The 72089-nt window shown below is 40.9% G+C and overlaps 1 protein-coding gene and 1 pseudogene across 3 annotated transcripts; both read left to right on the top strand.

Moving 5' to 3' along the window:
* Positions 1–29343: 29343 nt before the first annotated feature.
* On the top strand, positions 29344–31230 carry LOC147442890 (DCD domain-containing protein NRP-like). Of its 3 annotated transcripts, none has more exons than XM_086529736.1 (5): positions 29409–29495; positions 29999–30058; positions 30145–30572; positions 30651–30782; positions 30879–31230. In XM_086529736.1, the coding sequence occupies exons 3-5, from the start codon at positions 30303–30305 to the stop codon at positions 30954–30956; spliced, it is 480 nt and encodes a 159-aa protein (XP_086385862.1). In that variant the 5' UTR covers positions 29409–29495; positions 29999–30058; positions 30145–30302; the 3' UTR covers positions 30957–31230. The 3 variants fall into 3 exon arrangements, with proteins under 3 accessions (XP_086385861.1, XP_086385862.1, XP_086385863.1); XM_086529737.1 differs by lacking the exon at positions 29409–29495 and adding an exon at positions 29614–29791; XM_086529735.1 differs by lacking the exon at positions 29999–30058 and having other exon boundaries at positions 29344–29495.
* Positions 31231–46055: 14825 nt separating this feature from the next.
* LOC147442889 (uncharacterized) lies at positions 46056–51225 on the top strand (annotated as a pseudogene).
* Positions 51226–72089: the final 20864 nt, after the last annotated feature.

Below are 72089 nucleotides of genomic sequence, written 5' to 3'. Positions count from 1 at the left end.
AATTACCCGATACTTCCCTATTCATAGTTGAGACTATGCCTGAATGGAGTGAGAACATTGTTAACTTTTTAGTTAATGGTTTTCCACCCAAGGAACTTCGTAAGGATATCGCTCGAAGGCTAGTAAAAGAATGTGAACCCTATTGTTTGATTGCCGGAACTCTGTATAGACTAGGCAAGGACGATATTCTTAGGCGTTGTGCCCGCGAGGATGAATATTTGTATATCTTGCAGGAAGCCCTTATGGGCATAGCAGGAGGACATTTTTCAGGAGACCTGACTGCTAGAAAGGTGCTGCAATCAGGCTATTGGTGGCCAACTTTATTTAAGGATGCATCACTTTTTACAAAAGGGTGTGATGAGTGCCAATGTTACAAGACCACACAACGCAAAGACAGAATGCCCTTACATCCTATTAAAGTAACCCAACCATTTGAAAAATGGGGCTTAGACTTTGTAGGTCCAATTAGTCTCGCAGCTCGCAACACTCAATCTCGATATATTCTAGTTGCTACGGACTATGTAACAAAGTGGGCTGAAGCTAAGGCTTCACAAAAAGCTAACGCGAGGACAACAGCTAAGTTTCTTTTTGAGAACATTATCACAAGATTTGGTTGCCCTTTCGAAATTGTTAGTGATAATGGTACCCATTTTATAAATGAGGTAATAAGAGAGCTTACCACGACCTTTATGATATCCCACCATAAGTCTACACCTTATTACCCGCAAGCTAATGGACAAGCCGAGAGCACCAACAAGACTCTAATCTCTATTTTAACCAAGACGGTAGAAGCTCATCGCACTGATTGGGATTTGAAGTTGACATCTGCTCTATGGGCTTATCGTACTGCTTATAAAGTGGCTATTAATTGTACGCCATTCAAAATGGTATACGGCCAAGAAGCGGTTATGCCTTGGGAGTTTGTCATTCCTAGTCTTAGGGTAGCTTCGCAAGAAGGATAGAATGGTAACCCCTTAACCAAGCGTTTGTATATCTTAGAAAAACTAGACGAAGAGAGACAGTTGGCTGTGCAAAATGCTCTTGTGGAAAAGGATAGGAGAAAGAAGTGGTTTGATCGCCATGTGAAGGACAAGGACATCAAAGTTGGTGATAAAGTCCTTATGTATGGAGTACGTAAAGAGAAGAAAAAGTTGAAATATGCTGGTAAAGGACCATATAGAGTATGTGAAATTACCCCACAAGGTACCCTTCGTGTGGAAACTCTTGATGGAGTTGAAACCATTGGATTCCTCAATGGGAGTAAATTCAAAAGATATTATGATCCTTTAAGACAAGAAGAACTACGGGCCATTCATCAAAAGAAGGCCGCCAAAGCACAAACCGAGTTAAAGAAGATACAAGCTCAAGCTGAGGCTAAGGAGCGACAACAACGTGTAAGACAAAAAAGAGAGGCTAACCTTGGAGTCACAAATGCATTCCACGTGGAAATCGAAGAGGATTGGTTGGACTCTGACACACCTCTACGATACCCTATTGAGTTAAATAGTGCCTATGGAAAAGTACTATATAACGCCTTATTGGACACGGGTGCTAAATATAATCTGCTATCCTATGGGGTGTGGTGTCAGTTAGGGAAGCCACCTCTATCTGAGAGTATTATCCAAGTCAAGGGTGTCAACAAGAAAAAAACTACGGTTTTTGGAATCTAGCACACTTCTGTCAGTTATGACAATGGAATTGTAGCTCAAGACTTTTTGGTCATGCCTACTGGAACTATGGAGGGTAATATAAACCTAGGACGCACGTGGATGATAGCCACCAAATGCACTATTGATTGGGGGACTGGGGGTGTCACAACGCAAAAATCAACTCTTATCCCTACCACTCAAGCCATAGTCCCTGAGATATTGCCTTAGGAAATAAAACCCAAGACATTGCATGTCCAGGAGGTTGAACCATACGTCCCCATAGCCCAACTCTCTAGATCTTCAACTGATGTAGTTGAAAGAAACCTTGAGACACACAAGAACCATCCTAATATAACAAAGAAAGCATACAAGTGGGTCCCTAAAGCTTCTTTAGTAACCATGGCTGATGCTAAAAAACGGAAGCCTCGTAAGAAACGTCCCACTCGCTCCAAGAAATGTAAGAAAACGTGGCGCTGGATTCCCAAACGACTATTAAAAGCCCAAGGATACTATGATGGAAATGAGCAAATTTGGGTACCTAAACGTAAGATGTGTCCTTCCCTATCGACAACAAACCCATATGAGTCAAATAGTGTAACGCTAAAGCCAATGGCAGACCGTGGGAAGGGAAAGATCACAGAATGCTACACACCTAGTCCAGAGCTAGTTTGGGCTCCAAGGCAAACCCAATTTATTCCACCTAGCTCAGGAAGGGGGGAGTTCCATGAAGCTTCTAGCTCCTCATGTAATACATCCATAGAGGTAAAAGCTTCTACACAGCCTCCATCTATAGTAATGGACCTCAATGAAGCTACAAAAGAATCCACACCTCCTAGTGTTCAAGAATCACCTGATGAACCACTTCAAGTTCGATCCTGGGAGAGTACCTTACCACCCTTGCAACTCGACGAGGCACCTAGGGTAACAGAAAACTACTGGCAAAAATCCTTACCTATTACGAACTGGAACAATTGGTTTCAAAGGGTGAGAAGCTCATTTCAAACGGTATGATCTAGCCAAGGAAGGGGGGAGTGTTTGTGGACATCCATCATTCACTTGCTTCCCTCTCAACCTTTCTCCCTGGCCTCTTAATCTCCGATCTTAGGGAATGTATATATAAAGCCTTATACTCACAAAAACAAGATAACAAAGTAAAAGAGCAAGAGCCATAACACAAATCATAAAAACAAATTATGCACAAGAACACGACCCTTGTAGTATTTGCACTCTAACCATCATTTATTTGCGTGTACAGATATGGCTAGTACGCTAGAGTCATCCACTCCTGCCTTGGGTGAGAGGTACCCTCGTTACTTTTCACAAATATTTCACATGGTCTTTCCAGTGCTTGCATGTGAATGGGATTTGATAGGTACGCTAGCATGTGAGAGGAATTTTGAGGAGTTAGAATGGCTGATACGTCTCTTGACCACGTCTGATCCATACTTAGTAGAGAGTGTTTCTCCCATTGCACAAGCCTACCCTTTTGACCAAGATGACTATAGGCGTCTAGTGACCTTCTTAATAAACATGGGCACCTATGATGAAGAAGAAAATTCAGAGGACTACACGGATGGCACATATGGTCTCATTGATGATGACTTTGTTTATCTCGACGACGAGGATAGGGGTTTAGCCTTAGGGTTTTCCCCCAACCTCTACAATATCCTATTCCCTTGACTCTCTAGGGGGAGTGCAAATAATTAGGTTAGGGTTCCTTATGTTTTTTGTTGTGTTCAATAAGTGTTGGTACCTTTTTCCACTAATGTGCCTTCTGGAGCGTGTTGCTATTGATAGGATTTGGACCTTCATGGAACCTTTCTCTCGTTCACACTTCAAATCAAGCACGACCATCAACACAAATAGGTGTTTTATGTCCATTAGCATTGCCCTTATCTTTTTGCATCCATGTTTGTCTGCTTTGATTGTGATTGGTAGCATAATATTCAGCGCATTTGCTTAGTATCAAACATTTAATTCAACGTAATGTTTTGTCATAATCACTTGTCTAGGTTTAAAAATCAAGCAGTCCGACTAAGCTAGTTTGACCAAGCTAGGTATTAGAAATCTTCTCTTAATACCATGGGGAATGCCTTCCTAATACGCAATGGTTACTTAGGTTCTTAATCCGATTTAGGCAGCATTGTGTGAAATTTACTAGGGCTTTCTACTGGGCTTAACCCTATTGACCTTTAGCTTAAGTATTATAAAGGGAATTAAATGTGATGAGCCTCGGGAGGGTAACAATGTTATATGACCCCCCAAAGTTACAAAATTAAAATGCTGAAAATGAACAAACAAAAAATCAAAGTGCCACAATGTAAAATTTTAAGTTGGAAGAGAAATCCCTGCTTAAATTGGTACTTCACTCACATGTATCGCCTATGGTACTAGAGCCCTAGAGGTTCCCAGTGTGGGCGCTTTTCCTTGAAAAGCAAAAAACCCAAGGCATACAAAATAAGCACACACATCAAAATTGAATCAATGTGAAAAGACTTTGGGGGGTCAAAGAAAAGGTAACCAGTCAGGCGATGATTTCATGAGAAATTCCTTTTATCGTAGCTTAACTACAAGGTCTTCTAGGTATAGCCTCTAGTCAACCCTCGACCATCAAATACTTGGCTCTCGCGATTAAACAACTTAATTAACCAGAAAAAATTGAGAAGTTACCCATGGTATTAATAGTCGAGCTCTAGTGCCTTTTGACCGTTAAATTAGCGACCCCGGACTTGTTTAATTTTTTACCTTTACATCTGTTTATGCATTTGATTATATTGCAATTTAATGTTTATTGCTGACAAATTGTCTAAAATTCTGTTACCAATTAATTTGTCTGTCTATTGCATATGATTTTTTATGGTATATGAGAATGCAATTACTGTGGCAATGTTGTTTGATTTTGCAGTGATTGAAGATGACTACACACATCCATGTCGACTGCTCTCCCATCTCGACGAACAAGCTTCAACTGGATAGCTTCCGGGGACGGAATCTACATCAGGAAGGGGGGCATGTTAACCCTCACGGCACACGGACACCCTATGATCTATAAACGTTGTATTATTTAGAGTCAGGTACCGGGCTTGTCGGACCAATAGGAACAGGGTAAGGGTGATCGCCGATGACAGGCGCACTCTAACTGGAATATTCAAGGAGTTAGTTGGCTAAGTATGGGCGCCCAAGTGTGAATGGGGTGAGCTCATATAAAAGCCACTAAACCTAATTTTTACTCATTGTGCAATAGAAGCTGCTCTTGCTCCATCTCCACCTTCTCCTTTACCATCTCCTTGTGTGTGTGTGTGTGTACGTGTGAGAGAGAGTGTGAGAGTGTGTGTGTGATCGAGCGTTGCGGCGGCACGATGGCGGCGAGGCGGTTGAGCGCGGCGTAGCGGCGTCTCCCTCTTCTTGGCGGCGCGGGAATCCTTCATTCGCAACTACGCAGGAAGGTGAGTGACACACCATTCTTCCTTGTAAGCTTGTCTGTTGTATGACTGTGTGCTAGGAGCCTTTGTGGCTCGCACACGGCGCGTAGCAAGTCCCTAGCCTTGACAGCATGCATCATTTTGGTCAAGATCTCCAAATGCTTCTTACTTTCTTACAAACCTTCCACCACACGAAGAAAACTGATGCAGCATGGATGTGCTTCCTCGAAGGTAGAAAAGGATTATGCTATTATCTATCAAGCCAACCCTCGGAGGAAGTGCTCCACAAATTTTATGCCCGGGTGATGTTCTTGTCATCCTATTATATAGAAACTTTTGAAGAGAGATTCTATATGGGCTTCTTCACTTATGGATCCAAGAGTTTTGGTTCCGTCATCACAAATCTTTGAGCATGGTTTGTAAGCTACTTAGCAATCGAGCATAAGAACAAAATCACCATGCAATTCATGTCCATCACAGATAAAGAGCTTAGCCTAAAGTATCAACAAGGCCTAGAATAGCATGCCCTGAGCATGCCAAGTGCACTGAAGCCACAAATCTCAACCACTACTTAGCACCCTAAGTAAATGTGTCACAGACGACACAATCAAGGAAGGGTTGAATGTTAGGCACTTAGCTAACAAAAGGAAAACATTCTAATTTGTATCCCCATTGATTGTATCACAACCTCATGTATTAATGAGAAATCCCACAAATCTCCAAGTTGTTGTATTATTATTGATCATCAAAGAATGTAAAGGGGTAGAGGGCTTCCAAATTTGTAATTAAATGCGGTTCCTAAGCCTTACCATTGAGTTCAAATAGCTAGGAATCCATTTCTTAACCTTGGCTGAGGTATACAAGCCAGTTTTTTGTAACTTTAGACCTAAGGTTCTGGATAATGAAAGTGAGTGTACGTTGTAGCTAAGTACTGTGAGTTCTGTTTTTCTTTAATTGTTTGTGTCTCCCTCATGTGATGTTGCATTGTGAATCCAAACATACCAACACGCTCGCACGTGAAATATTTCTCTTTCTACGTAAGTTTCTCGTGATGAAGTTGTGTTTTTAGGCATGCGCGTCTAAGATCTATTTTCACTCCATACGCATGATATATGCATCTAAATTTAATTTTTACCATAGGGATAGATAGAGCACATCCTAGGGAAGATTTAGAGTGCTTCAGAGGCTGAAATCGACCTACTCAAAATAGGATGTTTATTTGAGGCACAATTTTATCCGAATGTCAAAAATGACTTTTGTGCGTATGAAGATGTTGAGGATATGTTGCACATTTCTGTAGTAAGTTTCATTGTATTTGGAGCTTCATAGCTAAACAAACTCATCGGGTGAAGCTTGAGGTAAGGAAAGTAGCTTTTGATGTTTAGAGCATATTGGGCTTGGGTTAGCTATCTCTTGTATCCTCCATGCACTAGTCGGTTCAGCTATGTCCCACGAATTGATATTTTATGTGTATGGTTATTTCTTTGCTATCATCAATAGGGTGAGGCTTAGCAGCCGACCAACAATGGATACAACCCTTCTCTCCATAATCAACTTGGCAACCTGGCTTGCCAGCTTATATAAGGTGAGTTTGATCCTTAAGATTGTGGTGTCATATCTTACTTGGTGTTTTGACTGTTTGTTGATTTGTTTCCTAATCATACATTGTAAGAGGGTGGTATGGTGAGAGGGACCTCTTAACCCTTTAAAAAATGTGTATGATGATGGCAGAAAGATCATGCTTTTGTTGTCTCTCTAATTCTCTGCAAGCTTTGTAAGCATCAAGTCTTTAAGGATAGGATCCACTTATTTAAGTTCATTTATGCTTTTTACCACACCCGCTCTCAAATCCTTGAGGTTGTGAATGTTTGTGTTTGGTGTGTATGGCCATTGCGAACCCCCCTCTCTTTGCGTGTTTGGTTATAATAAGATATCACTTGAGTCCTAGTTTCCATCCATATCTAGGAGGTGTCCCATTTCTTGTTTCATTTTGGTTGTCATTTTGTCGTGGTTGTGGTTGTTTGTGTTTGCCCCAACCCTCATTGAGTAGCAAGAGAGCCATGAGAGGTGTTTAGAGTTCACTTCTCTTGTTTCCCACCCCAGACCGCCTAAACGATAGTCTTGGGTGCCTTTGTTGCCACTATGATGAGTGTTGTTCCCACATGAAAGAGTGATGGTGATGATCATGATGCTAGTCTGCATAGGGTGAGGGCCACATTGTGAAAATGTGGTCCCTTCACTACTCCATTTCAGGTCTCTCTTGAGTATTAGGCCTTGCGTGAGTTGGGTACTATAGGAGAAGTTAAATCTTGCATGTTTTGTTAAATGTTCAATTCCTTTTTGAAATCAAGCCTTATCAAGTAGACACCTTAGGGTTCTTGGTATTATGTTTACAATGTGGAAAAACTCTCCAACTGTACTTCTAGTTCTCCTTCTTCTTAATAATCAAGCTTCACAGAGTTTAAATTCTTCATCATTTTGCTCTCATACTGATAGCCGGTTTTCGGATTTCCATAATTTCCATAGTAAGCTACCTCACCCTACCAAAATCACCCAAACACTATGGCTATCCCTACCATTTCACTGTAAATAGGCGTGTGTGAGTTAAGGGACTTTTTCCATATCTTCTTAAAATCCTCATCTAGCTAGTCACTGGGCTGGTTAAGTCAAAAAAATAAAATATATTATGGTCCATTTGTGTGTAAATATTGCATTGTATATATGGCCTAAATATAGGGATTTTTTATAATTATTTTGGTATATTTATTTAAATATTTCTGCTTAGGTGTGTGTTTTATTAAACCTATGTACACCTTCTTTCATCCTCTTACACCATAAGTATATTTTTTGCCAATATGTACATACTCTAACCTTATATTTTTCTTTTATACAAATCACTCCCACATTTTCACCCTCACCCTCATGAAAACAAAAAATTGATTTCTACTCATTGGTCATGTTTATTATATTATTTACTTGCATACCTTTTCCTCTTTCACCCAAAATGATTCAAAGAGGGGCCATATCATATGATTCCAATATCTTTCCATATCCATAACTCCTCCATATTTTTATTATTATTTTTACTCATTATTCTAACACCATGTGCTCATTGAGCTAAAGTCCATGAATAGTCCGTACACTAGTCCCACCATGTATATATTTCTTTATTCACCAATAATCCTCCTCCATGCATGTTTCAAGGGCAACTTGGATGCTTTGTATTATGATATGACAAAGGAGGGGCTCACTGTTGGATGCATTGTACAAATTCAACCAAGGAGGGGGCCACTAAAGACTTTTTGTGAAGAAACAACAGGTCTTTTGGTGGGATTTTTAATATCCATCTCCACTCCGAATTTGGAGCGGTGGTCAAAAGAGAAAATGTAGCCCACGCTCTGAATTATCATCTCAAAGTTTTTCAGGATTTTTGGAGCTACCAGCAGTGAGTTATGATTTTTTGAGTGGACCCCAGTCTGCCCACTTTTCTCACAAGTAGCCCATAGTTTTCTCTCACCTCTTTCCACACTTCTACACACACACACACACACACACACACATTCCTCTCAATCCCTCACTCAAACCTGCACCTTCAATGGTTTCTCTCACCTTCTTCACCATTAACCTCCCCACTTACTTCCATAGCTCTCATATGAGCTCTCCATGTACATACACCATCTCTATGCCTCTCTCTATTATCTCCAAAGTACAATTCCATCTTACTCCTTATATATATACATAAATTCAGCATGTGTACCTGCTTAACCTATGCAAATACGGAGATCTCATCAACGGAATTACCATTTTCATCACGATAATCAACCTTGGCGGCGGTGGCGTAAAGAAGGGAAGACGAAGAAGAAGATCGATAGTCATTTTGAGAACCTACACAAGTAAGTCCAAAACTTCTTCAAGCTTCACCATCACAAGGATTTTCTCACTTTATTCAACCATCTTACTTCAACCATCCACCCCATTCTACCCATTGTAAATATATCATTAAGTTTCGAGTGATTACTAATACTAACTACTAACATACTAACACAAAATAGCATTGACCTAACCATAAAAGACACCTCACCTCAAGACATGTACAAAGTAACTCTCTCTCTCTCTCTCTCTCTCTCTCTCTCTCTCTCTCTCTCTCTCTCTCTCTCCTTACTTAAAACTTTACTTTCACCTTATCTACCATCAATAATGCTCTCTTTTGAGCCCACACCCATGACTCAAGCAGACAAAGAAGGCCCGCAATGTTTTGATATTCAAAAAAATCATAATCCTGATTTGTTAGCTTGTAAATTAGGATTTCCAATAAGCTTAATGAGGGCTCTCCAACCTATAAATAGGCCCCTCTCCTTCTTGTAAAACAACCTCCAATATCTCACATAGCACCCCAACACTCTATGCGTGAGGAGAGACTTAGGTGTAGCAACCACTTGTGAGCTTCACTCTTGGTGTGAGAGAAGCCTTCAAGCTACACATTGCTAGTGAGAGAGCGTGAGTTCCACAAATCTCAAAACCACTATTGTATATGCTCCTTCATCATCAATAAATTGAGGTTTGGTGCTGATAGCCGTTTTTCGGCTCTCCATAATTGCCATAGTAAGATACCTCACCGTACCAAAATCACCCAAACACTATGGCTATCCCTACCATTTCACTGTAAATAGGCGTGTGTGAGTTAGGGGACTTTTCCCATATTTTCTTAAAAAACCCTCAATTAGCTAGTCACTGGGCTAGTTGAGCCAAAAAATAAATAAAATCAAAAAAGTAAAATATATTATGGCCCATTTATGTGTAAATATTGCATTATATATATGGCTTAAATATAGGGATTTTTATAATTATTTTGGTATTTTATTTAAATATTTATACTTAGGTGTGTGTTTTATTAAACCTGTGTATGCCTTCTTTCATCCTCTTACACCATAAGTATATTTTTTGCCAGTATGTACATACTTTAACCTTATATTTTTCCTTTATACAAATCACTCCCACATTTTCACCCATTAGAAAATTTCGGAGGTCATTTGGAGGGCCTTGTAAGAAATTGTATTTCTCTCTCTAGAAACTTTGTTTAAAATGCACTTGCACCTTGTGAGTACGTCCAAAAGGGCAGCCAGACACTTTAAAAAGTAGATTTATATTCTCAATCGTCCTTGAAAACAGTCACTTTTTTATTTAATGTGAGCGTCTTTTTCAAGAGGCAGGTGCGGCGCATTCAAGGCAGCTTGCGTCATCACTGAAAGTTGAAAAGTCACAAACTTTCAAATAGTGATAGATTTTGAGGCTTTTGACACCACCAATGCGTCCGGAACGCCAAAATACCCTAAAAACGAATGTCTACTTGTCTCATTCCGACATCCGGAGAGGCAAAAAATGTCAAAAAACCCCAAAAAATGGGCTTTTTACTTAGGCGCGCGAAGAGGCATTCTAAAATGCTAGAATGCCCCTCTGCGCGCCATTAGTACAAAGGTCCTTTTAGTGATTTTTGGACAATTATCTTTCAAAAAAGCCTACCCTTGTTTCTCTATTGCACTTTTGCACCATGCTCTCTCTCTCTGTCTCTCTCTCTCTCTCTCTCTCTCTCTCTCTCTCTCTCCCTCTCCCTCTCCTTTCTATAGCTTAGCATATTTAAAGAGAGAGAGAGAGTGAGAGATTCCTATTACTAATGGCGCGCGTGGAGCATGTTTTGACCTCAAAAAACACCTCCTCGCGCCGTTAGTATAAGGTAACAGAAAGACTCTCTCTCTCTCTCTCTCTCTCTCTCTTTTTCCCGCCTTACTTCCTCTCTCTATAACACTCACACATACACACACAAACACATACACTGGTGGATGCACAGTACTAAAGGCGCGCATAGAGACATGCACACCGGTTGTGCCTCTCTACGCGCGCCTATAGTATAGAGAGAGAGAGAGAGAGAGAGAGAGAGAGAGAGAGAGAGAGAGAGAGAGAGAGAGAGAGAGAGAGAGAGAGAGAGGCTCTTTGTGTTTTTGTGTGTGTGTGTATGTGTATGTTATATTTGTGTGTCTGTGTGTTTGTGAGTGTGTGTGTCTCTGTGTGTGTTTGTCTGTGTGTGTTTGTCTGTGTGTGTCTCTGAGTGTTTGTGTGTATGTTATATTTGTTTGTGTGTATGTTATATTTGTTTGTGTGTGTGTGTGTGTGTGTGATCAAAATGCACTTTGTAGAATTGTAACAATGGGTGTGCGTGCTCACTCTTATAGACCTGAAATTATGATCTCTAAGGCTAAGATGATGAAGAAAAAACCTATGTGACAGATGGAGGCTTTTTTAGAGATTTTTTGACATTTTCCTCTCAAAAAGCTCTCTAAAAGAGGAAAAAAAGGGCCTTTTTACTAACGGCGCGCGATGAGGCATTCCAAAATTTTGGAATGCCCCCTCGCGCACCGTTAGTAAAATGTTCTTTTAGGGGGTTTTGACATTCTTTGCCTCTTTGGATGTCGGAGCTAGGCAATTGGACATTCATTTCTAGGATATTGGGGCGTTCCGGACGCATTGACAGTATCAAAGTTTCAAAATCTTCCACCAGTTGATAGTTTTGTAACTTTTTGAATTCTAGTGATGACGTAAGCCGTATCAAATGCACCGCATCTACCTTCTGAAAAAGGTGCTCGCATTAAATGAAAGAGAGTGATCGTCTTCAAGGACCACTAGATTATTAAATGAGGAGAGGGACACCTTTTATATTTTTGTTAATATCAATCTATTTTTCTACGTAACGTAGGCTCTTCTCTCATTGGAGGAGCTTATTTTCCTCTCTCTTCCAAAAGGCCCTCCAAAAGACCTCCGAAATCTCCTAATGCTCACCCTCGTGAAAACAAAAAAATTGCTTTCTACTGATTGGTCATCTTTATTATATTATTTACTTGCATACCTTTTCCTCTTTCACCCAAAATAATTCAAAGAGAGACCATATCATATGATTCCAATATCTTTCCATATCCATGATTCCTCCATATTTTTATTATTATTTTTACTCATTATTCTAACACCATGTGCTCATTGAGCTAAAGTCCATGAATAGTCCATACACTAGTCCCACCATGTATATATTTCTCTATTCATCAATAATCCTCCTCCATGCATGGGTCAAGGGAAACTTGGATGCTTTGTATTATGATATGACAAAGGAGGGACTCACTTTTGGATGCATTGTACAAATTCAACAGAGGAGGGAGCCACTAAAAGACTTTTGCAAGCATAAAAACAGGCTTTTTGGTGAGAATTTTGGTACCCATCTCCACTCCGAATTTGGAGCTCTGTTCAAAAGAGAAAATGTAACCCACGCTTTGGGTAATCCCCTCAAATTTTTTCATGATTTTTGGAGTAACCACCGGTGAGCTATGATTTTTTGAGTGGACCTCCGTCTTCCCACTTTGGCACAAGTAGCCCATTGTCTTCTCTCACCTCTATCCACCCTTCTACACACACACACACACACACACATCCCTCTCAATCCCTCACTCAAACCTGCACCTTCAATGTTTTCTTTCACCTTCTTCACCATTAACCTCCCCACTTACTTCCATAGCTCTCATATGAGCTCTCCATGTACATACACCATCTCTATGCCTCTCTCTATTATCTCCAAAGTACAATTCCATCTTACTCCTTATATATATACAATAAATTCAGCATGTGTACCATGATTAACCTCTGCAAATCAAGCGATCTCATCAACGGAATTACCATTTTCATCACGATAATCAACCTTGGCGATGGTGGCGTAAAGAAGGGAAGACGAAGAAGAAGATCGATAGTCATTTTGAGAACCTACACAAGTAAGTCCAAAACTTCTTCAAGCTTCACCATCACAAGGATTTTCTCACTTCATTCAACCATCTTACTTCAACCATCCACCTCATTCTACCCATTGTAAATGTAACATTAACTTTCTAGTGATTACTAACACTAACCACTAACATACTAACACAAAATAGCATTGACCTAACCATAAAAGACACCTCACCTCAAGACATGTACAAAGTAACTCTCTCTCTCTCTCTCTCTCTCTCTCTCTCTCTCTCTCTCTCCTTACTTAAAACTTTACTTTCACCTTATCTACCATCAATAATGCTCTCTTTTGAGCCCACACCCATGACTCAAGCAGACAAAGAAGGCCCGCAATGTTTTGATATTCAAAAAAATCATAATCCTGATTTGTTAGCTTGTAAATTAGGTTTCCAATAATCTTAATGAGGGGTCTCCAACCTATAAATAGGCCCCTCTCCTTCTTGTAAAACAACCTCCAATATCTCACATAGCACCCCAACACTCTATGCATGAGGAGAGACTTAGGTGTAGCAACCACTTGTGAGCTTCACTCTTGGTGTGAGAGAAGCCTTCAAGCTACACATTGCAAGTGAGAGAGCGTGAGCTCCACAAATCTCAAAACCACTATTGTATATGCTCCTTCATCATCAATAAATTGATGTTTAGTGCATCAAAGGCGTGATTCGACATTCAAATCTTCGTCCTTCCATTTGTGCAATACGGTTTGGTGAATTCAAGGTGACTTGTATTTTGAGTTTTTATTGGTTGATCTTGATTTTAGAAAGTGTTTTAGTGTGTTTTTCATTGCCAGTTTTTGTCCATTGTAAGAGGGTATTGTGGTGAGAGGTCTCCCACACCCAAAGACAGTGTGTGTGTGTTTTGGCAATGTTTAGTAATCACTAAGGATTGAGTGAGTTTTGTACAAGTTCTACGATAGCATCATAACGAACCATCTCCATTTGCAAGTCACAGATAAGGTATTATGCAAGATCCTTTCCTCTCTCTCTTCCCTTTGCTCTAGCTCTCTCTGGTCCATTTTGTGTGTGTCTTGGTGTGAGGTTGCTTGTGTTGTGTTGTGTGGTGCATCTTCTTGGTTGTGCCAAAATCTCTCTTGCGTCCTAGTTCGCATACCATAACTATGTGGTGCCCCTATCTTGTTTGGGTTTGGCTGTGGGTTTGTTGTTGTGTTGTGCTTGTGGTTGCCCCAGCCCCAATTGAGCAGCACGAGAGCCTTGAGGGGTGTTTAGAGGTCGCCTCTCTTGTTGCCCGCCCCATACCGCCTCAATTTTGGTGCCCCCATGGAGGAGCGATTGTGTACTTATTGTTGTTGTATTGCATGAATGCTTAAATTTCAGCATAATCAAGTAGATTATATGAATCATGGAAACATGTATGACCGATTTTAATTTCAAGGAAACAAAAATTGATCTAGAATATGGTTCGGATTATGCATAACATAAGAAAGGCAAAAAACATTTTCACATAAGAATCTAGAATTCATGCTGAAAGACCTTTCAAAACTTTGTGTAGTTAGTTGATGATTGTTTTGAACTAATCTTTGTGTGGTTCTAGCATTGAGAGACTATGACACGCTATACCTTTGATGATATCCCAATCTTCTTCGGAAATCCAGAAGAAGATGTTGATGATTTTCTTGCTGATTTTAGAATGGTTTGTCATATCCTTGGTAAAAGGGATGACATTGAAAAAGGGGATTTTCTATTGCTATGCCTTAGAGGCAACGCTGAGCAATGGTTTTGGAGTATGTCTTCTCAGATTGAAGATGGATATACCCAAATTTACAAAGCTTTGAAGGCAAGATTCTCTAAAGTTCCAACAATGGAGAAAGCATGGGCTTCACTACGGAGACTTCAACAACATGGAGAAGACTACTATGCTTATGAGGATATTTTTTCTCGTCAATGGGAAGGATGTGGATTTAGTTCTATATTTCTAGATTATCTAAAAATGGATCAATTTATTTCGGGTTTGTCTCCTTTTCTAAAGACTAAGGTTCCTTGTAGTGGACCCTCTACCTTTGAAGAAGCGGTCACTATTGCCCGAAGGAAGTTTCACAAGTGCTTCTACATCAAAAATGGTTTCCATCATGCTGGAAGAACCAACCATCATGAAAGTGTTTCTATCAAGGAGTCATCTCCTTTGCCATACTTGTCTCCTTCTACTCCGACAAATGTTGAAGAAGTTACTTACATGCCAACTGATTATTCAAGTGCTAAAGTGTGTGGCCAAGATTCAATTGTGGAATCTCTTTCTTCTACCTTTATCACAAGCATGAAAAAATCGACACAAGATATTTCAAATGGCATTGATGATTCAATAATGGATACATCCAACCTTTTGGTGGAGGATCAATTTCTAGTCCGATCAGACGAAGCTTTTGTGCAGCATGACTCTATGGAGAATGAAGACCTTGAAGGTAACCTTGATCTTATGGAATGTTCTCAGAGTGTATCTTGTCTAAAAGAAGAGAGTGAAGAAGAAGATGAAATCATAGGTGGAGAGATCATAGACCACATTGATCATAAAGAGATGATTGTGTACATGGAATGCCAACTCCAAAACAAAGTAGAAGAGTGTGAGTTGAATCCATGTGAGGATAATCTTGAAGAAGTGTTTGAGGATGTTGAAAAGAATTGGTATGACCCATGTATGTTAAGCATGGAGGAACCTATCATGCAAGAAGACAAAGTTTTCACAAAATCAAACAGTAATCCATGAACCTTTGAGGTGGTACGATGTGAGGAGTTACAACCTTGCCAAAGGGGGGGCTTAGAAGGGGATGAAGAACATGGGAGAGTAGTAAAAGATAAAATCATAAAAGGAAACTATCAGAAGGGTATCATTCTCTCCAATGGTGTTTTAGTGGGTGGCTCTTCATTCATGGGACAATCTCTTAGCAAGGAAATCCAAGCTTTTGAAGCCCCAATCATCTTCATATTGGGTTTCACCTCTTCAAGGTCAACTTATCCTCTCTTCACATATACCTTTCATCGGGGACACCATACCTTCTTAAGCGGAAGAGGACATGAATACTTGGTGATGAACGGATGTTTCCAAACCTTCTTCTTTTGGTTCTTTGGTGTATGGAGGTCGCACATTGTGATGCTTCTGGTCTTCATCATAGATGAAAAACTTGTTGATTGCTACATGTGGATATTTCATCAATCAGTACCAAAATCTATTCTCTTCCAATGTGTTGGATGCAATAGAAACCTTCCTCTGCTATCTACCTATGTGGTAAACTATTTCCAATACCTTCCAATAGCAGCTAGAAGCATGGATCAAGCTTTCCTAAATTATGAAGGTCATAGAATTTTTTACTTGTTGATGAGCCTACCCAGGTTGAATGAATTTTATGAGCTATAGTTTAGGAATTTGCTCATACAAGCTCTTGAAGATCGTAGCAGATACATCAACTTTACACAGGAGGAAGAGCAACCAATCTTTTATATCACATTCATAGTTATAGATGCAATGATGGACAACAGTAAAATCTACAAGTTTCTTCAATCAAAATCAGTAAGTGATTCCATACCATACATCTCGCTTTGGGAAAGATATTTCAAGATCTTTGATCTTGGGGGGTGCTTATGGAAACTTTCTCGATGGAGGAGGTTTACTCCGTCACTTCATTTCATCCTGCTATTGGCCCGAGAACCTTTCATATCACACAAGGTTTTTTAATCATCCAACAAAGGTTCTTCAAAGATGAGAGCAGAAAAAGACAGCCGTTACACAATCTACATGTTGTATGATAGGATAAATGGTACATGAATGTACCATTATCTAAGGGGGGGGCTAATGATAGCCGTTTTTCGGCTCTCCATAATTGCCATAGTAAGCTACCTCACCCTACCAAAATCACCCAAACACTATGGCTATCCCTGCCATTTCACTGTAAATAGGCGTGTGTGAGTTAGGGGACTTTTTCCATATTTTCTTAAAAAACCCTCAATTAGCTAGTCACTGGGCTAGTTGAGTCAAAAAAATAAATAAAATCAAAGAAATAAAATATATTATGGCCCATTTATGTGTAAATATTGCATTATATATATGGCCTAAATATAGGATTTTTATAATTATTTTGGTATTTTATTTAAATATTTATACTTAGGTGTGTGTTTTATTAAACGTGTGTATGCCTTCTTTCATCCTCTTACACCATAAGTATATTTTTTTCCAGTATGTATATACTCTAACCTTATATTTTTCCTTTATACAAATCACTCCCACATTTTCACCCTCACCCTCGTGAAAACAAAAAAATTGCTTTCTACTGATTAGTCATGTTTATTATATTATTTACTTGCATACCTTTTCCTCTTTCACCCAAAATAATTCAAAGAGGGACCATATCATATGATTGCAATATCTTTCCATATCCATGATTCCTCCATATTTTTATTATTATTTTTACTCATTATTCTAACACCATGTGCTCATTGAGCTAAAGTCCATGAATAGTCCATACACTAGTCCCACCATGTATATATTTATTTATTCATCAATAATCCTCCTCCATGCATGGGTCAAGGGAAACTTGGATGCTTTGTATTATGATATGACAAAGGAGGGGCTCACTCTTGGATGCATTGTACAATTTCAACAGAGGAGGAAGCCACTAAAAGACTTTTGCAGGCATAAAAACAGGCTTTTTGGTGAGAATTTTGGCACCTCTCTCCACTCCGAAGTTGGAGCTCTATTCAAAAGAGAAAATGTAACCCACGCTTTGGGTAATCCCCCCAAATTTTTTCATGATTTTTGGAGTAACCACCGGTGAGCTATGATTTTTTGAGTGGACCTCCGTCTTCCCACTTTGGCACAAGTAGCCCATAGTCTTCTCTCACCTCTATCCACACTTCTACACACACACACACACACATCCCTCTCAATCCCTCACTCAAACCTGCAACTTCAATGGTTTCTCTCACCTTCTTCACCATTAACCTCCCCACTTACTTCCATAGCTCTCATATGAGCTCTCCATGTACATACACCATCTCTATGCCTCTCTCTATTATCTCCAAAGTACAATTCCATCTTACTCCTTATATATATACAATAAATTCAGCATGTGTACCATGCTTAACCTCTGCAAATCAAGAGATCTCATCAACGGAATTACCATTTTCATCACGATAATCAACCTTGGCGGCAGTGGCGTAAAGAAGGGAAGACGAAGAAGAAGATCGATAGTCATTTTGAGAACCTGCACAAGTAAGTCCAAAACTTCTTCAAGCTTCACCATCACAAGGATTTGCTCACTTCATTCAACCATCTTACTTCAACCATCCACCTCATTCTACCCATTGTAAATGTAACATTAACTTTCTAGTGATTACTAACACTAACCACTAACATACTAACACAAAATAGCATTGACCTAACCATAAAAGACACCTCACCTCAAGACATGTACAAAGTAACTCTCTCTCTCTCTCTCTCTCTCTCTCTCTCTCTCTCTCTCTCCTTACTTAAAACTTTACTTTCACCTTATCTACCATCAATAATGCTCTCTTTTGAGCCCACACCCATGACTCAAGCAGACAAAGAAGGCCCGCAATGTTTTGATATTCAAAAAAATCATCATCCTGATTTGTTAGCTTGTAAATTAGGATTTCCAATAAGCTTAATGAGGGGTCTCCAACCTATAAATAGGCCCCTCTCCTTCTTGTAAAACAACCTCCAATATCTCACATAGCACCCCAACACTCTATGCGTGAGGAGAGACTTAGGTGTAGCAACCACTTGTGAGCTTCACTCTTGGTGTGAGAGAAGCCTTCAAGCTACACATTGCAAGTGAGAGAGCATGAGTTCCACAAATCTCAAAACCACTATTGTATATGCTCCTTCATCATCAATAAATTGAGGTTTGGTGCATCAAAGGCGTGATTCGACATTCAAATCTTCGTCCTTCCATTTGTGCAATACGGTTTGGTGAATTCAAGGTGACTTGTGTATTTTGAGTTTTTATTGGTTGATCTTTTGTTTTGGTGTGTTTTTCATTGCCAGTTTTTGTCCATTGTAAGAGGGTATTGTGGTGAGAGGTCTCCCACACCCTAAGACAGTGTGTGTGTGTGTTTTGGCAATGTTTAGCAATCACTAGGCATTGTGTGAGTTTTCTACAAGTTCTACGATAGCATCATAACGAACCATCTTCATTTGCAAGTCACAAATAAGGTATTACGCAAGATCCTTTCCTCTCTCTCTTCCCTTTGCTCTAGCTCTCTCTGGTCCATTTTGTGTGTGTATTGGTGTGAGGTTGGTTGTGTTGTGTTGTGTGGTGCATCTTCTTGGTTGTGCCAAAATCTCTCTTGCGTCCTAGTTCGCATACCATAACTAGGTGGTGCCCCTATCTTGTTTGGGTTTGGCTGTGGGTTTGTTGTTGTGTTGTGCTTGTGGTTTCCCCAGCCCCAATTGAGCAGCACGGGAGCCTTGAGGGGTGTTTAGAGGTCGCCTCTCTTGTTGCCGACCCCGGACCGCCTCAGTGCATCAAAGGCATGATTCAACGTTCAAATCTTCGTCCTTCCATTTGTGGAATATGGTTTGGTGAATTCAAGGTGACTTGTGTATTTTGAGTTTTTATCGGTTGATCTTGATTTTAGAAAGTGTTTTAGTGTGTTTTTCATTGCCAATTTTTTGTCCATTGTAAGAGGGTATTGTGGTGAGAGGTCTCCCACACCCTAAGACAGTGTGTGTGTGTTTTGGCAATGTTTAGCAATCACTAAGCATTGAGTGAGTTTTGTACAAGTTCTACGATAGCATCATAACGAACCATGTCCATTTGCAAGTCACAAATAAGGTATTACGCAAGATCCTTTCCTCTCTCTCTTCCCTTTGCTCTAGCTCTCTCTGGTCCATTGCATGTGTGTCTTGGTGTGAGGTTGCTTGTGTGGGTTGTGTGGTGCATCTGCTTGGTGTGAGGTTGCTTGTGTGTGTTGTGTGGTGCATCTGCTTGGTTGTGCCAAAATCTCTCTTGCGTCCTAGTTCGCATACCATAACTAGGTGGTGCCCCTATCTTGTTTGGGCTTGGCTGTGGGTTTGCTGTTTTGTTGTGCTTGTGGTTGCCCCAGCCCCAATTGAGCAGCACGGGAGCTTTGAGGGGTGTTTAGAGGTCGCCTTTCTTGTTGCCCACCTCGGACCGCCTCAAAATTTGTGCCCCCACGGAGGAATGACTTTGTGCTTATTGTTGTTGTATTGCATGAATGCTTGAATTTAGCATGATCAAGAAGATTATATGAATCATGAAAACTTGTATGACTGAGTTTAATTTCAATGCAACAAAAATTGATCCAGAATATGGTTTGGATTAGCATAACATAAGAAAGGAAGAAAGCATTTTCACATAAGAATCTAGAATTTATGAGACCTTTCAAAACTTTGTGTAGTTAGTTGATGTCATGAGAGAAAATAGTTGTTTGGAACTAATCTTTGTCTGGTTCTAGCATTGAGAGACTATGACACGCTATACCTTTGATGATATCCCAATCTTCTTCGGAAATCTAGAAGAAGATGTTGATGATTTTCTTGCTGATTTTAGAAAGGTTTGTCGTATCCTTGGTAAAAGGGATGACATTGAAAAAGGGGATTTTCTATTGCTATGCAGTAGAGGCAACGCTGAGCAATGGTTTTGGAGTATGTCTTCTCAGATTGAAGATGGCTATACCCAAATTTCCAAAGCTTTGAAGACCAGATTGTCTATATTTCCAACAACAGAAGAGTGTGAGTTGAATCCATGTGAGGATAATCTTCAAGAAGTGTTTGAGGATGTTGAAAAGCATTGGTATGACCCATGTATATTAAGCATGGAGAAACCTATCATGCAAGAAGCCAAAGTTTTCACAAAATCAAACAATAATCCGTCAACCATTGAGGTGGTACAATGTGAGGAGCTACAACCTTGCCAAAGGGGGGGCTTAGAAGGGGATGAAGAACATGGCAGAGTAGTAAAAATAAAATCATAAAAGGAAACTGTCAGAAGGGTATCATTCTCTCCAATGGTGTTTTAGTGGGTGGCTCTCCATTCATGGGACAATCTCTTAGCAAGAAAATCCAAGCTTTTGAAGCCCCAATCATCTTCACATTGGGTTTCACCTCTTCAAAGTCAACTTCTCCTCTCTTCACATATACCTTTCATCGAGGGCACCATACCTTATTAGGTGAAAGAGGACATGAATACTTGGTGATGAACAGATGTTTCCAAACCTTCTACATTTGGTTCTTTGGTGTATGGAGGTCACACATTGTGATGCTTCTGGTCTTCATCATAGATGAAAAACTTGTTGATTGCTACATGCGGATATTTCATGAATCAGTACCAAAATCTATTCTCTTCCAATGTGTTGGAAGCAATAGAAACCTTCGTCTATTATCTACTTATGTGGTAAACCATTTGCAATATCTTCCAATAGCATTTGGAAGCATGGATCAAGCTTTCCTAAATCATGAAGATCATAGAAATTTTGACTTGATGAGCCTACCCAGGTTGAATGAAATTTATGAGCTATAGTTTAGGAATTTGCTCATACAAGCTCTTGAAGATCGTAGCAGATACATCAACTTTACACAGGAGGAAGAGCAACCAATATTTTATATCACATTCATAGTGATAGATACAATGATGGACAACAATAAAATCTACAAGTTTCTTCAACCGAAATCAGTAAGTGATTCCATACCATACATCTCTCTTTGGGAAAGATATCTCAAGATCTTTGATCCTGGGGGGTGCTTATGGAAACTTTCTCAATGGAGGAGGTTTACTCCGTCACTTCATTACATCCTGCTATTGGCTCTGCGAACCTTTCATATCACACAAGGTTTTTTAATCATACAACAAAGGTTCTTCAAAGACAAGAGTAGACAAAGACATACGTTACACAATCTACATGTTGTATGAGCGGATAAATGGTACATGAATGTACCATTATCTAAGGGGGGGCTAATGATAGCCGTTTTTTGGCTTTTCATAATTGCCATAGTAAGCTACCTCACCCTACCAAAATCACCCAAACACTATGGCTATCCCTACCATTTCACTGTAAATAGGCGTGTGTGAGTTAGGGGACTTTTCCCATATCTTCTTAAAATCCTCATCCAGCTAGTCACTGGGCCAGTTAAGTCAAAAAAATAACTAAAATCAAAAACATAAAATATATTATGGCCCATTTGTGTGTAAATATTGCATTGTATATATGGCCTAAATATAGGGATTTTTTATAATTTTTTTGGTATATTTATTTAAATATTTCTACTTAGGTGTGTGTTTTATTAAACCTATATACACCTTCTTTCATCCTCTTACACCAGAAGTATATTTTTTGCCAATATGTACATACTCTGACCTTATATTTTTCCTTTATACAAATCACTCCCACATTTTCACCCTCACCCTCGTGAAAATAAAAAATTGATTTCTACTCATTGGTCACGTTTATCATATTATTTACTTGCATACCTTTTCCTCTTTCACCCAAAATAATTCAAAGAGGGACCATATAATATGATTCCAATATCTTTCCATATCCATAACTCCTCCATATTTTTATTATTATTTTTACTCATTATTCTAACACCATGTGCTCATTGAGCTAAAGTCCATGAATAGTCTATACACTAGTCCCACCATGTATATATTTCTTCATTCACCAATAATCCTCCTCCATGCATGTGTCAAGGGAAACTTGGATGCTTTGTATTATGATATGACAAAGGAGGGGCTCACTCTTGGATGCATTGTACAAATTCAACAAAGGAGGGGGCCACTGAAGACTTTTTGTGAAGAAACAACAGGTCTTTTGGTGGGATTTTTAATATCCATCTCCACTCCGAATTTGGAGCGGTGGTCAAAAGAGAAAATGTAGCCCACGCTTTGAATAATCATCTCAAAGTTTTTTATGATTATTGGAGCTACCAGCGGTGAGATATGATTTTTTGAGTGGACCCCAGTCTGCCCACTTTTCTCACAAGTAGCCCATAGTTTTCTCTCACCTCTTTCCACACTTCTACACACACACACACACAGACATTCCTCTCAATCCCTCACTCAAACCTGCAGCTTCAATGGTTTCTCTCACCTTCTTCACCATTAACCTCCCCACTTACTTCCATAGCTCTCATATGAGCTCTCCATGTACATACACCATCTCTATGCCTCTCTCTAATATCTCCAAAGTACAATTCCATCTTACTCCTTATATATATACATAAATTCAGCATGTGTACCATGCTTAACCTTTGCAAATCAAGAGATCTCATTAACGGAATTACCATTTTCATCATGATAATCAATCTTGGCGGCGGTAGCGTAAAGAAGGGAAGACGAAGAAGAAGATCGATAGTCATTTGAGAACCTACACAAGTAAGTCCAAAATTTCTTCAAGCTTCACCATCACAAGGATTTTCTCACTTCATTCAACCATCTTACTTCAACCATCCACCCCATTCTACCCATTGTAAATATATCATTAACTTTCGAGTGATTACTAATACTAACTACTAACATACTAACACAAAATAGCCATTGACCTAACCATAAAAGACACCTCACCTCAAGACATGTGTACAGTAACACTCTCTCTCTCTCTCTCTCTCTCTCTCTCTCTCTCTCTCTCTCTCTCTCCTTACTTACTTTCACCTTATCTACCATCAATAATGCTCTCTTTTGAGCCCACACCCATGACTCAAGCAGACAAAGAAGGCCCGCAATGTTTTGATATTCAAAAAAATCATAATCTTGATTTGTTAGCTTGTAAATTAGGATTTTCAATAATCCTAATGAGGGGTCTCCAACCTATAAATAGGCCCCTCTCCTTCTTGTAAAATAACTTCCAACATCTCACATAGCACCCCAACACTCTATGCGTGAGGAGAGACTTAGGTGTAGCAACCACTTGTGAGCTTCACTCTTGGTGTGAGAGAAGCCTTCAAGCTACACATTGCAAGTGAGAGAGCGTGAGTTCCACAAATCTCAAAACCACTATTGTATATGATCCTTCATCATCAATAAATTGAGGTTTGGTGCATCGAAGGCATGATTCGACGTTCAAATCTTCGTCCTTCCATTTGTGCAATACGGTTTGGTGAATTCAAGGTGACTTGTGTATTTTGAGTTATTATCGGTTGATCTTGATTTTAGTAAGTGTTTTAGTGTGTTTTTCATTGCCAGTGTTTTGTCCATTGTAAGAGGGTATTGGGGTGAGAGGTCTCCCACACCCTAAGACAGTGTGTGTGTGTGTCTTGGAAATGTTTAGCAATCACTAAGCATTGAGTGAGTTTTGTACAAGTTCTACGATAGCATCATAACAAACCATCTCCATTTGCAAGTCACAAATAAGGTATTACGCAAGATCCTTTCCTCTCTCTCTTCCCTTTGCTCTAGGTCTCTCTGGTCCATTTCATGTGTGTCTTGGTGTGAGGTTGCTTGTGTTGTGTTGTGTGGTGCATCTTCTTGGTTGTGCCAAAATCTCTCTTGCGTCCTAGTTCGCATACCATAACTAGGTGGTGCCCCTATCTTGTTTGGGTTTGGCTATGGGTTTGCTGTTTTGTTGTGCTTGTGGTTGCCCCAGCCCCAATTGAGCAGCACGGGAGCCGCGAGGGGTGTTTAGAGGTCGCCTTTCTTGTTGCCCGCCTCGGATCGCCTCAATACCACTCAAATAGGCACGATCGCAGAATGCGTTGCAAAATACCAAAAATAACATCCTACGAACTATAAAACAATACATCTACCTACCTGGCATATCGCATGAGCACATAAATGATGCTATAATGATTTGAGAGAGATAGAGAGTGAGACACAACATGAGATCTTGTGCAGTCTAGAGCGGAGTGTCACATTGACAAGGTAAGGGAGAAGAGGGAAGAAGAGAGAAGAATAACACAGGCAATAGGTGCAACCTCCCTTGTGAAAGAATGAGCATTTTTCTCTTGCACGTATTTACTTATAGATTTTTTGAATGCTCAAAAATGAATATAGGATACCCAAATGGACATAACAATGATCATAGCTCATAAAAAGAACTTGAATAATACGTTATACATAAATGTGATATCTTTTTGCATATGCTATACATCAAGCAAGATTTTCCCACCTGTCACTTTCATGCATTTATTTATCAATTTTCATATGATATGTAGCAATCTATCTTTGTCGATATGTGAAGGAGATGGAGAAACATGGAGTGCTTGAAGCAATTATGGTAAAAGAAATTGAGCTAGCTATGACTCCTAATGTCATGCCTAGTGTAATTAGACTGGGAAGTCCAAGGCCCAAGACAAAACATGCAAAGAAGGGGTGCTATGTTTGGATGGTTAGGAGCCTATATATCAAGGTTGGTGAAGAATTACATGGTCCAACCCCCTCATCTTACATTGGTATTAATGCTCAAGGGAGACAGAAGCTATGGAGGAAGAGAAAAATTGCCTTGCATGGCTTTGCACGCTCTCTCTCTCTCTCTCTCTCTCTCTCTCTCTCTCTCTCTCTCTCTCTCTCTCTCTCTCTCTCTCTCTCTCTCTCTCTCTCTCTCTCTCTCTCTCTCTCTCGGAAAGCTTGGGCCATGAAGGAGCTCATGAATCATCAATAGAAAAAAGGATTTGGGCAAGATCCCTTGGAGTGAGAAGCAGTCAAGGAGGGGGAGGGGAGACAATTGTACGTAGAGCCTCTTGGTGGGGCAAGGTGCAGGAGACTCGGCGGGGTCACTTAATAAATATGTGACTATCACGTGAGTGATGAAGTGTATCATAAAATGCAGTTGGGGTAAAAAATTACAGATTGAATAGAAAAAGGGTGTATTTATTTGTCAAAAATTCATAGATTAAGAGTTTTAGAAATAGCCCTTGAATGCATGTGATATACATATTTTATACATAGTGACCCCCTGAGGTCGGAGACCATCACAAAATTTGGTGCAATTAGGCTTGTTGAGTGTGCAAGGCCAAGGTGGAGACATTTTGTCGATGTGGCAAGTGTTATTGAGCACCATATACCTCTCTCTCTCCCTCCAAAGCGTGTGGTGCCTACAAATAACGCCATCGCCAAATTTTTTAAATGAGTTTGCTATCTTTCATATGTAAGTGACCGTGTTAAGTTGTCTTTAGCCCTAGAATCCAAAGTGCCCACCTCAAGAATGCCCCCCTACATACGTTTGTGAATAGTTTGTTAAAAATTTAGATGCCTTTGAGACTTGGAGGTATTGATGGTTGATTTCGGCAAGCAGAATTTTCTACATCCATCATTGTTTATTTAGGAAGTGCTTGGCAAAAAATCTTGACACTCGTAGTGGTGAGACAAAGAGGCATGCCAAAGTGGTTGATTAGATGTGGATACCAAGAGCATGTAAGGAGCAGCGGATATGTATGCTTCATGTGGTTTTCAGGGCCAAAATATTTTGCCATGGTTCTTGTCATAGGTGAAAGGTTGAAGGGTTCAAAGTGAAAAAATAACAGTTCCAAAGGTGGCCCTCGGTATGGTCTACAAGCTGGTTCAGACGGCTCCTCAAACAGAGCTACAGGGTGAAAGTTATGGCGGTTTCAAGTTCATAGTTTGTTGCAGATCCGTACCGGATTGGGTAGTTTTAGATGATGGGTCGAGAGATGAAGTGATTGCATGGGCTAGAAGTGCTCACCTTACAATGCATGTCGTTTTTCTGGATTGGCAATCGAAGTTCAAATGGCCAAGATATGATCAATTGAAGTTTCACCGAGGGCCAATTATGTGCCAAATTGATCATGTCGGTAGGTGTGCCATTTGGAGTTTTTGCAACCTTGCCATGGTTTATATGGGAGTTGTGTGGTATGTGAAGGCCATAGGAATTGGTAGCACATCCATCGTAGCCCAAAGATCGTAGAGATATTGGATCTTGAAGTCAGTGTCATTTACTGAGAGTATGGTATGCGATGAGTTTTTCCAATTTTGGTGGCCTCGATTAAATGCCTTGGCGGGGTCAAAACGTGGCGTGAGCTTTGTGCTTTGAAATTGGTAGGTTCGAGATCCAGTGGGGCTTGATAGAGTGAGAATCAGAGCACCAAGCATCAAATGGAAAAGCATTCAATACGGATGGAAAAAAAGATTTGTTTTTCTTTTATGGTGAAGCTCAAAGAAAGTTTAAAGGAGGGGTCCTTATGGACCAACACGTGGCAAGTAATATATCCCACATGGGGAGTGTGTGACTAGTTCAAAGTTGCATATATAGTACACAAGAGCATCCCCTTGGTGTATCAATTGGGAGACATGAGCTCCTTGATCTTGTGGCCTATGGTGCCTCGCATTGTGTGGTGAGGTGTGAGCCATAGTGCGGTGGTGCATTGGGCGTTTGTGGTGCTCCTAGCCACTATCCGTCATCGATGGAATTACGTGGATGATGATGACATGGCAATTAGGAGTGCGCTATCACAGAGTCAAATCTTTTAAGTGGAGGGAAGGTTTCCACCCCCCTTAGCAACGAAGGCACCATCGCTTCCTTGGGAAGGGGTAGGCTCACTCATGTGAGGGCATGCAAGTAAAGACAAAGATAGAGAGGCAGCTCACATGCAAAGTAAGCTAAAAATAGAAAAGGCGGTCAAAAATATTTTTCCAATTTTTTGGAGGGGTTCTCAGGAGGGTTTGTGCAGGGGAGAGATCCACAGGGAAGTAGTCAATGAGGGCTACTGAGGAGGTTTTTGCTCATCAATGTATGTCCCATTAGAGCCTAGTCAGGGGGGAGGAGTGTTCCCCTCTTGCATAGCGGAAACAGAGGCTGTCATGGTGTTTTTCATTGAAGAAGATGCTAATCATTGCATTTTTCGCACAGTCTTCCCCTCCTTCACCCTTTTCTTCTTTCTCTTTGCTTTAGTGTGTGCGGTGCCAATGTGTGAGCGGTGTGCACCCCCTAGGTCGTCTGTGTGTGAGAGAGAGAAAGAGAGAAAGGTGTTGTGTTGTGGAAGTATTGGAAGCAGGAAAATTTGGTGTCATTGTTGTTTGGTGATTTTACAAAGCGTGTATGCATTGGCATGTGCATAAGCGGTGATTTTCTTGCAGAGGTGTGAGGTTTTGATGGCTATTTCTAGTGGATGGGATTGTTGTGAGAATAGTGGGCTATATAGAGGCATCTATATGTGTTTCAGAGTGTGTCTCCATTCCCCCTCTCCAACATCATTTGATGGCTCATAAAGTAACCATCGAGTGAGCACAACAAGCCTCTAAGATCGGTATCGTTACCTCTAGCATCATTCGATGGCTCATAAAGTAATCATCAATGAGCACAACATGCCTTTAAGCTTTGTATCGTTACTCTGTTGCATAGGCTCGATAGAGACATGCTTAGGGTATTTACCATAAGGGTGCGAGAATTGTATTAAGTAGAGAACAAAATAGAGGCAGGCTTAGGGTATTATACAAAAAGGTGTTGCTACAACCATAAATGCTTGTACTTCCCTGGTTGAAGCACAAATAAAGCTAGCTTAAAGTGAGAGTTACTTTGTTGGAGAGAGCATAGTGCAAGTTCTAATAGACTCTTTGGGGCTTTTTTGAATTTCTTGGTGAATTCCTTTTCTTTTCTTTTTTTTTTTTGGGGGGGGGGCGGGGCGGGGCGCGCAGGCGGGAGGGGGCGCCCCAAGGAGGGGTTTTTCTTTGAAGTAAAATCCATTATTTTCCCTCTTTCTAAATGAGGCCAATATTGTTTATCTCAAACCGAACCGGTGTAGTGTATGCCACCTACAAATTTGGAAATTTACTCCAAATGTTAAACTTGAAGTTGAGAAAACCTACAACTTTTAAGAGATTTAGCGAATAAACGATATTGCGACATACTCGTCACGAGGGGTTGCAAGAGAGACTAGATCAAACTGAGCATACGAGAGAGTACATGCCCCTTATATTGAGCATATGAGAGAGTACATGCCAAGCTGGGCTTCTACCAAGATCTACCATGTGTCCTCCCACACTAAGTGGTCGAACATCACCTACACGACCACACACCACAATATAGTCTATTTACCTCTAAAATTCTCCATGTGTCGGTTTCCTAATAATTAGTGTTTAAGGTGGGTTCCCAATGAGGCGACGGAAGAAAACGGCTCTGCAGGCCTTGTTCCAAGCGGAACTGTGAGAAAATGGAACTTCCACCGGGAGGGCGTTCACAAAGGACAGAGGTAACACGCATGAAAAAGCTTGCTTGGCACCATGCAATTGGAAGCAAGAAACCTGACAGGGTGGAAGTCTCACTCGGGCGAGTTGGGGGGGGGGGGGGGGGGGGGGGGGGGGGGGTCCGAGATGGAATGGGGGGGTGGTGGAAGAAAAGCTATGCTGACATGGACTACCTTTTCCCCACTTCCTCCGCCCTATGTGAACACACTTGTCCAAATGGAGCTTTTTAATTGGAGCATGTGCCGTCAGCTTTCTTCCGCCGCGTCAATGTGAACCCAGCCTTAGAAAAGTTTCCATTGAGCCAAAACCCCAGGGCCCAACCCCAGTGACCAAACCAATATCAAGGTTGGTCGTTGTCCGCCCAAGGATCCGGGACTACAGACTTAAACCTCCTTAAATTTGAGCGGGCATTTGAAATTTTGATCTATCGCTTCCACATGGCTGTGGCCCGTCTACTTTGAAGTCTTCCCCATCGCCGATCCGCAGGTATGACCGTCTCATCCGTTTCTTTCATAGCGGCTTAAGCGCCTGCATACCTTCTCCTGTTGTGCTAGCTGACGTATTTCATAGCCTATTTGCTGTCAACTTTTCGCAACGACGAAGATCTTTCGTTGCCCTTTCGTTCAAAGCAAACAGATATTATATTATAAGTAATAAGCAGGGGCTCTTATACATGTATAGTGTTTTGCGAGATTCTCTGCCCTAGCCATGTTTTTCTAATTATTTATGCCGACTACTCTCCAGTTGTGCCAAATTCGGAATTATCCTAGCTCTGATTGCAGGTTTGTTTCTTCATTTAGTGTTGATCTGAAACTATGCTTGCATGTAGCATAATTGTGATTATATGAATACGATTTACCACCTATTCTGTATCGCTATGCACATCGGCACAATATATATTATTGCAGTCGCCTGAGGGACTCTGCAGGCGGCTTATTCCAGCTGAGCTAAAACCTTATTATCCTGCTAATTCGAACATAATTCCTCAGGATCACGGGCCTCTACTTTCATTGCCTAACTACTGATCATGATCGTGGGACGTATAATAAGTAAGATCAAGAAAGCTCACCATGTTGTGATCGATACTAATCAGTATATTCCATTTACATTGCGGATTTGCACTTCTTTGATGCAGGATTGAGCAAGACCAGCTAGCTAGTTTCAGAAGAAGAATATAGAGCGAAAAGGTCAAACAGAAACGTCTGGTGAGAAAGAAGCTCACGAAAGAGTCAACGGGGACAGGCGGAGGACGTCGGTGCATTAAGAGCAATTAAGAGGGAGAGATCACACGACATGGCGTTCCAAATGCATCCTGCAAATGACACCATTGCTGGCCTGATAGTCGTGTGCAATAACAAAACCAAGGACGAATGCTTTAAGAAGATGGTCTTCGGGTTTAATCCTAGAGAATTTCCAAGCGGGACGGCCATCGTGGAAAGTGTGAAGAAAGGGGCGAAGCTTTTCCTGTTTCAGCATGAATTCAAGACCTTGGAAGGAATATATGAAGCAACTTCAGATGGTTACGTAGACCGTCGGGCCTTTCGCGGCAAATATACAGTTCAGGTAAACATCGTGCCACTGGTTTACACCTGCTTGCGTCGATCAGTATGTTATATTAAATATTGTTGATAATGCTGTCAGATACCCTTTCGTTTTGACAAGGCCTACAATATCCCGCTTCAGGAAAGTGAATTTGAAAATGCAGGCATCAGCTGGCCGAACTACAATTTCATGTCTCAAAGGGTGGTCGACCACGCGTTATCTGCGGCACAGGTCCTCATTCCTTTGATCCAATTAATTTAATCTAATTAATTTAATGTAATTGAGGTAGCCAGCAGCGAGTACTTGATTAGTATCGCTAAACTGCAGGTCCACAGGCTGAGCGAGGTGCTTCGCAATAAGTATAATCGACAGCGCCAGCTTCCTCCTCCTCCTCCTCGCATCTGAAAGCGGAGGTAACGTGATCACACCGGAAACATATGCGCGCGACAGAATCATCAGATTGTGAACATATCTTTGCAGTTACTTCCACTAGGAAAGATGGTCAGAACGACGTTTATTTGTTAGGACATGTAATTAGATTAAAACATATAGCTTTCGCCTTTTGTGACAATATATTCAATGTGGTCACTGCTCCTCCATTTTTGATGGAAGACGTGATGCCTAAGCGCTGGTTGATGGAATATAACAGCAAGCTAGCAGGCAGTACCAATATTAGCTCTCTCTCTCTCTCTCTCTCTCTCTCTCTCTCTCTCTCTCTCTCTCTCTCTCTCTCTCTGTGTGTGTGTGTGTGTGTGCGTGTGTTAGGTGTGTAGCGCCTGCTAATTTGATGGGTTGGTGAGAATGTGTTTTGATCAACTATTGCAATATACTTATCATATCGGCAAAAATTAATTTGATCTTAAGTCGAAATTCTGATCATTCAAATGGAATGCATTCTCTGATCTTGAGTCGAATGGAAGTGAATATATTTCTCACTGGTTGTTATCCACGCAACGCATGTCCCTCGTTTTAGCATGCACTAATCATGAATCCAAAATTTCTTATCCGTGATGCTACCAACTTGGATTCTGGAGTATATTGCTTAAGCCTCCTTTGTAGCGGTCCTCTTTCCAAACGTGTTCCTATCATTGCATGCATGCAGTTTTGACGGTTTGACATTTGTGTGACTTTTTGGCCGCTCCTTGAAGCATGATCTCAACCTGCCTTTTGGTGAATGAAGCGAAGAAATACCATATTCTTGTCACCCACATCTACACACATATGTGCTACACAGAAATCATTATATCAAATTTGTAAGCTCTCTACTAGGCGCGGGCATGAGTATACTGCAAAAACATTACCGTTTTTTGATTTTTTTTTCCCTTAATTTTGGGTTGTCATCAAATGTACCTTGTTTGTGATTAATAAAAAATGTTCCTAGTGACCATACTCTATGTCAATGTCTTTACACATAATAACCTTATACACATCCAAAGTTTTAAATAACTATCAACAGGTTTTCACTTTCCAATCTAAAAGACTCAACTTAGAAAATCTCTAGAAAATCTCCACATGAAAAGCTTCCAAAAAACTAATATCCTCTTTCTTGTTTTTTGTTAAGTTTCTTGAAGAGTTTCTAGAAGTTGTTCTATGTTTATCTAGAGATCTACGAGTCTGATTGGTAAAGCTGTCAATTGATTAGTGTAGCTCTCATCATTCGTAACACGTAAGGTGTTTTAAACAAAGGTTTTGACCTAATAAAATAAGACATAATTTTTGGAGGTTCTGATACCACAGGATTAGTCATCCTAGTCCTCTTCATCATCTGTACAAGTTTGGTTGGATGGATGAAATGGTAGAGATTGACTAGTAGTCATAGATTAGCCTTGCGTGATTTCTGGTCATTTGAGAGTTGAGTATTTGGTTGTAGCTTGCATAGGTATTATTTTCCAAGGATTGGAAACATTCTTGTTGCCTCCATGCCCTAGTAATAAACATAGCTTTCTCCATAAATCTCTTGCATATCTATAGTCTATACACATGGTACACTCTTGTGTTTTAGTTATAGAGTAGCAAGAATCTTCATTGACATCATCACTAGGATTGCCACCGATCCAATCATTAGTTATAGGCATCTCAAAAGGAAATGAACTGGCTACAATGTTTGGCTTCTATATATTGCCCTTCAAGCTATCTTACATTCCTCAAAACATTAATCGCTATGAACAAATATTGTTGTTGAAGATATATATCTCTTAGTACTTCTAGCTTTGCTTGAACGTGATACTAAACAGCTATTCAACTTGATACATCCTATTCATTATTGTATCCTAGTCCCTTAGCCATCTAAGTGTTTTTTTTTGTGTGCATACCACTCCTTTTAAATACTCCCAACATAGCCTTAAAATCTAATATCTAGCTTTACCCAAATGCGTTTCTCATGTTAAACTGATAATTTAATATGGGGAAATTGCTAGGCTTCATTATGGCTGAGTCTGCCCTTGATCTCTGGAGTCATGACAGAAACTCAGTACGCTGAACTTTGTGTTGATGTATGCTAATGTGTGTGTGTGCGTGTGGTGTGTGTTGTGTTGGGGAGCATATGTTAGTACCTAGTTCTACACCCACTATTGGGCACTGACGATGTTAGTGGGGATGTCGTGGTATTTAGTCAATACTATGCATGATGGAGCCGATGGTTATATTGTCTTGTGGGTGACTACCATATTGGGTCTATACCTTTGCACTTTTCCTTCAAGGGTGAATGTGGGCTTATCCTGGATTCATCTAGGTATATCATGTACAGACTAAAAACAACAAACTTGAATTGAAAGAGAGACACACTGGAGATGAGAGAGAGTGGGGTAGAGTTCCCCACTCTCTACTAACATATGCTCCCCAACACAACACACACCACACGCACACACACATTAGCGTATATCAACACAAAGTTAGTACCTAGTTCTACACCCACTATTGGGCACTGACGACGTTAGTGGGGATGTCGTGGTATTTAGTCAATACTATGCATGATGGAGCCGATGGTTATATTGTCTTATGGGTGACTACCATGGGTCTATACCTTTGCACTTTTCCTTCAAGGGTGAATGTGAGCTTATCCTGGATTCATCTAGGTATATCATGTACATACTAAAACAACAAACTTGAATTGAAAGAGAGACACACTGGAGATGAGAGAGAGTGGGGTGGAGTTCCCCACTCAAATGCATTGGCCTCTAAACTAGGCGCCATTTTGCGGTACTTCTTTTTGTTAGCTCAGAGTTTTGCTGCTTACAATTGCACGTGTGTCCCCACTCATAAAATGTGTGTTGTAGCTCACATTCGGCGACATGTTTATAGGCACTTGGCCCTGAAAGCAACTGCTTTCAAAACTTATCACCCAAAAGCCCTTGCTCCTACTAAGATGTAAGTTGCAGCAGAAGTGAATGTTGAACTCTGCTCAAGATGAGTGCTCCGAACTGTGCTCAAGGGTTCCTTTTACTTACTGAAGGGAGAGCCTTCTGTTCCTTTAGTGAGAGAGTGAAATGGACACAAACAAAGTGGATGAACACTGTGAATGAAGGTGCATGAGATTGAGAGAGAGAGATAGAAGAGAATACGACACCATAATGTTGTCAAACCCTCCTCCGAAAGGCCCACTCTCTATGGCGAGAGTGGTCTACTTTTGATTGCATAAATCTCTAAATTCTGACTCTATGTCAGTGACGATTTCGATGATGATGATGCAACGATGGCACATTGAAAACGCAGATGCTGAAATCTGTGTTTTACGAGCTGGAACTGCAAACTTCGTGGGATCTGGCTGTGCAACGAGGATCTGCTGCGGGAGGTGTTATCTGCGAGGTTCGGGGGTTCTACTGTGGGTACTGACTGCTGAAAACTAAAAACGCTGAGTCTAGGGCTGATTCCGTCGCGAAGATATGCAAAAACGCTGAGGTGTCTTGTAGATGCAAAAACGCTAGGGCTGAAATGTTCTGCTGCGCTGGAAATCAGCTAACTGCTGTAGAATCTGCTAACGCTAGTGGATTTGTTGTTTGCTGTGGTCGTCAGGGCTTATCTGCTGTGAAAAACGCTAGGGCTAGTCTATGGTGCAAAACCGCCAATGTTGATGCTATGTCGCAAAAACGCTAGGCCTTGCTGGGGGGTCTTGCTGAGAAGTTGCCTGTTGAGCAAGGTGCTCCTGCTGCCTCTTCTGCCAGAAAGTGCTAGCGCTAGGTTTCTATATATACAAACTTAGTAAATTTGCCCAACCTAGTTCCCAACAAAAGTCACTTAAAAATAATAAGTGAAAAATATCAAAAATAGGTCTATGCACTGTAAAAATGCTCATGATGGAAATCTGATGATCATGCTGTGTGCAACCAGAGGATATGCATCTAATCTAAGTGTCTGGACATGCACGGTCTGCGAACAGACTCACAAAAGTGCGAGATCACTTCGTATTCTACACTAACTTGACTGAACTGAACCCTGGTCATGCTGTAGCTTGTCCACGGACACATAGGGTTGGATGTGTCACGTGACATCCCCTCCTTTTCAAAGTGAGGTACTGGTACTAGACTATATGGCGTCGAGGGATATCGCCAATAACATCCGGAATCCTGGAAAGGACTCTTCGTCGGCCCACTCTGATGTGTGGGTCGTGCGATACTTGAACTTCATAAAGGTCTGCAATGCTTGCTTCTTTGGGCCCCGCCGAAAGCGACACAAAGTCTTTTGTGGATCTTTCAATGCTTCAAATTCGTCTATAGTCATGCGTCTACCTTTTTCAAGAATCTCCGAGGCTGAAAATTTCTGAAACCACTTCCAACACAAAAACATGAACATACCCATTCCATGTTAAGTGACTGGAAAAATTCTAGTCTTCTTTAAAGATTGTGCATGCAATGTAGATGAACATAGAGACGGAGTGCCAAACCGTCCTCCTGTGGGGGTTCTCTTGACCTAGGCTAGAGAGCCAATCTCGGTTCTCTGTGTTTGATCGAATCTTCCTGTGGGGGTTCTGTGGACCTTGACTCGAGAGCCAAGATCGGTTCTTCATGATTGATTGAATCTTCAATGAGGTTAACTTCACTAGAGAAAGTATCAACTAACACATCATCCTTGTGAACAATCACATTATCTTCATGCAAATCATCATGCTTGTGAGAAATCACATCTTGATCATCATGCAAATCATCATGCTCATCATTATCATTCAATTCATCATGCTTATCATCATGCAAATCCTGTGTGTCATGCTTTGAAAAAGAAGAGACTGAGAGAGTCTCCTTTTCCCGTATCTCTTGCATCTGTGCCTGCACTTGAGAAAAGAATCGGAACAAGGCGGTCCCTAGGGATTTAATATTTACGTAATTACATCAAATTTTGTGTGATCACAAACATTTACATGATCACATCAAACATGATCACACAGAAACCGGTTTAGGGTGACTTGCAAACCCACAAAACTCCCGCCGGGTTAACTGAAAAGCTCGGCGGGTTTTATTATTTTCCCTGCGGGCCTGCCGGGAAAGTGGATAAGCCCGGCGGGATATTTGCGTTATATATACGTGGGCCCGATCGGGCCCGCTGGGTCTATTATCGCTTTCGCCTTCTGAGTGAGAGAGAGAGAGAGAGAGAGAGAGAGAGAGAGAGAGAGAGAGAGAGAGAGAGAGAGAGAGAGAGAGAGAGAGAGAGAGAGAGAGAGAGTTTGCGCCACCTTTGCAGGTACGTCGAGAGGAGAGAGGAGAGAGGGAGAGAGGGGGTCGTGTGGGAGCATGCTCTGCGTCGTAGTGCGCGGCAGCAGCAGAGTACCTGACCACACGATCCGGGTATGTGTTGTGTGTGTGTGTATACGTTGTGTGGTAGCGTGCCTTTTGTCGTAGTGCGCGGCAGTAATAAGGTACCTTACTACACAATGGGAGTGTGTGTGTGTAAGCTGTTCTCCAGAATAGTGCTTATCACGGGGGCATCACCTCGGTGACGCGGGGGAGATGGTGTTCTTGTGGCAAGTATTGGCTTACTGTCTGGGTACTACGCCGGTAACGCGGCGAATCTAGTATCCTTATGGTAAGTCAACTTTCCTTCCCCTTTCCCAAAAAACATATGGGCATCGGTCGGTAACGCGGCTAAGAGATGTTCGTATGCAGGCCATTGTTTTTCCTTAGATTCAGGCGGCACTCTGTCGGTAACGCGGCTAATAGAGTGCGTCGTTTGTTAGAAGCATATGTTTTTGCATAAATGTGGCGTTCAGGTCGTTAACCCGGCCGTATGAATGTCATATAATTTGTATGTGCATGTGCAATTAATTTTTTAAGTATTAAGTATATGAAATACTTGGTCGGTAACGCGGCTGTGAAGAGTATTTCATATGCAAAATGTATGAATTGCTTGATTTTGTTGTTTTTAACTGTCCATTTGAAATTATATACTAGCCAATCATATTCAAAAGAATAATGTATTCATCAATCATCGTTATTTTAAATGTTCTATTTATATAGAATAAAGCTGGCATTAATCATCACTATTTTAAATGTTCCATTTATATAAAATACTTTATTCATCAATCATAGCTATTTTAAATGTGTCATTTATATAGAATACTTTATTTATCAATCATCGTTATTTTAAATGTTCCATTTATATAAATTACATGTAAAAAAAATTATTTACACACAAATTGCATGGTTAATATTTGTTTTTAATCTTTTTAAAGGACTCTCAAGCATTATCAATTTATCGCTAGTTTTAATGCTTACATAAATTCTCTGCAAAAATCTAAATACATACAATTTGCATGTTAAATATTCTTTTATATCTTTTTAAAGAGCATCAATTATCATCGCTTTTTGATTGCTACATTTACATAAATGCTATGTAAAAAAGTGTGTGAACACAATTTGCTAGTCTAATTTGTATACTTCCAATGTTTTAAATGTTTTGAAGATTTTAAGTCGGTGTGTGCTTTGTTTGAATTAGTATGTGCGCACGGACAAAAATATAAGTTACAAAATTCAATATATGTTGAAATGTTAAAGACCGTTAATATGTATTGTTTGATCTGAATTAAGTTCTTATAAACCATTTGTTTGAACTTCTTTTTACACGTGTAGCAGAGTGCAATTTTAAGTGAAGATTATATTCAATTTTTATCAATATTTCCATAACATTTGTTAAAGTCTTCAAGTGGTGGTTAAGAGTTTACCAGAGATAGTGTGAGAGTGGTAGTGTCATTCGAAACCATGAATTTGTATTTGATATGTTGTTTTTGTATTGTCCAATGCAAATATATTGACGCCAGATCACAAGAAATGTATTATGCGTGCCATTCGTAAAGAATATATTTTGGCAATCTCATCATGTGCAGTTGACCCCATACAACAGATTAGTGAAAGCGATGTCTACATCAAAGACATCACTAGCGCTATATGGGAGAACACAGAGCGCAGGTTGCGACTTGAAGGCCAATACGAGTTGTTGAGTCCAGTCGGGATACGAGAATTTGACCCCCACCATAAAGTTAGGACAGTGTTGGGCAATATGAAAGTATGTTGCAGAGACTTAAAGGAAGATATCCCACCTGCTTGCGACATGTCAAAATTAGAGCTCTGGGATAAATTGTGGGAAGAACAGAAGGTAAAGATGAAGCATGTGAAAGCGCAGGACCAAGCAGCTCTACCCAAGAGATTGAAGATGGCACAAGATGCACAAGCAGCTTTGGGAGGTCGATCTGATGCCAGCGGCACCGGCACAATCATGTGCACTGCTTTGAATGCAAAGTGCGCTCATCTTGTCGGCATCCCTCATGAAGCCTTGGTAGAAGGTATGAGGATTGGAGCTGGTGCCTTCGGTGTGTGCACATTGTACACTGTCAAAGGCATCTCATTTTTTCCAGACCACATTACATATGTGGGAAAATGTTACAAGGGAGGGAGTGAGGCAAAATTTGACAGCTTTCAGACAGATCAGGGCATGCAAACGCTTCACCCCTCCATTGTCAGGTGCATTGGGTTTACCACAAAGTCTCCTTGGATCACGATATTCCCATACTACAATGGGAGTACCGTGGGCGACATGATGTGCCGCTTACCTTTCGCTCACGGATTGTTCAGACAACACATGCACAGGCTACAACTGATGAGCTAATATAGCGAAACGCGTTTGGTGTATACATATGAGTTATTTTCCTCTCCCCCCCCCCCTCCCCCCAAATTTTCCCTTGCCTCCTATCTACTTTTACTTGTCTCACTTGTCTTAAGCAAGTTTCGCTCGCCATGAATTTATTTTATAAGAAATTTAAAAACCATTCAATATGAAAGTAACCATGATGCACAATATGAGATTTTCAATGCATGCTAGTCAATCCACATATCAATCACCTATATTGTGAGCAACCATACACATTGCAATGTAATCTATACATGGCGTAATAACCATAACAGTACTATGAATCTCTCTATGTAATTATTATTATAATGCTTATTTATATGTCCACTTTGATTTGCAAACAATAAGACACATCTAATTTCATCTGCTACAAAAACAAACGAAAGCAATAAAATATATAATTGGTCATTTCATGCACTAATAATCTATTGTAATAAATAATGCAAACGAATATATAAACCAATGCATGAACTAACGCAAATAAATCTTCAATATAATCACCCAATTGGGGACTACTTGAACCCAGTGAAGGATTGTAGCCCACCCATGCAACCAATTCAATATATAAAAGCTATTTTAACCCAATCAAGGATTATAGCTCTTATATTGTAAATCAACTCAAATATAAGACTTCAAGGATCTTTATATGTCTGGTACACTAGTAGAGGACATCCGACCCTTGACTATCGACTAGACATTTACATATGCCCATCTTCCAAAACCAATTACAACCCTCATTTGGACCAATGGCTTCTTCGCAATGAGCATGATTCCCCAAGTTTTTAGTTGTTTTGGTTTCGTACCTTTATGTCGGTAAACGAATTAAAATTTTTTAGAAGTGGTTACCGAATTAAGAATCACGTCCGGCCCAAAAAAGGACCTGTGACTCTGTAACCTTAGGACAAATCACAAGGAGATGACAATACCCAACACTCGGATACACTCCCCAAGGATTTGCCTAGATAAAAAATCGTGGTTAGCACACTATTTAATATATATAATTAAGCTCACCAAGTTTTTATATTTTCCCGGCGGGCCCGTCGGTATAACGCAGATGCCCGGTGGTGCTGGCAAGGAAATTGTGGAAGCCCGGTGGGCTGACCGGCTCTATAGATTTTTGCAGGTCATCATAAAAGTCATGTAAACAATTAATGTGATCACGTGATGTTTTTGTGTAAATACTATAGTTATTTACGTAATCACCCGATCGTGATTACGTTAATGAAATCCCTGAAGGCGGCTTTCCTTTCGTTGTGCTCATGCTCTATGGTTGCTATTCTTTCTTCGTGTTCACGCTCTATTTCTACTTTTCTTGCTTCGCATTCTAACTTCCTGTCCATCATCATCTTGTCGAATGTCTCCATAGGATCTGGTGCAATCTTTGGCGTAGATGGGGAAGGGTCGAAAAAACCTCTTGGCGAGGAAAACTCTTCTTCGCCACTTCCATGCTCACCACCTTCAAGCGAAGTATCCATTCCGCTTCGAGTGATGACCATCCAGTGAAGTCTTGGGTTCTTAAGTTCACGAGAAACTTGGGTTCTTGTGGGTCTTTGGTTCTTGGGTTCTTGGGGGTCTTGAGTCTTGAGGGTCTTGAGGGTCTTGAGGTGCTTGAGGTGCTTGAGGTTCTTGAGGTTCTTTTGTCGCTTGCAATCTGTGTTAGAGAAGGAATCTTCTCTTCACTCGAGTTCTTCTCTTTTTTGCGGGCGCACCCATTGGCGGCCTTGCGCTCACACCAAGGTTTCTTTTTCCCACCTCACGTCGATTGGCCGGCCGCTAAGTGCATGGTCCGCTCTCAATGAGTGAAAAGAGGCACAAGGGGAGGCTGGACAAGCCCTTCTTTCTTGGGTTTCCTGTCACTCTTCAAAAACACGATTAGGAATCGACATGCCCAAGAGGACTTGGGTTACCTACGACCGCAACAAGCAAATTTTTTTTAAAAAAATTGTGGTTCTTTCCTTGAGTGATACAGAACACTGCCAAAGCTCTGATACCAATGTAGGGTACAACGGAAGTGAATGTTGAACTTTTCTCAAGATGAGTGCTGCAAACTGTGCTTAAGGGTTCCTTTTACTTACGGAAGGGAGAGCCTTCCATTCCTTTAGTGAGAGAGTGCAATGGACACAAACAAAGTGGATGAACACTGTGAATGAAGGTGCATGAGACTGAGAGATAGAGATAGAAGAGAATATGACACCAGAATATTGTCAAACCCTCCTCCGAAGGCCCCACTCTCTATGGCGAGATGGTCTACTATTGATTGCACAAATCTCTACAATGCTTTGGACTTGCCGATGATGTCGACTACGATGAGGACAATGACAAGACGGGATGAAATTTGAAAATGCTAAGGGCTGAAATTTGCAAATCTTTATGTGCTGAATTTTGACTCTATGTCAATGACGACAATGCAACGATGACGCGTTGAAAACGCAGATGCTGAAATCTGCGTTTTCCGGGCTGAAACTGCAAACTTCGCGAGATCTGACTGTGCGGCGAGGATCTCCTGCGGGAAGGTGAGATCTGCGAGGTTCGGGGGTTCTACTGTGGATACTGACTGCTGAAAACTGAAAACCCTGAGTCTAGGGCTGATTTCGTCGCGAAGATCTACAAAAATACTGAGGTGTCTTACAGATGCAAAAACGATAGGGCTGAAAATCTTTTGCTGCGGTGGAAAGCTGCTAACTGCTGTAGAATCTGCTAACGCTAGTGGATCTATTGTCTGCTGTGGTCGCCGGGGCTGATCTGCTGTGCAAAAACTTAGTAAATTTTCCCTACCTAGTTCCCAACAAAAGTCACTTAAAAATAATAAGTGAAAAATGTCAAAAATAGGGAAAATAGGTCTATGCACTGTAAAAATGCTCCTGATGGGTTCTGATGGAAACCTGATGATCATGCTGTGTGCAACCAGAGGATATGTATCTAATCTAAGTGTCTGGACATGCACGGGACATGCACGGTCTGCGAACAGACTCACAAAAGTGCCAGATCACTTTCTATTCTAGATTGACTTGACTGAACTAAACCCTGGTCATGCTGTAGCTTGTCCACGGACACATAGGGTTGGATGTGTCACCTGACATAAGAACAAAGGAAAAGTGTGTGAGCAATACAATTTGTGTCCCAACGGATACAGCCATTGTAATCGACCGCGATTACGCTTGCAAAACCGACAAAAGACATAAACCGTCTTAGCAGACACTGACTGTTAGTACCTACGTAGTAGGAACACACATCTAGCACATGTACAAAATCGACAGTCACATCACATGACATCACAGGAAATCACCAGACATCATAGGACATCACATGACATTTAACATTCATTCGGATGTTAGACCATGATTTATCGGCAATGTAGCTAGCAATCACATCTAGGTCCAATCGGGACCTCAAAGATGTCCGATTGACTAACCCCTATTGCAACCATGTCTATTCGAAATCAATCAGACCAAAATGCTACAGTCATTTCGGCTATCAGTTCCTGCACTCGCAAGAAGTCAAGAACAAATCAGTATCATTATCAGGAATTCCATTTCATAAAGTCATATAGTAGAATACTGTAAGCTCTCAGTATCCCTGAAGCTCAAAGAGACATTAGTGACTCTAGTATCTAAATCAAGGCATCTGTTGACAAAGGAGTGGAGTGACTCCCCTCTTGTGCATCCCACTGCACCAGATCTCCGGCCAAGCTAAACTCTGGGTTCCATTTGGATTAGACTATGCTAAACCAAAAGCATCGAGGTAAACTTTCACAATCTGAGGAGTATCTGCTAGGTCCTCCTCCTCCACCCACTTCGCATCAAGTGCAGGATAATTCTTGAACTTAACCAAGAACCGCCTTCAGACTTTACCCTTATTCTTTGTATCGTTATGTGCAAAAATCTGTTCAGGAACAAGGATCTCCTTGTTTTCTTCCACTTCGGGTTGCTCATCAGGCTCCCCATCATCAGGAACATCACCTTTAAAAGGTTTCAAGAGACTCACATGAAATGCATTGTGAATCCTCCAAGTATCAGGCAGTTTCAGTCGGAAGGAGACTTCATTTATCTTTTTAGTAATCTGGAAAGGGCAGTAGTATCGCATACTAAGCTTTGGAAAAAGCCTCTCCTCTCCCTTTTTCTTTCGTAGGCGTGCCTTCTCAAAACGTAAGAGCATCCAATCATCCTCCTTCAATTTCATGTCGCTACGATGGCGATCCGCTGCCTTTTTCTGTCGTTCTTGAGACTTCTGCAAAGTCTCGCAAACCTTGGCAAAAGCCGTATCCAGATCTCGCATATATTCATCCGCTTCAAAGATCTTATCTTTTGTGCTCAAGAAGGGTGGAACCTTCGCAGCACCTTCAACAAAATCTCAAATGGCGCCTTCCCCGTCGACGAGTGTATCGTGTTATTGTAGGAAAATTCCACCAAAGGTAAATATCTTTCCCATTGAGTCTTCTGATCTGAGATATAAGACTTCAATAAATCTAGAACCACTGAATTGGCAATCTCGGATTGCGCGTCAATCTTCGGGTGGAACGATGACGAGAACTGCAACCGCGTGTGAATGTTCTCCCAAATTGCCTTCCAAAACAAACTCATAATTATGGGCTCTCTGTCAGAGACAATTGTCTCAGGCATGCCATGTAATTTGAAATCTGGGCCACAAACAGTCTCGCTAAGTGATCCGGCTTGACTGTTTTCTTCACTGGAATGAAATGAGCATGTTCAGTGTTTGCTAAATCTGTCAATAACAATCCAGATACCATCGTGACCACTCTGTGTTCACGGGAGATCAAAAATGAAATCCATCGCTATACTTTCCCAGGGGCGGGTGGGTATGGGTAAAGGCTGTAGCCATGCCTGTGCTTTATGCTTGTCAAACTTGACCTTAACAAGATCTAGAACAGAGATATGAGTTTTTAGACCAAGCTCAACACGAGGCCAAAAGGAGATGGTTCCATCTCAACAAGGGTTCACAAGGAGTTGGTCTACTAAAGAAAAATGTTTTCATAGTAGAGCTTGGAAGACCTTACGATTAGCTTCATTAAAGACCTCCAATGGTTAGTGTAAATGTCCTTAGAACTTAGGTTAAAGCTAGGCCTATGCTTGAGGTGCTTGATGATTCAATTGCATGAGATGCTTGATAACTAAGGTGCATGCTTGACGCTAGGTATGTGCTTGAAGTCAAAGCCAATCCCTACAAGGAGGGGGCGAGCCCTTGAAGCTAGGGCCATGAAGCTAGGGGCATGAGAGAGAGAGAGAGAGAGAGAGAGAGAGAGAGAGAGAGCATGCTCTTGCTATACCCATGCTTGATGACTAAGGTGCTTAAGCGCTGGTTGATGGAATATAATATCTGCAAACGCCGGCAACATAATGACAGCAAGCTAGCAGGCAGTACTAATATGAGTTCTCTCTCTCTCTCTCTCTCTCTCTCTCTCTCTCTCTCTCTCTCTCTCTCTCTCTCTCTCTCTCTCTCTCTCTCTGTGTTTGGGTGTGTGTGTTAGGTGTGTAGTGCCTGCTAATTTGATGGGTGTGTGAGAATGGTGTTTTGATCAACTAGTGCAATATACTTATCATAGCAGAAAAAATTAATTTGATCTTGAGTCAAATGGAAGTAAATATATTTCTCACTGGTTGTTATCCACGCAACACATGTCCCTCGTTTTAGCATGCACTAATCATGAATCCAAATAATCTTTAAATTTCTTATATATCCTTGATGCTACCAACTTAATGTTGGGTTGTCATCAAATGTACCTTGTTAGTGATTAATAAAAAATGTTCCTAGTGACCATACTCTATGTCAATGTCTTTACACATAATAACCTTATACACATACAAAGTAACTATCAACAGGTTTTCACTTTCCAATCTAAAAGACTCAACTTAGAAAATCTCCACATGAAAATCTTCCAAAAAACTAATATCCTCTCTCTTGTTTTTAGTTAAGTTTCTTGAAGAGTGTCTAGAAGTTGTTCTATGTTTATCTAGAGATCTACGAGTCTGTTTGATAAAGCTGTCAATTGATTAGTGTAGCTGTCATATCATTCGTAACACGTAAGGTGTTTTAAACAACGGTTTGGACCTAATAAAATACGACATAATTTTTGGAGGTTCTGATACCACAGGATTAGTCATCCTAGTCCTCTTGATCCATACAAGTTTGGTTGGGTGGATGAAATGGTCGAGATTGACTAGTAGTCGTGAATTAGCCTTTCGTGATTTTTGGTCATTTGAGAGTTGAGTATTTGGTTGTAGCTTGAAAAGATATTATTTTCGAAGGATTAGAAACATTCTTGATGCCTCCGTGCCCTAGTAATAAACATAGCCTTTTCCATATGCTTTTATGTATTGTGTGACATCTCCATGGTATCCTGAATATAGTAGCAAAATCATGGCAAGCATCCTTTGCTGGATTCATCAATTTCTTGCATATCTATATGTAGTCTATACACATGGTACACTCTTGTATTTTAGTTATAGAGTAGCAAGAATCTTCATTGACATCATCACTAGGATTGCCACTGATCGAATCATTAGTTATAGGCATCTCAAAAGGAAATGAATTGGCTACAATGGTTGGCTTCTATATATTGCCCTTCAAGCTATCTTACATTCCTCAAAACATTAATCTCTATGAACAAATATTGTTGTTGAAGATATATATCTCTTAGTACTTCTAGCTTTGCTTGAACGTGATCCTAAACAGCTATTCAACTTGATACATCCTATTCATTATTGTATCCTAGTCGCTTAACCATCTAAGTGTTGTTTTTTTTGCATACCACTCCTTTTAAATACTCCCAACAGGTTTCATGTTCTTTCGCATAGCCTTGTGTCATAAAATCTAATATCTAGCTTTATTCAAATGCTTTTCTCATGTTAAACTGATCATTTAATATGGGGAAATAAAAGGGAAACAAGATCTAGAACAGAGATATGAGTTTTTAGGCCAAGCTCAACACGAGGCCAAAAGGAGATGGTTCCATCTCAGCAAGGGTTCACAAGGAGTTGGTCTACTGAAGAAAAATGTTTGCACGATGGAGCTCGGAAGACATTACAATTAGCTTTATTAAAGACCTCCAATGGCCAGTGTAAAAATATCCTTAGAACTTAGTTTAAAGCTAGGCCTATGCTTGAGGTGCTTGATGATTCAAGTGCATGAGATGCTTGATAACTAGGGTGCATGCTTGACGCTAGGTATGTCAAAGCCAATCCCTACAAGGAGGGGGAGAGCCCTTGAAGCTAGGGGCATGAGAGAGAGAGAGAGAGAGGAGAGAGAGAGAGAGAGAGAGGAAAAAATGACGGGGAGGACCAGAGCTCCTGCGTTCGGAGACTAGGTCACAACTGGTCTGCTGATCTTCACTGTCTCAACTCTTTCTCTCGCGGGCGTATCCTTGGAGGTGGGCTGTGTATGCAGCAAACTTGCCATAGCTTGCCGAACTCTCAACACACTACACAATCAGATCCTCTCTTGAATAAATTGAGCAATGGCTCTTCCCACCCACTTTTGCTTGAATCCTCGTGAGGCATCCATGCCTCCCTTGGTATCTCAATGAGAGATGCTGTCAATCACTGCTCTTATATCATGCTTAATTGATGCCCTAACTTCTTACCCTTCTGTTAAGGGGGTGCACAAGGTTACCTTACCTGCCCAATCGATTTTGGCTCAAGTATCTGTATTCAAATCACGAACTATCATTCTGTACTTCACTGGGAAACTCCCCCCCTTGCATGAAATTGTAGGGCTTCTTGATCAAGGATTTAAGAAGGTTGTAGTTGATAAAGTGTTCTACAATGGGTCATGACTATATGAAGTCCTTTTCTTATCGCTTGAAGACCAAAAGGCCTTTCAAAATTCATCCACCATCATTTTATGTGGACAAGTTGTCCATGTCTTCCCCTGGCAGCCGATCAAACAGATTAAGGAGGAGCTTTTGTCCAAATGTCCTTTCTGGGTAGATTTTGTGGATTTTCCTGCCTTCTTGTGGCCTGGTATCAAGGACCTGGCTGCTTCATTAGGCAAAGTATTTTTTGCCCCTACTATCAATTGCCCCAATAGAAACAGGGCATGTATAATGTGGAATATTGATACACCCATGCCTGACACACTAGAAATTGAACTAGAATCTATTGGCAGGTTGGTCATATACCTAAAGTCTGGAAAACTAGCAGGATCATGTTATCATTGTGGCAATCTAGGTCACTTTTCAAAAAATTGCCCTACTCTAGCTAGAGACTCAATTGAACTCATTCCTTCATTTCGTGGCAGTAAACACCTAGTCCCTAGAGACCAAAATTTTGGTAAGGTAACATGAAACCAAGCTAGCAAAAATGCCCCACCATCTCCAACAGCCGTTTCACCTGAATATGTTGCTCCTCCAGGCAGGTATAAGTCATCCCTACAAAGTAACAAGAACAAAACCCTACCTCATGTAGGGAACCAGGCAGGCTCCTCACCATCTACCTCAAAAAACCCAAGACCCATGGAAAAGGGGAAAAGGGTAGTGGATGCTGAAGGATTTAGTTGTCCAAGAAAACCTTCAAATCTAAAACAAGATTTTCTGGCTATGCATCTCCCAATACCTTTGATATCTTACATGACATCCCATCCCTAAACACCCTGGCTGTTATTGACTCTGTTATCCTCCAACACTCAGCAGTTAAAAACAATGTAGGCCACATTAACTTAGAAGTACACATGTCTGACTCCCCAAGTGATGATGACACTCAATTGGACTTAGATACTCCTCCCTCCTCATGAAGATAGCCACCTTTAATGTTAGAGGGCTGAGCCACCCTTCAAGGCTCCTGACTTTTCAAAACTGGCTTCTAGCCTCTCACCTAGATGTGTGTTTAGTGCAAGAGCATAAAATCCATGATAAAGCTGGCACAACCATTCATTTTAAGGGTTACAATGCTTTTTATGGAGGAAAAAAGGGTTGCTATTCAGGAACATTGACCTATATTAAGATCTCTCTAAACCCTCAATGGTTACTTGACCATCACTCTGGAAGATGCTCTATCTTGATTCTCCCTGGGGATCATTGCGTATTTGCAATGTCTATGCTTCTAATGCTACAGCTAAAAGACTCGACCTCTGGAACTGGCTATCTAATCTAAATTGTACCCAAGGTATAATAGGTGGTGACTTTAATATGGTAGAGCATGCTGCTCATACCACTTCTCTATCCACTGTTGTGAATGCTGGCTGGGAAAAATTTCACAAAGGTGCTAAGCTCATAGATTCTTGGGAGGCTGCTTCCAGGCCATCCTCTGGTTTCACCTACCACTCTGCATCTCATCAGAACTCTTGGTCTAGATTGGACAGAATGTACTTTATCAGTTCACACTGGCTGCCTAATTCTGAAAAGATGTTTGTTGATGTTTCAACTACCATGTCTAACACTTATCACTTTTTTTGAACCTTATTTATTATGCTTCGAAAAATATGCATATGTATGGTCATACTAAACCCCTTATGTTCAACAACTCTCTGCTCACTCATGCAACTTTCAAACAGCAAGTTAATGATCTCATACAATATGCAATTGAGCATTACACTAACCCCCTAGTTTACTGGCTATGTATTGTCTCTGGGATGCAACAATGTATCAGAATTGTTGGTAAGATAGTAGCAAAACAAGGGAATCTGAAACTGATGAAAGCCAAGTGCAAGGCTGAGCTGCTTGTTCACAAAGCTGGTCAAAACATGGTACTGTGTCAAAGTGAGCTTCAGGAATTGGCTGAGGCTAGAGCCACCATTCTAGAATGGGAACTGGACCAAACTGCTAACTAGAGGTTCTTATGTAGGCAGTGGTTTGTGGAAGATGGTAGAGATGCATCAAAAAGCTTCTTTAAGAAATTGAGACACAAGAAGAGCAGACAGAGTCTTACGTCAGGATGATGGGCCTCCTCTGACCAAGGGATGTGATATCCTGGAAAAGGTTGCACATTATTACAATGAGCTGCTCAATGTGCAACCTGAATACTCAAAAACTAGACAGCAAGATATTCATACCCTGCTTGATACAGTGAATCCATGCATTGAGAAAGCTACAGCCACCAGATTGGAGCAACCTCTACAGGACAAGGAAATATTGTATATATGCACTGCATAAATTGCCCAATGAAAAGTGCCCAGGCATATGTGGCTTATCAAAGGAGTTCATGATCTCCTTTTGTCCTGAATTGAAAGGAACTGTTTGTCCATGGCTCAATGCAGTGAGGATTTCTCAATGCATGGATCCTACACTCAAGCAGGGTATTATCAAGCTGATACCAAAGAACACATTTCCCAAATCCCTCGCAGACTAGAGGCCTATCACCATGATGGGAATGCTCTACAAGATTCTGGATAAAACCATAGCAATCATAATGTCACATGAGCTTAGGAAATATATTCATCCTGCCCAAACTGGATTTATAGCAGGTAGATCTATTTTTGACAACATTCTTACTTTGCAGATAGGTATTGAACATGCTTTAGCCACTCATCAAGATATGGTTATGTTCTAGATTGACTTTGTGAAAGCCTTTGACACAATACAATGGGATTTTGTATCCAGTATCCTAAGCAAAATGGGGTTTTGTATCTGGTATCCTAAGCAAAATGGGATTTTGTATTTGGTATCCTAAGCAAAATGGGGTTTGGACCTAAAATCAGTGGATTCATTTATTTCATTAGACAGAATGCATATTCGAGAGTTGTCATAAATGGCAGACTGCCAGAAAAAGTTTACATTGCAAGGTCTGCTAGACAAGGCTGCCCTATTAGCCCCCTTTTCTTTGCAGTATCCACTTATCCTCTGTATGCTTATTTGGACTGTTTAGCTAATAAGCGACATGTGCAAACTCTTCAGATTGGTTCTAAACAAGTGGCAAGAAAGGGCTTTGCTGATGACACATTTCTGTTTTTGAAAGCTCATAATGTAAACATCATGAGGTGTGTGAAAGTACTTGATTTGTATGTTGTAGCAGCTAGTTTGCATTTGAACCTGCAAAAGTCTTCTTTGATAGATGTATTAGGCAGAGATTTTGCTGCCCTTGTGTGGCCTGGGAAAAGAGTGCATAAAGGCTAGGTGTTCAGACATCTGGGCTACCCAATAGGAGTAGAGGTGCCACACAAAAAACTGCAACAGTGGGTTGTAGCTAGAGTCCAAACCAAAATTACTGGCTGGCACTATGATGAATGGCCAATCCATGTGAGGCTTAGAATAGTGAAGTCTATTTTCATTCCCTACTTGCTATATTACCTCCCTCTGCTGGCATGGACTGACAACATGCTTCAGAAATGTGTTTCTCTGATGGCTAAACTTCTCTGGGGCATTTCCTCAGCATTTGCTGCATTAGTGTCCTCGCAAAAAATAAACACACCCTATCATCTAGGTGGTCTGCATATTCTGAATTTTCAGATTCATGCTGATGCTAGAAGGGCATGCCTCATCAAACATATGCTAGCTTCTGATACTGACTAGGCCATATGTATGTGGAAACTCATAGACCAGGCTATTGTATATTTTCATGGTACTTGGCAGATAAACTCTTGGGATAAACTGTTTACTACAATACCTTTGAAAACAGGATTTGAAACATCCACAATGCTTATCAGATTCTGGAAAAAAATCTGTTCTGCTCTTATCTGGAAGGGAAGAATGAGATATACTAGAAATTCACTAGGTGCTGGAAATATCTTTTGGAGCTTTGTCTTTAAAGTACCTCCTACTAAACTGCTTGGAAAATCTGCAGTGTCTATGTCAAAGAAGTGAATTGCTCAAATTAGTCAATTGCTAGACTCTAACTTATAGTTGAAAATTTTTGCAGTGGCAAGAAGACAATATAGACTGGGGTTCAGATGCAGAAGAGATTGGCACCAGCTTGGAGCTCATGTATACAGCTTGCCAGTGTTCAACTTAGTTAATGAAGAAGACAGATTTAGAGATTGGGATCTGCCAGGACACTCAGCCAACTGGTGGAAATCACATACAGATGTATTTTATATTTTTCTTTTGCGTGAAAACAATATGTATCAGAGATGTAACAAGCAATGGAGTCTAAACATGAATGTATTATGGTGGAACAATGTACTCAATAGCATATGGCTTGTACCTAATTAGTTTAAATTCAAATTCTTTTTGTGGAGAGTAAGTACAGGCACTCTGGCCACTGCTGCAAATCTGAATAGGAAAGGCTGCACAAATGGAACTTGTGCCAGATGTAAGAAAATGGAAACAATGAGACATGTTTTCTGGCATTGTAAAATTGTAGCAGAATGGTGGAAATGGGCTGAATACATGTAGTATACAGCTTGGGGGGTCCAAATTACCAAATATAAGCTCACATTTGCTAAAGTTAACACGCAGCATGACACTGCTGTACAATTTTCCGTGCACTCCTTTAGAATCTGGTTTCTATGTTTTATATGGTCTATGAGAAATCTAGAAGTCTTTGAAAAGAATACAGGGTGCAATCACACTGTGCCAATGAGGGTCATCAGAGACGGGATGATAGAAGATGCAATGGTGTTGAAGGACAAAGATTTCAAAGATAGAGTGATGCATGTCCTCAACAAACTGATAGTTTGATGAGAAATCAAGATAGTATGTAAAATGATATTGTAAATATAAGAAAACAAAAAAAATTTCCAGAGAGAGAGAGAGAGAGAGAGAGAGAGAGAGAGAGAGAGAGAGAGAGCCCATGCTCTTGCTATACCCATGCTTGATGACTAAGGTGCTTAACTAGCTGGGGACCAAGGTGCTTGAACGGTTGAAAGTCAACATGTATGCCTACAAAGGAGGGGGCGATCCACACAAGTAGGGAATGAGAGAGAATGAGCCAACCCTCACCCAAGGGGAACCCCTTGCTCAAAGCGGCAAATAGGACACATGTCAATGCCCTAGCTAAGTTGCCCCCATAGTGTGCTTGAAGCCTATTGATTGACCCTTAAAGAGGTCCAATGGGAATTTATCTAATTAAATTAATATTTTGGACATTTATCAAGCCCTCTCTCTCAAAGGGGAAAGAAGGAAACTTGTCCAAAGTCTACCTCTATTGCTTGAATTGTCATATGCTTGTGATTGGCCATGCTTGAGAGAGCCAATGAGCACAAGGCATGAGCTAGAATGAGGGGCCGACCCAAGAAACTAGGGGGATTGCTTGCAAGATATACTCTCTCTTACACACACTCTCATTGTGTGAAGTGCTAAGTGCATGAACTTCATCTCCTTCTCCAAGCTTGTTGAGAAGTTAGAGAACCTACACCAACACTCTTGGCTATGGAATGCAAATCCAACCAAGAGCCATGCTTCAATGCTTCATCTTTCCATCTTCTTCATCATCATTGGGGTATAAAGCCCAATGTGGTCGCACAGGTAAGTGGGCGGGCCGCCAGGTATGTACACATATTCTTTTGTAAAAACCTAAAAAGAACTCACTATGCTCTACACATTACAGTAGAGCGAGTTCACCATATCGTTGTGCTCTTCTTCTCACACTCTCTCTCGCGTCGCACTTCGGCTCGTACTCCTTCAACTGGTATCAGAGCTCAGATCGAGGCTCGGGGCACCACTGCAGGAGGCTAGAGTCACCAGCTCAGAATGGAGTGAAATTCGACAGGCGAAGACACGGCCCCAAATCCTGTGGGCGAACCCGAAGGCTTGGTCATCATAGAATTTCATTCTGAGGTCATCTTGGTCACCGTTCGGCTTCGACAAAGGTCTCCGCAGGCCATTTTTGACTACGTGGTCTCGGCGGGTGCAGATCCGACTCTGCAAATTTGGGGTTTTCGGCCTACGACTGCAGGTGCTGAGGATATCGACACTCCCAGAGTGTTGATTTGTGGCTGTCTACACATCGAAGGACGCTCACAGTTCTTGGAGGCGTGTCACATATGACACGGACGCATCTACACACAGACTGTAGGCAACATCCACTAGTTCATCAGGTAGCTTGTGTTTGCTGCTTGATATTCCAGATTTCATCCTGACATTGCAGGTACTTCCACATGGGATGTATTGTCAGAGATGATGTATGTCTGTTGAGGGTTTGCTGGCTATGAGTCACGCAGCAAACAACCGCCGCAACGGTTACAGCATACAGTGGGAAATTTGTGGATGTATGACTTTGTGGGAAGTCTATGTACTGTCAGATTTACTGTAGCCTTTGTTGAGGGTCGAGTGAGGTTTTATTGAGCTAGGGGATTCTCGAATGTTGAGATCCTTTCGGTGATACAGGTCTTGGAGCGATCCCTCGAGCACCCTTACATAGGCAGCTAGGATGTATTGACTGTGAGTTAGACAGTTGGGATTTCATCTTTGCTTTACTGCCGTTGAGGCATTGTCGCAGTCTATGCTTACAGGACAGTGACAGGACAGTCAGAGACAGTACAGGTTCAGGACAGGTTTACCCGCAGCATAGAGTGTCAAAGAGACAGTGTTTTTTGAGATGTTTTTTGGTCTGTTTTTAGTACACCAGAGCCATTTTACAAAGGAGACTCTGCCAAAATTTATGCAGAATCTGAAGCTTTCTTGGTTCATTTGACAGGTTGATATTGGTTGAGAGGTCAGTTTACAGGGGAAACTATGCCGAATTTTTCCCAGGAAAGTAAACTACTATGAAGTGTAGCTATGGCTGGATCACAGGACACTGCTCTTTACAATATCAAGATGCTGGATGGAACCAATTTCCCATTGTGGAAGAAGCAGATTTGGCACGTGTTGGCACAAAAGAAGCAGATAAAACCTATAAAGCTCAAGGGGATAAAACCAGAAGATATGGACGAAGATGAATGGAGCGAAATGGATGAATTGGCACTTTCTACCATTATGCTGACTTTGGTAGAAAGCGTTTACTTCAATGTAGTAGACGAGATGTCGGCTTACCAAGCATGGTTAAAGCTGAGTGATCTTTATGAGAAACAGAGTGGAGCTTCACAGGTATACTGGATTAAGAATCTTGTTGACTTGCAGATGAAAGAAGGGACACCTATGTCCAATCATCTGAATGAATTCAACACAATCTATAGTCAGTTGTCAGCTCAAGGTGTCAAGTTTGATGAACCTGTTAGAGCTATGTTTCTGTTGATCACATTGCCGGAAAGTTGGGACACTTTTCGCACAGCTTTGAGTAATTCTGCACCTCCAGATGGTTTGAACATAGCAGGTGCAGAAGGAAGTCTGCTTACTGAAGAAACCCATAGAAAGACAATGGACAAAGGCAAAGGAAGAGCCTTAGTTGTTAGGGGAAGGACCAAAGAAAAGTACAAAGGTGGAAAGAGGAATCAGTCTCGTAGCAAGTCCCGCAGTGCTAAAGGCAAGAGTGACATAGAATGCTACCATTGCAGCAAGAAGGGTCACATGAAAAGAGACTGCAGAGAATGGAAAGCAGAAAAAGGCAAAGAGAAATCTGAAGAACATAGTGAGAAGAACAAGTCCTCAGTGAAGACTCAAGAAATAAATGTGACAAACACTATTGTAGAGGATGACAGTCTAGTGTCAAGAGACATACATCTACTTCTTGAAGAATACAATGGACTCAGCTCTTCTTACAACATCTAATGGAAATGCACTGAGTGACTGGATTATAGACTCAGGGGCATCACTTCATGTGTCTCCAAACAAGGAGTGGTTTACTTCTTATGTGACCACTAAAGATCATGTTCGGCTAGGCAATGGGCAGACATGTGAGATCTTAGGTGTTGGAGATGTTCAATTGAAGTTTCATAATGGCTCTTCTTTCACGCCAAAGAATGTGAGACATGTTCCCGCAATTACAAAGAGCTTGATCAGCACAGGTTTACTTGATGATGCTAGCTACGTCACCACTTTTGGACAGAACATGTGGAAGATATCCAAGGGTTCTATGACAGTAGCACATGGAGTAAAGTCTGGAGGACTTTACATGATTTATGTATCAAATGTCTCTAAAAATGTAATCAATGTAACCGAGCAGCGAAACGTTTCTTTGTGGCATAGCCGGTTAGGACATATGTCCAAGAAGGGAATGGAAATCTTGTCTCGTTCTGGTTATTTTCCTGGATTTTCATTTAATGATTTTTAATTCTATGAACATTGTCTGTATGGTAAGGAAACACAGCAACCACATAAGCATAGAAGTAGTAGAAGAGATACACAGTTGGCACTTGTTCATAGTGATTTGTGTGGACCTATGCCTAACCTATCTCTAGGGGGAGCTTCTTACTTTATGACATTTATAGATGATTACTCGAGGAAAGTATGGGTTTACTTTCTCAAGCACAAGGATGAAGCTTTTAGTGTTTTGAAAACGTTTGTGACACTTGTGGAGAATCAGAGTGGCAAGAAGCTTAAATGCTTACGCACTAACAATGGTGGAGAGTATGTTTCAAAGGCCTTTCAGGACTTTTGTGAGTCAAAAGGTATAAAATGTGAACTTACTGCTCCTTACAATCCTCCTCAAAATGGTGTTGCTGAGAGGATGAATAGGACCATACAAGAGAAGGTCAGAAGTATGTTGTCTAATGCACAGTTGCCAAATGGGTTTTGGGCTGAAGCTGTATCAACAACTGTTCATCTTGTAAATAGATCTCCTAGCTAAGTTTTGCAAAAGGATTCAATGCCAGAGATGGTATAGTCAGGCAAAATGCCCTCATACAAGCATCTCAAAGTCTTTGGCTGTGAGGCATATACTCACGTTCCAAAGGAATTTAGGAACAAACTTGAGCCAAAGAGTAGAAAGTGCATCTTTCTAGGCTATGGTAATTCTGGTGAGATGGGGTACAGACTTTGGGATCCCGAATCCATATAGGTTGTCCGCAGCAATGATGTTCACTTCACTGAATCCAAATATCACTCTAAACCAGAGAGGGTTGAGGAGATTAGAAGAGTTGTCTTCCAAGAAGATGGACCGGCACGTGCAAGACAAAATGTCAGGGCTCAAGAGGAGCAAGGACAGGATAGAGTGGAACCACAGGTTGTGGCTGAGCCTGATCCACCTATTGTGCGTAGATCTGGACGTGTCACATGACCTCCTGATAGGTTTGTTCCATCTATGAACTATGTCATGTTGACTGATTGCAATGGGCCTTCATGTTACAAGGAAGCAGTGCAAAAGAAGGACTCCGGGAATTGGCAATTGGCCATGCAGTCAGAGATGACATCTCTGCATAAAAACAAGACATGGAAGCTAGTTAAATTACCACAGGGCAAAAAGGCTCTACCTTGTAAATGGGTTTACAGGTATAAGATCACCGCTCATGAGAGTCAGCCAAAGTACAAAGCAAGGCTTGTTGCCAAGGGCTTTAAGCAAGAACAAGGCATTGAGTTTGATGAAGTCTTCTCTCCGGTGGTCAAAATGACTACATTGAGATGCTTTCTTGCATTGGTTGCCATATTAGATTTGGTGTTGCACCAAATGGATGTCAAGACAGCGTTCTTGCATGGTGATTTAGATGTGGAAATTTACATGCAGCAGCTAGAAGGGTTTGTTGAGAAAGGCAAGGAAGATTGGGTATGCCAATTGTTAAAGAGTCTTTATGGCTTAAAACAATCACTGAGGGCGTGGTACCATAAATTCCACAAGTTTATAATTTCTCAAGGCTACAAACGTAGTGAGTTCGATCACTGTCTATATACAAAGAAGGCTAAGGATGGCAGTTGGCTGATTCTTATTTTGTATGTGGATGACATGTTGATTGCTGGCAAGCACTTGGAAGAAATTTCAGCTTTGAAGTCAAAGATGGCAAAATCGTTTGACATGAAAGACATGGGTGAGGCAAGTCATATACTTGGTATGCGCATTGAGAGAGACAGATCAAGGAAGTTGATTTGGTTATCTTAAACAGAGTATATTGACAAGGTTTTGCAACGTTTCAATATGGAGAAGGGAAAGGCATTGAGAGTTCCAATGCCACCATATGTGAAACTTAGCAAACAAGATTGTCCTGTGTCTGAGGAAGAACAGGCTGAAATGGATAAGATTCCATATGCGTCTGCAGTGGGTAGTTTGATGTATGCAATGATTGCTACTCGCCCAGACATTGCATTTGCAGTGGGAGTAGTAAGTCGATACATGTCAAACCCAGGCAAGAAACATTGGGAGGCAGTGAAAGGAATATTGAGATACCTGAAAGCTACAAAGAGTATGCGTATATGCTATGGGAGTCAGGAGGTAAGTGTAAAGGGTTTTACAGACTCAGATTATGCAGGTGACTTAGACAACCGAAGGTCTACGTCAGGGTATGTCTTTACATTGGCTGGTGGAGCAGTGTCATGGCGTTCTAGATTACAAGATTGTGTTACTCAGTCTACTACAAAGGCTGAATATGTTGCAGCATCAGAGGCATGCAAAGAATCAATTTGTCTTAATCGACTAGTAACAGATTTGGGAATCAAAGAAGAGATGCTTGTGTTATATTGTGATAGTCAAAGTGCTATACAATTGGCTCGCAATCTAGTTTATCACTCAAAGACAAAGCATGTGGATGTGAAGTATCATTTCATCAGGGAAATGGTCGAGGATAAGCAACTTCAGCTTGTCAGAGTTCACACCACAGAAAATCCTGTTGATCTACTTACAAAAGGATTTCCCTCAGAGAGCTTTGCGCATTTTCGCAAGCAGATAGGTGTAGGGTAGTACATCACTTCTCTACATCTCTTGTATATTAGCTTGTATAGTAGCTTCTCTCACACTTAAAGTACCACATTGGACTTTAAGTGGGAGGTTGTTGGGGTATAAAGCCCAATGTGGTTGCCCAGGTAAGTGGGCAGGCCGCCAGGTATGTACACATATTCTTTTGTAAAAACCTAATAAGAACTCACTATGCTCTACACATTACAATAGAGCGAGTTCACCATATCGTCGTGCTCTTCTTCTCGCACTCTCTCTCGCATTGCACTTCCGCTCTTACTCCTTCACGGGCCGCCAGGTATGTACACATATTCTTTTGTAAAAACCTAATAAGAACTCACTATGCTCTACACATTATAGTAGAGCGAGTTCACCATATCATCGTGCTCTTCTTCTGGCGCTCTCTCTCTCGCGTCGCACTTCCGCTCGTATTCCTTCATCATTAGTATTCTATTATGCTATGCTATGCTATGAAACAAGAGTGATGATAAGTGAGGAACTGTCTCTTTCTCGTATGTTACTTCTTCTTCCTCTTCCCTATCCTCATTCCCCGCTAGCTTCTCCACCTTGAAATGTGTTTGAGGCCTTGGAACTGAGGCCGGGGATGGTTAATTCTTTTACAAAGGTTATGCTATGCTTGTGATGCATGAAGTTTTCCATCTTCATTGCATCACCTAGGTCTTAAGGAACCCAAAGATTGTATTGTATCAAGTCTCTCTTCATGGGAGAATCTATAATACAAAAGCCTATTGGAGGGATGACCGGATCCAAGTAAATCCGGTCCTCAATTGTTGTCAATTTCTCTCTCTCTCTCTCTCTCTCTCTCTCTCTCTCTCTTTTGCAAGTGTTGTTCATGCCAAGCTAGTTAGGTAAAATGATTATGTTGCTATCTCTAATCAAAATACTATTCTTATGATCATAATGAACTCTCTTTAAAAAATGCTCACTTAAGTTATTCTATTTTTGCTACTCTCAAATGTTACAAGTCTATTTCCGTTACATTGGTATCAGAGCTATCGGTTTCTCTTTTCTTGCTAAAGAAGAGAGGTCCTTAGGTTGTTCATGAAAGGTTTGACATGTTCATTGCAAGAGCATCTATTATCCTGGTTGAAACGGACTACGTTTGGGGTACACCGTTGGGAACTATAGACTTAATAATGGAGTCTCTCGGGGCTTGCCTTTGGCTTAACCATTAGTGATATACTAGCAAGCTCAATAGGAACCATTATCAACCAGGTAATGTTAGACCCTCTCCACTATTCTTTGCAATCAACAATCTCTAAACCACGGGTGTGGCTGCTCAACTAATTTTCTAAGGCTAAGAAGAGTAGCAACTAAAGATTTTGAGTTTCCAAAGTACGAAGTAGCACACACATAAGTTTAGTTAGCATGGATGACTATAAAGGGATGAGAATCAATATTGACGACTTTGACTATGCACATGAAGGTGCTAATAATGATGATGTCTCCATGTTTGTTAATACCTTGCTAATAGGTTGCAACAAGGGGAAACCCTACATTGCAAGCCGAATTATCCAACAACTTTGTGCTTACGAGGTTTCCTTACCTCTTCAAGAGGAGAGAGAGCTTAGGAAGCCTTTTGATGAGACTCCTAGAAGAAGGCTTTCTCCCATAAGAGAGGAGGAATCCAAAGAACGAGAAATAAGTGAATCACTAAGCTCCTCTAAAGATGTGGCTCCATGAAGACGGCGGTCTAGAAGATCTCCAACTCCTTCCAAGCGGAAAATATTAACCTGTAGTCCTTCTCCTCATCACTCCAAAAGGGAAGAGAGGGAACAAAGGAATAAAAAGTCAAGAAAGAGGTCATCCTCTTCTCCTTCTTCTTCATCTTCCTCCTCTTTTGATGAAAGCAGTTGCTATTCTCCTAGAGAATACAAGAGGAGAGGATATTGCAAATCATGTTCTACTTGGAAAAGGTCCTACAAGCTGAAGAAATTCAAGGAGAGAGGGAAAAGTATCTCTTTTCTCACCTATGATGGCACCTTTGGTGCTACTAACAAAGTCTTGGCCTTTATCCAGCAATTTAATGCGACCTTTGGAGATGAGGGCTTCACAGATTCCTCCAAGCTATGCCATGTAGCTATGCACTTTGAGAAATCTTCTTGTCAATGGTGGAATAGCCTTTGCGGCAACAGCGAAGCCCCAAAGAAATGGAAAACTCTATGAGTTTCCATCATGAAGAAATTCCTTGCAAGCGATGCAAAGGACAAAGTGCTTACCAAATGGCGGAGTTTGAAGCTTGGGATTTCTTCTTAAGAACAATGGATACACTCATGTAAATAGTTGCCAAAGAAGCTAATGAGCTTGGTCGTACTATACCCCTTGTAAATTCTCTTGCTTTTGACAAATCAAGGAAAAGCTTATTTTTTGTGTACTTGATTTTTGTCAAAGAGTCCCTAAAACATCCTAATGTTTCATCAAATGAAAATGATAGAAATCAAGAAGAATTAGACTTGTCTAACTTTCTAAATGGATTCCAAGATGTTTTTATCGATGATATCCCTATGGACTTACCTCCAAAACGAGGGGATGATGACCATCGAATTGAGCTCCTACTAGGAAGCTCACCGCCACTAACAAGCCTCCTTATCGAGTTTCCCAAGCTCAACAAGAGGAGATCATGACGCAAGTACAAGAATTGGTAGACAAGGGGATGGTGAGGCCTATCTCCTCCCCCTTTTGCTCACCTGCTATGTTAGTACAAATGAAAGAGGGCACCTACCGCATGTGTGTGGACTATAGGGGACTAAACCATATCACTATCAAAAATATATTTTCTATATCGCGGCTCGAAGATTTTTTTGATAAGCTACAAGGATCTACCTACTTTAGTAGGATTGGCCTTAAAAGTGTCTATCATCAAATAAGGATAGTGGATGAAGATATCGCAAAGACCGTGTTTAGTAGTACAATGTTTGGTCTTTATGAATATCTAGTAATGCTTTTTGGTTTGACAAATGCTCCAGCCACGTTCAACCGTTTAATGGAGAATATTTTTAGACCCCACTACAAGTTCACTAGAGTTCTCTTTGATGATATCATCATCTACTCCAAGTCCTTAGAGGAGCACAAGCAACATCTCCAGGTAATTTTTCAAGCTTTGAGGGACAACAAGCTTTTCATCAATCAGAAGAAGAGTGAATTTTTTCTTAAAGAGATTCAATACTTAGGTCATATTATCTCTCAAGATAATATCCGTATGGATCCATCAAATCTGTAGGAATAAAAGCATGGCCTAATCCAAGGAATCTACATGAGCTACTAAGAAAGTTTATTGGTATGTGTGCATACTATAGACACTTCATAGAAAAATTCTCTCAAATAGAAGGACCATTACATGACTTAACAAAGAAAATGTTAAGTACTCATGGACTGCTAAAGAGAAAAATTATTTTGACCAGCTCAAAGAGAAGCTTACCTCCCAACTAGTGCTTATGCCTTCGGATCTCTCAAAACCATTTGAGGTCCAATGTGATGCTTGTGGTGATTACCTTGGAGCCGTTTTACTTCAAGAAGGGCATGCCATAGCATATGAGAGACAAAGGCTCAATGCTAATGAATTGATCTTAGGCATATATGAAAAAGAGCTTTTAGTTGTTCTACATGTCCTAGACACATGGAATCACTATCTACTGGGGATTCCATTTATTTTGCGAACAGTCCACAAAAATCTCAAGTACTTCATGACACAAACGAAGCTTTCCGCGACAAGCAAACGAGGTGGGAAATTTTTCTTTCACAATTTAATTTTCATATTTTATATTTTGCATTATCATGATGACCAAGAGTCAATGCGGTGTCTATAACAACTCACAATGATCTATCTTCTATGATAGATGAGTATGCTACTGACCCTGACTGTAGAGACATAATGTCAGCCCTTGCCTTGGGAAAGATAGAAGAACTTGCAGGATGGTTATATTCTCCATGGAAATAGGCTATATGTTACCCACTCCCTTTGTGAGAAAGTCATGTATGAATTCTATGCTCCTCCATATGCGGGGAATCGAGGGATTCAACCTAGTCTTCTAGGAGTAGAAACATACTTATATTGGCCTACCATAAAAGTGGACATACAAGAGTATGTATCCAAATGTGTGATATGCCAAAAGACAAAGTATGATAGAGGGAGACAACCTGGATTACTCCAACCATTGTCAATCCCTGTTTTGCCTTAGAAGAGTATATCCATGGATTTTATCTTTGGATTACCCAAGTCTGTGCATGGGAATACGGCCATATGGACAATAGTCGACAGGTTTAGCAAGCAAGGACACTTTATTCTTGTCAAAAGCACTATTAAGGCACACCAAATGGAAACTTTCTTCATATCTCCGATCTTCAAACACCATGGATTACCAACATCCATCATTTCAGACATAGATCCTAGAATGACAAGTAATTTTTGGAAAGCTCTCTTTGAAAATCTAGGTACAAGATTGAATTTCTCTTTGGCCTATCACCCACAAACAGATGGCCAAATTGAGATAGCCAATCTTACGATTCATGATCTACTAAAGACTTATGCTACAGAAGTAGATCAATGCTCACAATCGGAGAAGTACTTATCCCTTGTAGAGTATGCGTACAATAATACTATCCATGCTATCATGAGAAAGGTACCTTTTGAGATCATAGAGGGAAGACCTAAAAGTCCTTTTCTACTTAAAGTACATGGGAAGATCTTTTTTGCCGATGAGTATAGCCATGACCTACAAGAATCTTTCCAAAATCTTAAGGAGGCTATATCCATCTCTCAACAAAAGCAAAATGTTGTTGCTAATAAGCACAAAAGGGCCTTAGCATTCAAAGAAAATGATTTGGTCTTACTCAAGTTTCCCAAGGCTCGATTGAGGCAAATAACGACCAAAAATCATACGGGCCATCAAAAGTAGTATGATAAATTACGTAAAAGATACTATGGTCCCTTTCAAATATTGAAGCCAATCAATGACATGGCTTATCAACTCAAGTTACCCAACCATTGGCTCAAACACAATGCTTTTCATGTGAGCCTACTCAAGCCTTACAAAGGAGAGCCACCAACTCACTCAATTATTAAAGATCTCCCAAAAATCGAAGATCAAGAAGAGGTGTTGAAGCTATCCTTCGACATGAAGACAAGGTGCTATGCCATGGTAACATTATCTGAGGATATCTTATTAAGTTCAAAAACTATCCTTTTGAAGATGCTAGACGGATGCAAGGAATATAGCTTAAGGATAGTATGAACCTTGGCAATGCATACAATGCTACATTAGAGTAAGCAAATGTAAATGTTTCTTTTAAATGATCAATGTTTTTGTCTTATAAGACTACTTCTCTTTTTATTGTGCAAAAATTCAAGTAGTATGCATACTTAGAATCATGTTTGTGTTGACAAAGTCTCTCAAACACCAAGTAGAAATTTTCACTCTACTTTGGAATTAGGATATGGACTAAAGAGCATCATGCTTGCAGAAGCTACGTCTCCCACGCACCAAATGGATTAGTCATCTATCTTGAAATGATGTCGTAGGGTAAAAAGAAATTTTCTATCCACTATGAAAAATGGATTAATGACCAAGACTTTATCTTCTACCTCATAGTCGAGGATGATTATGGCTTCAAGGGAGAGGTAATGTCATAAAATCTAACATCTAGATTTACCCAAACTCTTTCCTCATGTTAAATTGATCATTTAATATCGTGAAATAAAAGGAAACTAAGAGTTGGAACATAGATATGAGTTTTTAGTCCAAGCTCAACACGGGGCCAAAAGGAGATGGTTCCATCTCAACAAGGGCTCACAAGGAGTTGGTCTATTGAAGAACAATTTTTGCTTAATGGATCTTGGAAGACCTTAGGGTTAGCTTCATTAAAGACCTCCAATGGTTATTGGTGTAAACATGCTAGCCCTGCCAAGCATATGAGCAAATAATGGGCATCATCTTCACTAGTGTAACCTACTTTATGATCATGTTGATTCTTGCTTGATTTTAAAACTTCTCATTGGCATGCACATCACGATATTGAACCTTCAGAGAGGATACCAAAAAATTTGAAAATGTCCAATTTTTGCCAAAGATTGAGGTTTGAAATAAGGATAAATGAGATATTGAATGTTGGGTAAATTTTTTAGCATTTGTTTTTTAAAAGCCATCGCGGTATCATCATGACAACATTGTTAGCTCATGCATCAATGGTAACATTCACTTATTGTTTTGCTTTGTAACACGTAATGCAAAATGTTTTACTGTTATCCACTTGTTTTTGCTCAAGTCTACCTTTTAGGACACCAACTTTGCATCCATTTTATCGTTAATAGCCTATAAAATGTTAATGTCTTGAGTGTGCACTTAGATTCTTGTTGAATTTAACCAAAAAAAAATCTTTAGTTATTGTCTTTGAGAAACATGTTTGCAGATAAAACTAAGTCCAATGCTATAAGAGAAATTCCATACATTCTCACAACTCTATACCCAAGCAACTTTGCAACAAGCAACAATGCCATCAGACACTTTTAGAAGACAGAGGTTCTTTCAATTATTTTCATTATGTCGTAAGCTGTAAAATAAGTTAAATTTTATGTCATGGTTTATACTTATATTAATTGAAACTTATATATCGAGATGATTAGTCATGAAACTATGTGAGATGAGTTGATCGTCAATATTTGATACACATTTTTGCATTCCAACATACTCCAGCTTGGTACTAGGTAAATGTTTGATATCTTATGTCTTGTCTAGTCCATTAGTCACACGTACACATATTTACCGGTTTAGATAGTGTGTAAATGCTCATTCTGTTGGGGTATAAAGCCCAATGTGGTTGCCCAGGTAAGTGGGCGGGCCGCCAGGTATGTACACATATTCTTATGTAAAAACCTAATAAGAACTCACTATGCTCTACACATCACAGTAGAGCGAGTTCACCATATCGTCGTGCTCTTCTTCTCGCACTCCTCTCGCGTCGCACTTCCGCTCGTACTTCTTCAACTGGTATCAGAGCTCAGATCGAGGCTCAAGGCAGCACTGCAGGAGGCTAGAGTCACCAACTCAGATTGGAGTGAAATTCGATAGGCGAAGACACGGCCCCAAATCTCATTCTGAGGTCATCTCGGCCACCGTTCGGCTTCGACAAAGGTTTGCGCAGTCCATTTTCGACTACGTGGTCTCAGCAGGTGCAGATCTGACTCTGCAAATTTGGGGTTTTCGGCCTACGACTGCAGGTGCTGAGGATATCTCACTCCCAGAGTGCTGATTTGTGGTTGTCTACACATCGAAGGACGGCTCACAGTTCTTGGAGGCGTGTCACATACGACAAGGGCGCATCTACACACAGACTGTAGGCAACATCCACTAGTTCATCAAGTAGCTTGTGTTTGCTGCTTGATATTCCATATTTCATCCTGACATTGCAGGTACTTCCACATGGGATGTATTGTCAGAGCTGATGTATGTTTGTTGAGGGTTTGCTGGCTCTGAGTCACGCAGCAAACAACCGCCGCAGCGGTTACAGCATACAGTGGGAAATTTGTGGATGTATGACTTTGTGGGAAGTCTATGTATTGTCACATTTACTGCAGCCTTTGTTGAGGGTCAAGTGAGGTTTTATTGAGCTGAGGGATTCTCGAATGTTGAGATCCTTTCGGTGATACAGGTCTTGGAGAGATCCCTCGAGCACCCTTAGATAGGCAGTTAGGACGTATTGACTGTCAGTTAGACATTTGGAATTACATCTTTGCTTTACTGCCATTGAGGCATTGTCGTAGTCTATGCTTACAGAACAGTGATAGGACAATGAGAGACAGTACAGGTGCAGGACAGGTTTACGCGCAGCTTACAGTGTCAGAGAAACAATGTTTTTTGAGCTGTTTTTTGGTCTGTTTTTTAGTACACCAGAGCCATTTTACAAAGGAGACTCTGCCAAAATTTATGTAGAATCTGAAGCTTTCTTGGTTCATTTGACAAGTTGATATTGGTTGAGAGGTCAGTTTACAGGGGAAACTATGCCGAATTTTTCCCAGGAAAGTAAACCACTATGAAGCATAGCTATGGCTGGATCACAGGTCACTGCTATTTACAATATCAAGAAGCTGGATGGAACCAATTTCCCATTGTGGAAGCAGCAGATTTGGCACGTGTTGGTACAAAAGAAGAAGATAAAACCTATAAAGCTCAAGGGGATAAAACCAGAAGATATGAACGAAGATGAATGGAGCAAAATGGATGAATTGGCACTTTCTACCATTATGCTAACTTTGGCAGAAAGCGTTTACTTCAATGTAGCAAACGAGATGTCGGCTTATCAAGCATGGTTAAAGCTGAGTGATCTTTATGAGAAGCAGAGTGCAGCTTCACAGGTATACTAGCTTAAGAAGCTTGTTGACTTGAAGATGAAAGAAGGAACACCTATGTCCATTCATGTGAATGAATTCAACACAATCTATAGTCAGTTCTCAGCTCATGGTGTCAAGTTTGATGAACCTGTTAGTGCTATGTTCATGTTGATCACATTGCCGGAAAGTTGGGAAACTTTTCGCACAGCTTTGAGTAATTCTGCTCCTCCAGATGGTTTGAACATAGCAGGTGTAGAAGGAAGTTTGCTTACTGAAGAAACCAATAGACAGACAATGGACAAAGGCAAAGGAAGAGCCTTAGTTTTCAGGGGAAGGACCAAAGAAAAGTACAAAGGTGGAAAGACGAATCAGTCTCGTAGCAAGTCCCGCAGTGCTAAAGGAAAGAGTGACATAGAATGCTACCATTGCAGCAAGAAGGGTCACATGAAAAGAGACTCCAGAGAATGGAAAGCAGAAAAAGGCAAAGAGAAAGCTGAAGACCATGGTGAGAAGAACAAGTCCTCAGTGAAGATTCAAGAAGTAAATGTGACAAACACTGTTGCAGAGGATGACAGTCTAGTGTTAGGAGACATCTACTTCTTGAAGAATACAATGGACTCATCTCTTCTTACAGCATCTGATTGAAATGCACTGAGTGACTAGCTTATAGACTCAGGGGCATCACTTCATGTGTCTCCAAACAAGGAGTGGTTTACCTCTTATGTGACCACTAAAGATCATGTTCGGCTAGGCAATGGGCAGACATGTGAGATCTTAGGTGTTGGAGATATTCAATTGAAGTTTCATAATGGCTGTTCTTTGACGCTGAAGAATGTGAGACATGTTCCCGCAATTACAAAGAGCTTGATCAGCACAGGTTTACTTGATGATGCTCGCTACGTCACCATTTTTGGACAGAACATGTGGAAGATATCCAAGGGTTCTATGACAGTAGCACATGGAGTAAAGTCTGGAGGACTTTACATGATTTATGTATCAAATGTCTCTAAAAATGTAATCAATGTAACCGAGCAGCCGAACGTTTCTTTGTCGCATAGCCGGTTAGGACATATATCCAAAAAGGGAATGGAAATCTTGTCTCATTTTGGTTATTTGCCTGGCTTTTCATTTAATGATTTTGAATTCTGTGAACATTGTCTGTATGGTAAGCAAACACAGTAGCCACATAAGCATAGAAGCAGTAGAAGAGATACACAGTTGGCACTTGTTCATAGTGATTTGTGTGGACCTATGCCTAACCTATCTCTAGGGGGAGCTTCTTACTTTATGACATTTATAGATGATTACTCGAGGAAAGTATGGGTTTACTTTGTAGCACAAGGATGAAGTGTTTAGTGTTTTGAAAACGTTTGTGACACTTGTGGAGAATCAGAGTGGCAAGAAGCTTAAATGATTACGCACTGACAATGGTGGAGAGTATGTTTCAAAGGCCTTTCACGACTTTTGTGAGTCAAAAGGTATAAAACATGAACTTACTGCTCCTTACAATCCTCCTCAAAATGGTGTTGCTGAGAGGATGAATAGCACCATACAAGAGAAGGTAAGAAGTATGTTGTCTAATGCACAGCTACCAAATGGGTTTTGCGCTGAAGCTCTATCAACAGCTGTTCATCTTGTAAATAGATCTCCTAGCTAGGTTTTGCAAAAGGATTCAGTGCCAGAGATGGTATAGTCAGGCAAAATGCCCTCATACAAGCATCTCAAAGTCTTTGGCTGTGAGGCATATACTCACGTTCCAAAGGAATTTAGGAACAAACTTGAGCCAAAGAGTAGAAAGTGCATCTTTCTAGGCTATGGTAATTCTGGTGAGATGGGGTACAGACTTTGGGATCCCGAATCCATATAGGTTGTCCGCAGCAATGATGTTCACTTCACTGAATCCAAATATCATTCTAAACCAGAGAGGGTTGAGGAGATTAGAAGAGTTGTCTTCCAAGAAGATGGACCTGCACGTGCAAGACAAAATGTCAGGGCTCAAGAGGAGCAAGGACAGGATAGAGTGGAACCACAGGTTGTGGCTGAGCCTGAGCCATCTATTGTGCGTAGATTTGGACGTGTCACGCGACCTCCTGATAGGTTTGTTCCATCTATGAACTATGTCATGTCGAGTGATTGCAATGTGCCTTCATGTTACAAGGAAGCAGTGCAAATGAAGGACTCCGGGAATTGGCAATTGGCCATGCAATCAAAGATGACAGCTCTGCATAAAAACAAGACATGGAAGCTAGTTAAATTACCTCAGGGCAAAAAGGCTCTACCTTGTAAATGGGTTTACAGGTACAAGATCACCGCTCATGATAGTCAGCCAAAGTACAAAGCAAGGCTTGTTGCCAAGGGCTTTAAGCAAGAACAAGGCATTGCCTTTGATGAAGTCTTTTCTCCGGTGGTCAAGATGACTACATTGAGATGCTTTCTTGCATTGGTTGCCATATTAGATTTGGTGTGGCACCAAATGGATGTCAAGACAACGTTCTTGCATGGTGATTTAGATGTGGAAATTTACATGCAGCAGCCAGAAGGGTTTGTTGAGAAAGGCAAGGAAGATTGGGTATGCCAGTTGTTAAAGAGTCTTTATGGCTTAAAACAATCACCGAGGGCATGGTACCATAAATTCCACAAGTTTATGCTTTCTCAAGGCTACAAACGTAGTGAGTTAGATCACTGTCTATATACAAAGAAGGCTTAGGATGGTAGTTGGTTGATCCTTATTTTGTATGTTTATGACATGTTGATTGCTGGCAAGCAAAGGAAGAAATTTCAGCTTTGAATTCAAAGATGGAAAAATCGTTTGACATGAAAGACATGGGTGAGGCAAGTCATATACTTGGTATGCGCATTGAGAGAGACAGATCTAAGAAGTTGATTTGGTTATCTCAAACAGAGTATATTGACAAGGTTTTGCAACGTTTCAATATGGAGAAGGGAAAGGCATTGAGTGCTCCATTGCCACCATATGTGAAACTTAGCAAACAAGATTGTCCTGTGTCTAAGGAAGAACAGGCTGAAATGGATAAGATTCCATATGCGTCTGCAGTGGGTAGTTTCATGTATGCAATTATTTCTACTCGCCCAGACATTGCATTTGCAGTGGGAGTAGTAAGTCGATACATGTCAAACCCAGGCAAGAAACATTGGGAGGCAGTGAAAGGAATATTGAGATACCTAAAAGCTACAAAGAGTATGCGTATATGCTATGGGAGTCAGGAGCTAAGTGTAAAGGGTTTTATAGACTCAGATTATGCAGGTGACTTAGACAACCGAAGGTCTACGTCAGGGTATGTCTTTACATTGGCTGGTGGAGCAGTATCATGGCGTTCTAGATAACAAGATTGTGTTACTTAGTCTACTACAGAGGCTGAATATGTTGCAGCATCAGAGGCATGCAAAGAATCAATTTGGCTTCATCGACTAGTAACAGATTTGGGAATCAAAGAAGAGATGCTTGTGTTATATTGTGGTAGTCAAAGTGCTATACAATTGGCTCGCAATCTAGTTTATCACTCAAAGACAAAGAATGTGGATGTGAAGTATCATTTCATCAGGGAAATGCTCGAGAATAAGAAACTTTAGCTTGTCAAAGTTCACACCACAGAAAATCCTCCTGATCTACTTACAAAAGGACTTCCCTCAGAGAGCTTTGCGCATTTTCGCAAGAAGTTAGGTGTAGGGTGCTACATCACTTCTCTACATCTCTTGTATATTAGCTTGTAAAGTAGCTTCTCTCACACTTAAAGTACCACATTGGACTTTAAGTGGGAGGTTGTTGGGGTATAAAGCCTAATGTGGTAGCCCAAAGATATCCAAGGGTTCGATGACAGTAGCACATGGAGTAAAGTCTGGAGGACTTTACATGATTTATGTATCAAATGTCTCTAAAAATGTAATCAATGTAACCGAGAAGCCGAACGTTTCTTTGTGGAATAGCCAGTTAGGACATATGTCCAAGAAGGGAATGGAAATCTTGTCTCGTGATGGTTATTTGCCTGGCTTTTCATTTAATGATTTTGAATTCTTTGAACATTGTTTGTATGGTAAGCAAACATAGCAGCCACATAAGCATAGAAGCAGTAGAAGAGATACACAGTTGGCACTTGTTCATAGTGATTTGTGTGGACCTATGCCTTACCTATCTCTAGGGGGAGCTTCTTACTTTATGACATTTATAGATGATTACTCGAGGAAAGTATGGGTTTACTTTCTCAAGCACAAGGATGAAGCATTTAGTGTTTTGAAAACGTTTGTGACACTTGTGGAGAATCAGAGTGGCAAGAAGCTTAAATGCTTATGCACTGACAATGGTCGAGAGTATGTTTCAAAGGCCTTTCAGGACTTTTGTGAGTCAAAAGGTATAAAACGTGAACTTACTGCTCCTTACAATCCTCCTCAAAATGGTGTTGCTGAGAGGATGAATAGGACCATACAAGAGAAGGTTAGAAGTATGTTGTCTAATGCATAGCTGCCAAATGGGTTTTGGGCTGAAGCTGTATCAACAGCTGTTCATCTTGTAAATACATCTCCTAGCAAGGTTTTGCAGAGGGATTCAGTGCCAGAGATGGTATGGTCAGGAAAAATGCCCTCATACAAGCATCTCAGAGTCTTTGGCTGTGAGGCATATACTCACGTTCCAAAGGAATTTAGGAACAAACTTGAGCCAAAGAGTAGAAAGTGCATCTTTCTAGGCTATGGTAATTCTGGTGAGATGGGGTACAGACTTTGGGATCCCGAATCCATATAGGTTGTCCGCAGCAATGATGTTCACTTTAATGAATCCGAATATCTTTCTAAACCAGAGAGGGTTGAGGAGATTAGAAGAGTTGTCTTCCAAGAAGATGGACCTGCACGTGCAAGACAAAATGTCAAGGCTCAAGAGGAGAAAGGACAGGATAGAGTGGAACCACAGGTTGTGGCTGAGCCTGATCCACCTATTCTGCGTAGATCCAGACGTGTCACGCGACCTCCTGATAGGTTTGTTCCATCTATGAACTATGTCATGTTGACTGATTGCAATGAGCCTTCATGTTACAAGGAAGCAGTGCAAATGAAGGACTCCGGGAATTGGCAATTGGCCATGCAGTCAGAGATGACAGCTCTGCATAAAAACAAGACATGGAAGCTAGTTAAATTACCACAGGGAAAAAATGCTCTACCTTGTAAATGGGTTTACAGGTACAAGATCACCGCTCATGATAGTCAGCCAAAGTACAAAGCAAGGCTTGTTGCCAAGGGCTTTAAGCAAGAACTATGCATTGACTTGTTACCATATACATGTGGTAGTGATGTGTGTGAACACACTAGGACCGCCGGGGCATTTTTTCCCTCTTTAGGAGGTTTTTTCCCCCGTGCATTGTATATACGCCCATCACTCTAGGGCTATCTATTTTTCCATTGCACACTAAGGAATACACTCTCTATTGTGTGCCTTGAGCTTCCTTCGTCTTCTCCAAGCTGTGTGTGTTTCTCTGCAACCCTAATTCCAACAATTGGTATCAGAGCAGGTCACGTCCTCCCGGGCTTAGTCGCCAGCTGCTCCAGCACACGCCTGCTCACTTTCTCCGATTTCAGTGAGCTTTGGCAAGCGTTCGCAGGTCGACAAATTTTTTGGGAGAGCTCGAAGAGCTTGGTCTGCTCAGAATTTTGATTTGGGCTCATTTCGGCCTCCGTTTCCACTACGGGCAGTACTGCACAGGTTATTTCGTCATTTTGTGCAGATTTTCTGTCAGTGCCGTTTTCTGCATAACAGGTTCCTTATAGTCTTCTACGGTTTGTGCTATATAGCACAAGTTGTTCCCGCTCCATTTCTCCTATTTTCGGGCAGTTTTCACATCAGGTGCAGCATTTACCATGGCTGACAACAACAACACAGATGTGTTCAAGATGTTTGCTGCTGAGGACAGGTTGGATGGGGACAACTACCCTATGTGGGCTTATATGATGCAACACGTTCTTGTGTCAAAAGGTGTCTGGAACATTGTGCAGGGCATTGATGTACGTCCTGGTTCTGAAGATGTAGGCGATATTGAGGATGTTGCAGGTCTTGCTGCAAGGATTGCAGCTGTTAGAGTTGTTTTGCCTACAGCAGAACAAGCTCGTTGGGATGTTAAGGATGCGCAGGCTCATGCATTGATTGCGTTGTCTGTGAAGCGCACCATTATTCCTCACATCCGTTCAGCAAAATCTGCAAAACAGGCTTGGGATATTCTAGCAGGTCTTTATGCGAGCCGCAATGAGGCTAAAATTGCTTTGCTGCGTAAAGAGCTAGAGTCGAAGATTATGCATGAGGAAGATGATATGGACACTTTCCTTGCTAGTGTCAAGGATATCAATGAGCAACTCATTTCTGCAGGTGAAGTCATTTCTGACAGTTCCCTTGTGCAGACTGTTCTTGATGCCTTACCAGATTCCTACCAGACTTTTGCTACTACTTGGAGACTGATGACCCAAGGAAATCCTGAAGTTGTCAAGTTTGATGCATTATGCACA

Source organism: Adiantum capillus-veneris, chromosome 14 (genome assembly GCF_014529385.1).
Source record: "Adiantum capillus-veneris isolate H3 chromosome 14, ASM1452938v2, whole genome shotgun sequence".
Taxonomy (NCBI): domain Eukaryota; kingdom Viridiplantae; phylum Streptophyta; class Polypodiopsida; order Polypodiales; family Pteridaceae; genus Adiantum; species Adiantum capillus-veneris.
This window is presented reverse-complemented; position numbering and strand designations above follow the sequence as displayed.

Bases quoted from the DNA above. Each gene is read 5' to 3' on its own strand.
- LOC147442890 (XM_086529735.1), top strand. From the start codon at position 30,303: ATGGCGTTCCAAATGCATCCTGCAAATGACACCATTGCTGGCCTGATA. The intron at 30,573-30,650 runs GTAAACATCGTG...TAATGCTGTCAG, and splicing joins GCGGCAAATATACAGTTCAG to ATACCCTTTCGTTTTGACAA. The intron at 30,783-30,878 runs GTCCTCATTCCT...GCTAAACTGCAG, and splicing joins ACGCGTTATCTGCGGCACAG to GTCCACAGGCTGAGCGAGGT.